Raw genomic sequence first — 52,522 nt, 5'->3', positions numbered from 1 at the left:
CAGTGGCGTAGCCTGAAAAACTTTGCAGGATAGTCAACTTTAAATAACTATAAGATTAAAATATTATAAGAAAAATTCATACTAAAATAACAATCCTTAGTCTTAATAGGTATTCATAAAACATTCTACTAAAATTACAATTGCACTCACGAATTTTCAGACCACTAAAATCTTCTCATAATCACATCATTGTCAATATTATCAAAAATATCATTCTCAATATATATTACCCTATTGTCTTTCTTGATATATATATACAATAAAATCACGAAGAAAATTGTAAACTAAGAGTTAAGAATTACCTAATTGATTTGTTGATTCAGAAAAAATTCTGAAGATGAACTGGTGAAGGCTTGATGTCTCGAAGTTGGAGATGGTCGATTCTCTGAATTGGAGAAGTTAAAAGTTTTTTGTTGATGGAGGAGAAGTTTGAAGTTTAATGCTAATTGATTGGTTATCATTTCAGTTTGTGTAATTTTTCTAATTTTCTAAATTTTATAATATATTAAATAATGAAAGAAGACAAAAGGTAAGAAATAACTCTATCATATTAGACACTTGGGTCAACTGACAAATAGAGGTTAAATTATTTAGTGGGCCACATGGGTGAATATATAAGAATATAGCATATCATTAATGAATTATAATATAATATATACTATTTTAATGAGAATCATTAAAATGTCACAAGGGTCAAATGACCACTGTAATGACAATGTGGCTTCACCTCTGAGCCGAGCCCACGATCTTGTAATTTTTTGAAAAAACATGACCTATAGTCATGGTTTTAGTCCACGTTATTATCCGTGACTTCGAATTCCTCGAGAATTTCGTCGAATTATGTGGGATTCCCACTTGAATGCATATAGTTCTCAAACCCCCACCCTCCCCGACGTAGAGCAATTTTTGCTCTGACGACCAAAACTGGTTCACCGTTGAACCGAGGCTCTATGACCCACGCCGGGCCCAGAACATGGCCACCTAAAGCGGCGTCGCCGGTTTTTTGGGTGATCTCCCACCTAGTGTTGCTGGGGTGTTCTTGGACCACAAACCGAGCTCAATTTAGGCCTGGTCTTGCTCACCCTGCAACAACAGCCCTTTGGGCTTCTTCCTGGGTCTGACGAAGCAACCCAAGGTCGCAGATGGACCACCAACGAATTCCAACGCCTGATTTTTTTAGGCATTGTTAATTGTAGGCGTGGGTTCAGCTTCATTCGGTTCGATTTTTTATCAAAATTAAAAACCAAACCAAAATCACTGTTTGGTCCAATTTGGTTCGATCTTTTATCGGTTTATCTTCGGTTTGATTTGTATTCGGTTTGGTTTTTTCCGGTTTAACTTTTTTTTATTATTAATTTTTTTTTCTCTTCTTCTGCAGTAGACAAACGAGTTGAGATCCAGAGTCACTCTGCCTTGCTTAGCTGTATCAAATGAACTATACAGATTACTGCAACAAAAAATGGCAAACAACATCGTTAGTCTTCAAAATAGTAGATAAAGAGATGATCTTAAAAGAAATCAAATTTCATGCATATCATTGTTACGTGTATATATATCTATCAACAATCACAAATTTTACAAATAATTTCTCTCATAGAGATGCTTGAAGGACTGAATCACTAGAGGGAGGAAAAGAGAGAAAAACAGACACAAAGATCTCCTGCGCAGGTTATGATCCAAATTTTGTGAGGTTATTCAAGGAGTAATTCGTCTAATACCAACTTAAAATTCCAAATCAGAACCGTTTAGTCAACTGAATAATCACTTTAGTGTTTGTAAGAAAAGACTTTGTTCATTCTTATCCTCCTCGTACAGCAATATTCAAGGATCTTTCATTGCAAAAACATATCTGATCATGGAAAAAAGTGTTTAATCATTGGATTATCACCATACTCATTCATAGGAATGTTATTTTTGTCTGGTTAGATTATCTGAACAAAGTATTGCATGACTAATTGGAACGCTTGTCATTTTGCATTGCTAATTGATTTATGATTCAGAGTCGGGTTTATCTCTCTGGCATGAAGGTTGCTACATGACGGGCCAGTTCACAGTGACAATCTATCTATCTATCTCTCTCTCTCTCTCTCTCTCTCTCTCTCTCTCTCTCTACAATCTATAAAAACCAAAACCCAGTACGGCCAAAGGGTTTACGCTCCCAGAAAAATCTAAAATAACAATCTATTGAAAATTGAAATATCTCAAATTCTCATGACCACACTACACATATGGTATATTTGTCCAATCAAAACCAGTTTGAAGAGATAAATAGAATTTGAGAGACAGAGAGATAAACACAGAGAAGTGAGAGTGTGAGACTAACCTTTTGGTCGCCGCTGGGAATGAGAGACAGAGTTTGAGAGACTGAAGGCCGAGAGAGAGAGGAAGGTCGTGAGCCGCCTCTTGGAATGAGAGACAAAATTTGAGAGAGAGGAAGTTGATGCGCGACGCGAACTAGGAAAATGGGATAGAGTAGAGAGGAATACGCGGATAGGGTCAGGGTCAGGGACTTAGGGCTAGTTTGGTATTGTTGTGCTTTGCAAAAAAACTGTTTCTGCTGTACTGTGAAAATAAACTCATTTTTGCTGCTTCACGTTTTCAACTCTTTTTTTTTTATCCAAAATTGTGAAAATAAGTTGTTTTTAAGTGTTTACCAAACATTATTTTGAGCTCCGCTTTTTTTTATACTCACTTTTTATAAAAACACCTCAGTACCAAACTAGTACTTAGGGTTACACGGTAGAGGCCAAAACACTTGGATAATCACGGTTACCCGCCCATTTAAAGTTCATGGTTACGGTTATGGGTAACCGTTTAGACAAACAAACGGTTATGGGTATAACCGTTTAACCGTGAAATTTAAATGGGTGGTTATGGGTATTACCCGCGGTTATAATAGGTATCCATTTACCCATTTAATTTAATATATGTAAAATTAAAAATAAAATTAAAATTAAAAACCCCAAATTTTCAATCTCTCCGCCAAACTTAGAGTCTCAAACATCCCATACCCGCTCATCTCTCCCTCCATTTAATTTCAGGGGAAACTTGATATAAGTCCAATTTTTTGAGTCGATAGTAGGAATAGTCCAGTTTATTAAAATAAGTCCAATTTGTTATATTTAATTATTTAATTATCAATAGTTATTTGTTCAATGATAAAATTTATTATAAAAATCAAAATTTTTTCCAATTATCTCTTTACTTATTTCTTTTTATTTATCTTTTTATTATTTCTCGTTCTTTCTCTTGCTTTAAACCCCATTTATAGATTTTATTTTTAATTTTTATAATCAACCTATATCACAGGTTAATTATATTTATCTACCTATATGACAGATTATTTTTTTATAATCAACCTATCACAGATTAATGTGTCTTGCTTGTAGGTATGTTATGTTTTTTCTACCTTTTAATTAGGTTTCATATCTCACGTATAGGTATTATATACATTCATATATTTGTTACTTGAGTTAGTGTAAAATGTTTTGCAGATAAATTTATGTTAGTATATTAGTTTTTTTGTTATAATGTGACAACCCGTTCCAAATTTTACGTATTTATTTTATTTAAAAAGCGTGAATTTACGAAATTGCCCTAGAGGTAAGGACTTTGACTTTTGTTAACCATCGTCTAGAGAGACGTATGACTTATTCTTTTAGCATATTCTCGTAATACTCGTGGATGTGAACGCATAGGCGAAAATCGTTTGCGAGTCCGGATTATAACGGTATAGTTACGGACGTTCGAAATTGGTTATTCAAGGTTTAGTGTTGATTAAATTAAATCCCCAATCAGAAATTGGTTATTTAAGGTAAAGCCCAATCAGAAAAAGGAAATAAAAGAAAAAAATAAATAAATAAATAAAAAAATAAAAAATCCCAACTTTCCCGTGGGTTTTTCACACTCGCAACCACCCACTTTCCAAGGCCGATTCCAGCCAACTCCGGTGGATTGTTTCGATGCCACCACCACCATCTTGAAGCTCTCATTCCCCTCTACAAAACTCACCCAAGAACCACCTTGATTAACCATGGTATGAGGCGGTTTGAGGCCACGAAAGTTGACGAAAATCAATGGTGCTCCGGCCACCCTTCTCGATTTTCCGGCAAATCGGCAAAGCAATGGCCGATGCCACCACTTGGACTTTGTAGCCCATCATCCCAGGAGCAAAACCCAACCAACCTTGACCCCGTTGGACCACCGTAGACGACGAATCGATGTCGGGAGGTTTTAGGCACCCGTCGACTTCGTGGGAAAAATTGACCATCTTCCGTCCACTTTTGGACTTCGTGGCAGGTATGAAAGTTGTTCCACTCACTGAGATCTTCATTGCTGTGAAGTTTGAGAATTTTTGAAAATAGTTGAATTTTCCGGCGAGTCGGGGCGGCCGACCGCCACTCGCGGCGGCGCGTGGCCAGTGGGCCGCCAATGCTATTTTTAGGCTATGTCAAATGTCTTGAATTCAGTTTTGTCATTTGAATGACGTAGGTTGATAGTTGGAACCTAAATTCGTTACGATACGTTACTTGATAAAATGTGAATCGATGATCCGACCGTTGGATCGTCACCAAAATTGGATACATTATAATACAAAATATTTAAAGATTATAGGAATTTACGGATCGGGAATCCGACTTACGGATCTTCCTGAATTGGATTTGTAAGTTAGTAAAATAAATGTTCACGGCCACTTGTTTTAGGCAATTGGCGGAGATTTGACCGTTGGATCATAATGAAATTTTAATATGTTATTCTAGAAACATATTGTGGATCGTTGGGAGTTGCGGATTGGAAATCTGATATGCGGATCTTCCGGGTCAAGTTATACAGGGTTGTAAACCCTACCGTCGATCTTTAATCGACGGTTGACTTGTGGTCAATGGGTATCAAACTATTTTAGAATGTCGTTGAGGTTGTGTTTTATGTGAATTACATATTCTACGGATAAGAGTTCTGAGATGTGATTTGATAATTGGTCACAGGGACCAATCATTCAGGACGCCTCGATGCGTGCGCTAGAGAATCATAGCGTGGACTCCAGGTGAGTGCATCTTTTCCTTTTTATCGTACATATTATTGAGAGTTCTATCGACACTTTTAAATTGATTAGGCATATTACTTTCATACATATTTAATGTGAATGCTTGAAGTACTATATGAACTACGAATGGCTTGATCTCTGTCTAGGGTACGTAGGCAGTCTAACGAGATGTTAGATGCAGCCATAAAATATTTGAGACAAAAGCCTTGCTTGGGAAATCGAGTAATGTGAAGGAAATTTGTAAAGGCAAGTTTTAGTTTTGTGAATTAGTTAGTTAAATTAGAGTTAATTGGGTTGTCATGGATAATTATTCCTAAAAATAAGTAGTTTGGGAGTAGGGCGTTACTGATTGTACACTTCACACCATATTGTTTATAATTGAAAATGCTATGACATGGTTAAGTAGTAGATTGCATCATGATATATCCATATGTATATTACTTGCATATAATTATTGAAAATGCTTTCAAGTGCAAGGGTGAACTCAGGACACCCAGGTAAGTTCAGGTGAGTTTATCATAATAGTTGAATCGATTGCGTTATAGCATGACTACAGTTATGAGTTAGGCAACTTCGATACTGTCGTACTGGTTGCTATGAGTTGCACATGTTATATTGAGATGCATTGAGAGCTCATAAACCTGCACCCCGGTGTTAGTGCTCCCGCCCGTGGCCAGGGCACAGTCCTTCACGTGATGTTCACCTCTCGCACCTTACGCTCACCTTGGATTCAAGGTAGGTGCACAGTCCTGTCGTACAGACCACTTTAGGTGGTTCCGACTCGTAGGTGACCCGCGATTATTCGCCCAGTCTTCACGTGATCGTAGCACTTGAGCGTATTTATTTACACCCAGTCCTGTCGTACAGATCACTATAGGTGGTTCTGACTCGTGTGCAGGTATACTTATTGAGCTATTGGCTAGCCAGGATTGATGAGATATGGATAAGTCGTACAGGTCACTATAGGTGACTCCGACTTATATGCTGGCCATGATTGATGAGATATGGATAAGTCGTACAGGTCACTATAGGTGACTCCGACTTATATGCTAGCCATGATTGATGAGATATGGATAAGTCGTACAGGTCACTATAGGTGACTCCGACTTATATGCTAACCATGATTGATGAGATATGGATAAGATGTACAAGTCATTTTAGATGACTCTGACTGATATATCACTTTGTATTGATTTAGTTCATTTGGCCTACTTATTAATGTATGGTGGAGTTGATGGCAAACCGTGGTTTTGGTCATTTCTGAGTATGGTTTGGATATATGTATATGTTGTACTGTCTTATGGAAAACGATACGGGTTTTACATTTAGGGGCATTACTTTTTGAGAGGTAGTAACTTTGGGAAGCTTGGTTTTATTGCTTACTCACACCTTCTGTTTGGTGCCCTCCAGGTTTTAACTGCTGAGTTTGTATCGACAAGAATCTGTGGCGAATCTTAGTATTGATGGATATTTTTTAGGGTATGATTCTTACCCACACTACTGTACCTTACTTATGCTCTGACATCGCGTGTGAAATGGGTTCGCTCCCACTCGTAGCGCACTCTGGTATTTAGACACTTTTAGATTCAAATTCATTCACTTTTTATACACTATCACATTTTATGGCTTCGTCACCTTCCAGGTGTCGGCCAGCACAGCTCGATTCAGGGTCCAAGTGGACTTTCTGGGTCGGGGTGTGTCATATAAGATATTAAATATATTTTTTTGGAGTTGGGAAATGCATAATATTAGAAGATTTTAATTGATTTTTAATATTTTTAGAAAATATAAAATGAGTATAAAAGAAATAAAAACATATAATTAGATAACTGGACTCACTTATAAAAACACTCTACGTTTTTGAACTTGGATCTAAAAGCTCCTTAATTTAATAAAGGATTAATACTTTTGCGTGTGAACACTTATGCGATTCAATATTTTTAAATTACAACATAAAGTTTGACCGATAACAAAATCACAGCAAGAAGATTATGTACCCATGACGCGACCACATCGTGCAAGCAGATCCCGTTTTGATATTAGTATACATAATTCCCATGCAGTTGCTCCATAAAGTCACATAAATTAAGGGACACATTACACCTAAGCACAAAGCGACATAATTAATTAACCTCTTCTGAAAGCATTAGTGTTCGAAAGTATTTAGTTTCAGAATATTTTGGAGCTTTGAATCATCTAGTATTCAAGATAATGACTACTTTTTGTTTTTAAAAACTTTACTTTGTAATCATATGGATTATAATTAAAGACTTGCCTAGGTATAGTAGAAAAATATTATTCGTAAACTATTATTTCAATTATTGGAATTGTATGAGGACTTAAATAATTAAAATAAGAAAATGCATGCTAAAATGTACTTGTAACGGTGTTTAATTGCTAGAAAACGAAAATTATAACAAATTGTTCTTTTGTAATTTTCAAGTTGTTAAAAAAAAAAAAAAAAAACCATGTAGACGAGTGAAAAAAGGGGTAAATGGGTAAAAAAAGGATAAACGGGTTCAAAAAACGGGTAAACGGGTAAATGGTTATGATTAAATGGGTAAACAGTTATAGTTAAATGGGTACACGATTATGGGTATGGTTAACGTTTATAAACAGTTATGGGTATGGGTATAACCGTTTATGCAATTACCGAACAAGTAAACGGTTATACAGGTATGGACATAAACGGTTATGGGTAAATAACCGCGGTTACCCGCCCACCATAACCGTTGCCCATCCCAATCGAAGTAGAAGTGTAGAACGATGCCCGTTTAGAATAGGTTTATTAATTAATTAAAAAATTACAATACGACGTCATTTTGAAGAGGTGACGTGAGGTGAGGTTTTCGAACCCCAGAAACCAAAATCGACCTAACTAGATTCGGTTCGGTTTTTTTTTTCAATTACGTTTTTTCAACCTCGTTTCGATTTTTGGTCCAATTTTTTTCAGTTTTTGGTTTTTTCAACCCACCCCTAGTTAATTGGGCTTATTTTTTTGCATGTTTCTTACTTGTTGGCCTGCGTCCCAGCAACGACAAATTATCGATTTAAATTATTACGGTAGGCCCTAAAGACCTATGCATTTATATGTTGAATATTTTAATGTATATATTGTGTTTGCTTGTAGAAACTTATGAACCTGAAGTTCATAAAATTCGAATCCAAAGTTAAGGGTTTGGTATGGATGGATAATTTAAACCAAAACATGTCTATTTGAACCCAAATGTTCTACTCCTTATGTACGGATGGATAATTTTGTCTCCATTGCACTAACCACAATATAGTTCTCTTTTGTGACAACAACATGTCGAATTTGAATAAGCTCGATTTTACCACTTTGGAAGTCTCCAAGAGAAACTATCTTGAGTGGGTCCAAGATGTGAAACTCCACCTTACCGCTAAGAGCCTTAGAGCTACCATAGAAGTTGAGATTGATGTTCTAGTTGGCGAAGCTGAGAAAGCCACCGCCATGATTTTCATATGAAGGCATATGCATGATGCATTGCAAATCGAGTACCTCATTGAAGAGGATCCATGGGCTTTATGGATCACTTTGGAGGATCGCTTTGATCAACAAGGAGATATATTATTGCCTAAAGCAAGACACGACTTGTAGCATTTATGCTTCCAACTGAAGATTGCGTTAAAAATCTGTGAATGAATACAATTATGAAGACTGCATTACAATTGCTTTATTATATTGAGATAATGTGTAAATAAAGTATTGTTGTCGTTTCGTTAAAAAAAAAGTGTTATATTGTAGTAGAAAGATAAATGTGAATTTGAGACACTAGTATATTGTGAATTTTATTTTACTTTTGTTAAGTCTGTGTACAGTGCACTACTTGACTTGAGGTCGATCGTCGTCGGCAATTTTTTGATTTCCTTCCTATAATTTGGATTAACCTTCACAAATTTGTATGCTTGATTGTTTAACCTTCCCATGATCACTCTCCTTTCATCAATCTCACAAATTTACTAGGTTTGGCTTGATTTACTTTTTCAACCGTCTTTTGAGGTTCAGTCCAGAGTTATTTCCAAATAGTATAGCTTGCCCATTCTAGTACCAGAACCAATTATCTTCCATATGAGGATCTCTTGACAGAAACAATACGAAGGCCAGAAGGTTACAACACTGTAGAGAGCACTAGAAATTTTTCGAACAGATAAATATGTTGTAATTTAACACAGGAACTACAAGAACTGAATCCAAAGTTATAGTATTGGTAACAGTTATAGAGCCCTCCCCAATTGCTTTGGCAGGATTACCATCTGCTACTGAAACGGCGGATTGAGTGAATTTATGGAGGTCTTTAACCAAGCTTGGGTCACGATTCATGTGATTAGTAGCTCCAAAATCACTAATCCACAATTTTAGATCTAGTATGTAAAGCAAAATTTGGAGTAATTGAAGCAGCCACATGAGCTGCTGCGGTAGCATGCTCATTGGAACTTTCAGAAGTCAGCTTAGAAGATAACATGTAAAAATTTACCACCAGTATTTCACCAAGGCATTGAGTGATCCCACCATTCAAGATATCCAAATCACACCTCATAGCATCCATGAAAGGTGTGGTTGTTTCAACCACACTCACTTATAAGTGCACGAGTACTAGAGTTGGTTGAATCCGGTGGCTTGGTTGGATTGTTCTAAGGGCATGGATTCCACTTGAGAATTTCGCAATCATGACAGAGGCTTTAAAGGAAGGACCGCGCTCAGACTAACATTGTTTGGCATCACAGTTTATATATAGGCATAGGCTTCATCAAGATTCAGTTTTGGCTCATTATGTAGGATTCACCGCGAGCTTGTCATGCCGGTCAAGCTCCTGAAAATACTAGTCAAAATACTGTAGTTTGTATTTACCGGTTTGCCATCTTGTCAAATTGTGAAGGTCTTTAGATACAACTCATAGATCCTTGCCTCATCACCATCATTTGAGAATGTCTTTTTCAGCGCCTCCCAGATTTCTGCAGACGCATCTAGTTGAAACTTAACCACCCCTTGACTCGTAGATCATTCGTACACCATTTCGTATCGGAAGTCTCTGTCTCAGCATGGTTGGGAATCATGCCATTCAGATACCCTAATTTTGACCAACCGCTATACACATCGCCAGGATTTGGGACCAGAGTGAATAGTTGTTTTCATGGAGTATGACTCTTCCAGGAGGAAGCGCAAAATTATCTTGCTGAGTGATAATCTACGGAGAATTTGATGAATCAATGGTGATTTGAGGTTTCTTCATCTAAATTCATCAATGCAACGGAATAAGATGTGAAACGCTAATTTAGGTTTTTGTTCTAGGGATTGCATTTGAGTTTGTGTTTGAAATTTGTTATCTGACTTGGATTTGAGAGCTAGGATTTATAATTGAGAAAAAGGAATCCTGGAATTGTCCTACTATAATACCATGATAAAATATTTAGGAAAATGCTAGAAAGATCACATTTTTGAAACCCAATAATGTATGACACAATAAAAAGTTACGGGGGGTGATGTGATGGCCGACACTAAATTGACTATATAACCCCATTCAAAGATGATGTCACAAGCCAACTCAATGACAAAGCCATAGTACGATAATTATGATGTGTAAAAATTTGAACCGAAGATGTTCATTAAATAATAAAAGCCAAAGCTGCTACATAAGTACTTATCATCCTCCCCACTTGGGGACACAAAATATCTCGTGTTCAACCCCGTTATTAATCATATCACATTAGAGCAGCTAAAAGTTTCACACAATAGTAAATACAACAGAGTGCACAATAGTAAATACAACATAGTGCAGTGCTATGCATAATCAAAAGTACGATCATGCAAATATTATTACAACTACAATAAAACTCTAGTAAAGGAGCCATCACCCAAGATTCAGCGGATGAAAGCCTCACTGCCAAGCCCACTCGTCCCCACCGGTGTTCTCCTTAATCTTGTTATGTCCTCAAGGGGTCGATAAAACAAAATGTGAGTGGACCAGTTTTTATCACAGTTATAAAATCATTGTTAAACATAATAACCCCTGTTTTGAAAACATATATAGCGAAAAACTATATAATATAGTACTACCATAATAGTAAAATCTTATTCATCAACATCAATGAAAAACCATCAAGTTCAAGTTTAGAAACTGTACCTTCCATCAATCAAACATGCTAGCATCCATTAACACAAGTATAGCAAGCAAGAAATATACTAGCATCAACTAGTTAATCACAATACCGGTAATACTATTATCAATATCAAAACAAGTCTCATCCAAGACTAACACAACAATATGCATCCATATATTAAGCATTTAAGCATATACGTAAACATCTAACGTAAAAACATTTGGTTTTTCGAAGGGGTCCACTCACAGGTAAGCAAAGCATCCATCACACTTAAACTCCTTGCTTGTATCCTTCTGATCCTCAATTAACCCTGTGAATATCAATATAAGCTAAGATAAGCTTAAATCATCATTTTAATGGAACATAGTCCAATTCAACCCTTTAGGCTTCGAATTTGCACAAATAGAGGGCACCAAGGGATTTAGAACTTCGAAAAACCTAGGGTTAGGTCTTGGGTTTGTCACACCTCGCCGTGCTCCAACCATACACCACCACGGTGATGTCACACGCCGCCTTGGGCTTTCGTCACCGATGATCATGCTGCCTTGGGCTGCCGTAAGTGAGTTAACAAAATATACCTTCTTCGTTATGAGATTCCGTCAAAGTTAACAGAATCTCAGCCACTGCCGTTAAATCCAACAGTGACCGTGGCAAGTCTTCAGAACTCGTGGTGATTCATTGGAAACTACAAAGTAGCCCAGAACACGATCAGGGCTCTTTCGAACTCGATTTCAATGTTTTCAAAGCTAAATTTCAAGTATCTTGGTCCTAAAAATCACTAGAAACATACCTGGGATCCTTTTAGGACAAGGATCCATTGAATCCCTCTCGGATTTGACTGTTGGAGCTCGGTGTAACTCGCCGAAATTTGGAAAAAGGTTGGCAGAGTGCGTACATGTCAAAACTTGGCGATCTCAACCCAAAATTTGCATGCAGTTGGGTAATTTGTTACCTGTAATGAGGTTCGAAGGCGTTCGAGTGCCAGAAGCCTCGAACTCATCGGAACAACTCAAGGTTCACCATCGAAAGCTGTGACAGAGAATATGGGTGCATGGAGAGGATTAGACCACAAGTTAAAGCTAGAATTAGCACAAAAACACACTTAAAATTCACCAACGAGCTAAACCTAAAGAGAATAGTCATCACCTAGCTTCGAACTCAACAACATTTACCGGAATTCGTTGTCAGGGATGACATGCATGCACAGATTCATTACAGGTCTTAAACCTTTGGATTATCGACATAAACACACATCTCAGAGCAAATTATAACCCACAAAAGTCAAGAAAGGGATTAAACCATACCTGAGATAGAGTTCGAGAGAGCTCAAGCTCTCACTGTTAATGGCAGAGCACACGAGGTTGCTTCGATGTCGGAACAAATCTTATTCTAACATTAACCCTAGACCACAATCAGACATAAGGGTCGAAGACAAACCTGTCGAAGCAGTCATAGTAGTACCATATTAGTAGTTTTAGGAGAACGCATTTGTGCAACATAACTGTCGAAGCCATCATGGTTGTCAAAGAACTTTTCCACTCACTTAGAGACCTTTATATTCTAATGGTGGTAGACCCCTTGAACGTAGAACACTCTCTGTGAGTACGGAATTCATTTTATATAGATCCAATGGTAGCCAACTTTCATCTATCGTGGAGGGTTGGTTATTCACCCGTTGCACCTAATCCCAACCGTGTATGGAGCAGTTGTGATTAGTGCTTATTTTCAAATGCACGTTGGAAGTGTATTCCTCAATTATAGGATGTAGCTTTACATGTATTCAAACTCTATTTGATTTGTATTACCAACCTATTACTTCTCCTTTATCCTAACTAGTTGAGTCCACATAGGATTCTTACATTCTCCCACATGGACATTAACTAGTTATGGTATGAAGCAAAATGTCCATGACAAATCATTCCTTAATGATCACCTTGAGTTTCTTACCCAACCAACATCTTATACACATTTACCAGTAAACGTTTGAGACTTGAACTCCAGAAAACAATGCATGTAATGATACTGCATGCACCCTGGAATCACAATGATGCAATTGATATACATTTCATACACATTCCAAGCAAGTAATTTACAACTTATATCACATTTATTTCCTCCCACACATTTACCCAATGTACCTTCATAGATTGAACTTCCAAGTTCTCATCTTCAACCATTGGACATTAAACTTTCAAGCTCCCTGCATAACAGACTTAACCAATGTGCTCTTTGGAACAATGATTAGTCATTTAATTGCACATCACAAATTCTGAATTAACATAAACATTGTCAATTATAAGCTTGAAAGAGAATAAACTAAAATCTTGTAGTGACACAAGACATAGTGAAAACAAGCATTGGTTTCCTCTACTCCCACATTTCAACAAACCAACAGGTTCCACTTTAGGAATAAATTTCTCTGAGAAACAATGAAAACAAGCATTTGTTTGGCCAAGGAGTTTTTCTTCTTTTGGTCAAGGTATCATCTAATCCATCCTTAGGAATAGATTCCCCTCCAATACGCATTACTGTTGTGCCCTAAAATTTCCATTTTGTGAACAAGCAGAAGACAAAAACAGCATCCAGCACCATGGATTCTATTTCTACATAATGGTTCACGGTCAAAACTTTACCACCTAATAAGAAATATAACTAGCTCGCCCCAGTTGTAAATAGACAAAGCTTTGAAGAGGACCTTGACACATGTATACTTTCCATAAAGGTTCCCTTGTCCCAAAATGGTTTAACAATTTATGATTCGCAAGAACCTACTAGTCAAAATCTAATTACAGACACAATGCAAAGAAAACAGCATGAATCAAGAGAACTTTTCTAGTCATGTAATCAACATAAATAATACTAATTACTCAAAACCAAAATCATCATGCACACCCATGTTTGCAACATGTTCCTTGAAAATTCCCAAAATCAGTCGTTTTGTCAAAGGATCAACTAACATCAGTTTCTTATCAACATGCTCAATCAACACCGACCCCTTTCTCATTTCTTCTTTCACAGACAAGTCTTTCATGTCCATCGTTCATGCATGTTTATGTTACACCTTTGGCCAAGAAACATAAACAACCATAATTTGATAATGGATTGTATAATCTTATTGTATAACAGTCATGTCAGAGATTACGAAAACAATCAAGACTTCAAGTCTTTGGACAAGAAAACAGTCAACTTAATTCTCTTAAAAAATAAAATAATATTCTTGAAACATCTCAAACCATTCATATATTTCTCATTTTAAACTCAATTCAAGTTCAATTACCTAAATATAAGCAGAACATTATTTTCGAGGAAATTCCACTTAACCTCACCCTTTTTTTTTTTAATACACACACACACACACATACATATATCATTTTCTCGTCATAAATCATGAATTTTCATCCTCACGTTTTCATTTACCTTTGGATTAGATGCCAATTAACTCACACGTAAAATGCACCTCATCTAAGACTTTGACAAATTCTTGCATCTATATCCAAAAACCTCCTCAGCATTCACTCAAATATATCAAAAGTTTTAAACTAGAATTTGCAAATAACCCATAATATTTATACCGCAACTTAAAAAATCACAAATCAATGAAATTGAAGAGAACTCAGTTAACTACATGATTCGTTCATACATACATATATATATATATATGTGTGTGTGTGTGTGTGTGTGTGTATATATATATGTATATGCTTGTTCATACGCTTATAGACGCATAAACATGTTGATTGAAGGAGAAAATTGAAGATACCATTTTTGATGGCCTAGAGCACCAATTAGCTTCCTCCCTTCCTGAATGGTTTTGGTATAAGCATGCAATGTAACCCCTTCTACCATCCTATATGCTACCAAACAGATAACAGCACCTAGACCAAAATTTCCATAAAATCTCACTTTGGTGAAGATTTAATCAACATTTGTCCATGATTAAAGTAACATGAATATTTGTTCCAGATGTGACAGCCTTAGTTATTTTCTATTGGCATCATTCCTGAATAAGACTTATCAAGAAAAGCATTAATGTGAACAATTATAATCGCAAACAATTACAATTAGATGAAAGAAACAAAGACCATCGACATCTTACAATGGTTCCCTCTGTTGTGACACCACCACTCATCAATGTATTCAGAGTCTACAAGCCTAGAAAAAGTTATAATTTTGCTAGGGACCCCTAACCTTGGTGTTAAGGTAGACTCTTATACAGCTGTAAGAGAAAATATCGCTCACAGTAGCTTTACTTTTGAGAAAGATGATTGCCAAGACTTATATCACTTGGACTCAAACTAAATGATAAACACCATTTTGTAACAACAAAAGTAGGAAATCAAATATGAGGTAAATCAGAGTCACCAAAGTTCAAGTTCAAAATTACTCAAATCCAATCACTAGAAAATCTCAAACAATACTACTGCACATACAATGTTTCTTCACCACCCGATTTGATTTAAGGATCAGTGGCATTTCAAAAGGCAAAGCTCCTCCATGTGTTTTGCAAGGTATTCAACTTGTCTTTTGTTTATTAAACCACATAGGTGGTTCTTTTAAGTTGGATTGTGTACCTTATAACATAATTAACAATCTTGGATTGATTGGGATAGCAATATTCCACAACTTTAACAAAATAAAGGTCATATCAACGACCCCATTACAATCCTTGATTAAGTACTAGGCATTGGGCAACCGATAATTGAAGACACACGACACACATGAAAAGTGAAAACCCATCGCTTATAAACGTAATGCTTTATTTCATAGTAAGATCAACAAAACAGGTAAAAAGAAATTAAGCATAATTTCTGATTCTTTCCAAGAATGACATTCAAAACCGAAGGCAACCTGACTACTTTGTAAGGGTTTTGTCGGGCACCGATCATATATAGAAATAGCATGGATGGTTCTTACTCCCATAGATGAATCAACTACATGCACTGCAATCTGATATCAAGTATTTCTATTTTCCTTTAAATTACTCGCACACACAATTTTTGAGCAATTGATAACTTGATAACAAGAAAACTAAGGGGTTTTGTATCAGATTAAACCAAAACAGTGATAGGTTAATTCCATCAAAATTTAGATGCCAATCAAATTAAATGACTCACAAATATATCAAAATCTATGGCTCACTAATTAATGCTATCAGTGACGATAATAACAAATCAAATAAAGTATCACCCACATATTTGGTATTAGTTTGTAAACTCAAATACCAACAGTCTGGAGATCGAGAACAGGAGATGGAGCGAATGCTGAAGCAGGTGTGGCATCATCTGGTGCGCTTAGATGTACGCGACCTCTACACACATCAAGAAGAGCCTTTGTCTTTCCTTTTCTTGTTGTGAATACAATTTTTGGCTGTCAAAGACATGAAAAGCTTAAAAAAACCATTAGTGATTGGTAAATGCATGTTTATATCACACCTTTGGGCAAGAAATATAAACTACCATTGACCTTCATTGTATAGCCATCACTCAAGGATCTTATCATGCAATTATTACTAGTCCTTGGACAAGAATATTGCCTCATCTGTATGATGCCATACACTGATTAAAAATACCAACAATTTATACATCCCCTTCTTTGGAAAAGAATGTGAACATTTCATGAGTTTTAACCACAAATATTCTTCCGTTATTGTAATCGAACAATGCTCATTAATTGTTCTTAACATTTACTGCAAACCAAATTGTTAGTATAGGAGCAGAAAAGATAAAACTCAAAGTGATATAGTTATCAACAAATGAGAACCCAGCAATAACTAAAGCAATTTAGTACCATGTCAAATAAAACCATAAGAGCAACCCCTATCCTACCCTACCCAATTGCCAAGGGAATCTACGGACCCAGATTGGGCTGCGTTGCCTAGAAAGCATTAATTTAGTTGTGGAGAGATTGGAGTCGCTAAAATAATTTATCCTGGTTTGCGAGTCATAGCGTTTGACTGCAAAGGATATACACACCCTTTGTGCTATCACTACAACCCCAATGATATGGATTTATTAGTGATACAGTTCGGTACCCATTGACAATGATTAAAAATCCTTATGAAGGCCCACAAATTCGTTGATGTCTTCCCAAATTTATTTGGGTTTTGACAACCTTGTCATCGACGGGACCAAATGTTGTTCAATTTGAAGGCAGATTCTATATATCTTGTTGATCGTTATGGTAAATCCTATTCTTTTGATGTTACTACTGATCAATCCATCTCAAATATGAAAATGGTTGTACATGAATATGGAGGCGGAATGTCTATCTGTCAGAATCATGCAATATAATTATACAATGGATCTAGGGCATGTTAAGTTGGCTCTGATACCAAATGTTGGAACAAATCTTATTCTAACATTAACCCTAGACCACAATCAGACACAAGGGTTGAAGACAAACCTATTGAAGCAACGATAGTAGTACCATATCAGTAGGTTCAGGAGAACGCATTTGTGCAGCATAACTGTCAAAGCCATCGTGATTGTTAAAGAACTCTTCTACTCACTTAGAGACCTTTATATTCTAATGGTGATAGACCCCTTGAACGTAGAACACTTTCTCTGTGAGCAGGGAATTCATTTTATATAGATGCAATGGTAGCCAACTTCCATCTATTATGGAGGGTTGGTTATTCACCCGTTGCACCCAATCCCAACCGTATATGGAGCAGTTGTGATTAGTGCTTATTTTCAAACGCATGTTGGAAGTGTATTCCTTAATTATAGGATGTAGCTTTACACGTATTCAAACTCTATTTGATTTGTATTACCAACTTATTACTTCTCCTTTATCCTAACTAGTTGAGTCCACATAGGATTCTTACACTCAATGCAACTTGCAATGCCACAGATGAGTTCCCCATGTCCCAAAGGTTCACAGTTCGATTTTTGGGAGTTGGTTTGGTCGAAATCGAGGGGAATGGGGTGGTTTCCTTCTCGGAGCTTAGAGAGATAGAGAGAGTCAAGAGCTTAGAGAGAGGGGTTACAGAAAATGAGGGAGAAGAGAGAGAAGAGGGAGAAGGAGAAGGAGACCGAGTATAAATTTTTAGAACACGGATGGTACGCCATGTGTTTTTATGCAAGTGGTGGAAATTTTTAATTTTTAAGTTATTAACCTTTTAACACACATAACCCACCATTTATATAAAGACATGTGGTGTACCATCTCGTGTGACGGTCACATTGAAAAATCTCTCGAGACCGAGAGTGGGTATAACCCTACTTAAAATTGTTTTGAGTGAAATTACGGTTTTGTCCTCCAATTAAATTTAATTACAAATAGACCCTCGGGTATCGTTTCATAATTCGATTTTGAGGCAAAACTTACATACAAAAATAAAGTTTATGAAACTTAAGAAAGTGCGAGGATATAATTCTTGAGTTGAGGCTAGATAATTTAATTTAGTCACCCACTCGAGGGCAAAATAGTCATTTCCCATGTCACGAGAATAAATTATACTATTTTAAGGTATGGGTTGTAATGGTGTACCACATTACTAAATTTATTTCATTAAATATTGGTTATATGCATCATTTAATACGCAAATGTGGTCCGAAATGTACTCTCCTAGCATTACTCTTCTTTTAAAACCAGCAAATAAATTTTACAGCCCACTTCAATTTCATTACTTCTGCCCAAATGTTTGACCAGAACTATGACAGTTTCTTGTCTTCTTTCAGTTGGTTTGTTCTTATAGTTGGTTTGCCTTGAGACAACGTCTACTTTGCTTTGTAGTGCCGGCCTTCCGTTAATATCTAATTAGCTATTTCATCTGTATCTTACAGCCAAATCCCTTGTTCTCCTTTATATATTGCTCTTGTTCTCATCTTCACTTCATCTTCATATTCTTATTCTCAAAGAAAGAATTCCGAAATTAGTAACTCACCAAAAAACCATCTTTTGTAGCTCAAAGAAAACCGCGGAGCGAATGATGAAGGAAGAGAACCCTAACCTTCCATGGGAGATGATACGCGAGATTTTTTCATGGCTGCCAACAAAATCATTAGGCCGATTCAGGTGTGTATCTAAGCCATGTCGTTCCTTCATCTCCGATCCCAACTTTGCTAAAATCCAGCTTAACAGAACAATTGACAATAAGCACATTTTGTTCCAAAGACGGAGACTTGTATTTACTAATGAAAAACGTCATTCCATTTACTCTTGTAACCTTGATGAACTTCTCAATCAAGACAGTCGATTTCTGGATGATGGAGAAAGTATTACTGAGAATATCGGTAAAAGTGTTGTGGTTAGTAATCTGGACTATGTTCATCCTGAACAGTCCAGTCTTGATGGGTTGCCGTTGCCGAATTTCTGGGTCTTGATTTCTTACTGCAATGGGTTAGTGTTGTTCAAGTTAAATGGACAAGAGTTATATCTGGTCAACCCAGCAATAAGGGAATATAAGAAACTGCCCAAGCCACCATCTTTTGACACACTAAGTCTTTTCGGGTTCGGTTTTGATCATGCCAGTGATGATTACAAAGTGGTAAATGGGTGGTCCGTGAAGGATGAGATCGAGTTTGCTGTCTATTCATTGAAAACCGGTTTTTGGCGAGTGATTGAAAGGCGGTTTCCCTACAAAGCTATGTTCTGTTTTATTGGCTTCATGCTGAATGGAGGCGTGCATTGGTTGGTGAAGATAGCCCAAGATGACTCGTGGGTGATTATATCTTTCCTTTTAGCAGAGGAGGAGGTTCGAGAAATTCCAGTACCATTTACTTCTTATAAGCCACTACACTATAAACTGGGTGTCTTCGGGGAATTTCTGTGCATAGCAGATTGGGTTTCTTCTCATGTAGATGAACAATATACTGACTTTTGGGTTATGAAGGAATATGGAGTCAGGGAGTCTTGGACTGAAAAAAGGTTCTCTTGTTTCATCCCATTCTCGTTAGTACATGCAGGTTGCTGGAAGAAAGATTATGTTCTGTTGATTTGCCAGCACAAGAAGCTGCTGGTTATGTACAACTTTAGTGATGGAAGCTCGCATTGCATAAACATTTATGATTTCCCTAAAGTAAGTGATGCGGGTTTCTACGTGGAGAGTCTTGTTTCGCTAAACTATCCTCGCAATATTGACTGAAAACTGAAGCATGAGAGAGTGTAGATAGGCGCCAGAGAGGTAAGAAGAAAAAATTTATCTGTGTTTCTTGTTTCTTTCGCATCTGTTTCTCAATTTCCGTATATCTTTCTCTTGCCAAATAATTCGTGATTTTATTTTCCTCTTGCCATTACTACTGTTATATTCTTGCAGGTTACTTAGTATTGCTTCTTGTTTGACAGACCTCTTGGAGCCATATATAGGTCTAAGTTGTTTTTTGTACAGTTCATGAAATTATCAATTTGAAGTATTCATGCATTAATTAACGAATCAAGAAGATGATTCCTAGCAACATGCTATAGTTTGTGTAAAACGAAGAAGTTGGATGTTTTAGCTGCTTTGAAACTTAAATGTATATTGTTCTTGCTCCAAGACTGCAACCTTGATGAAATGTTAAATGTGTTTGGCCATCATGTGATATACATACGGAAATATGATAGGGGCATAATTTTAAACCTGCGAGTGTACGTGGTTACTCTCATCTATTAGATTTTTACTGCTTTGTTTGAAGGCTTCATTTAACGTTTAATCTACATTTATGCTGTTTAAAGTGAATGTTGAGGTTAAGTGAATATTCTGATGAATAATATGATCATAATGGGTTTAAGTGTAGTTTGGATTGAAAAATTTTGATGCATGATTCTAGTAACGGGTATATCGGTTTTGAGCATGTTGCCATGAAATTGAGATGAAGGTTGATAGAAATGATACATTTTGTTCTCCTGCAGTTCATTAAGGACTATTGGATGCTTGCCCTTGCTATTGAGATTCACCTTCAGCGATTCAAGACCGTTAACGTGCTTTACAATTGCTTTATATTGGGATAATGCGTAGTAAAAGTATTAATGTGGTTTCGACCCAAAAAACACTAAATTATCGTAGTAAAAAAGATAAATGTGAATTTGAGAAATTAGTATATTGTGGATTTTGTATCTGTAGGTACGAACATTTCACGCTTAATGAAATTTATCTTTTTTTTATGCAGTCATTCACCATTGCATGCATTGTGTATGTGTGTATATATATTGTCATTCCCATAATCGTAAATCATACGGAGCAGAACGATACACGGGTTCACCCTTCTTCTGTGGTGAAGCCGAATGTGCATGAAAGAAATTAATACAAGGCGTATAGAAAATGAAGTAATGTTATAAAAGAAACATAAATTGAAAGGTCAATTATTTCTCTGTCTGGACAGAATATTATTTTTCCTATTCATCTCATAGGTTAAAGATGAAGGGAGGGGGAATGCAAAGGATATAAACAACAACGAAAGAGAGCCTGTTAGCGTCTGGAAAGCAACCTCTTCGCGCCTACTCTTCACTACTGTTCTTTCAATTTACTGAAACAAACACATTTTCAGTCCTTGTCAAATATCAAAGCAATGAAACAAACACAATTTCAGTCCTTGTCAAATATCACATGCAGACAAGCAATGAGACAAACACAATTTCAGTCCTTGTCAAATATCACATGCAGACTAATCCCTACTATAAGATTAAAAATTAATTTCAGTCCTTCAAATAGGCCTACCATTCAACGCAGCAAAATATTCACCTTATGCATGCAAGAAGGAATGGGGGAAAGCAAATATCCACATATTGGTTGATTTTTTCTTCACATACGTCTAATGTTACACGATTTATTCTTCTCTATGCTTTCTTTTTGCTCAGTATTGGTGGTGTTGGGTCTCTCTGCTTTCTCGTTTCTTCCTCTTTGTTTTGAATGGCATATATATGACATATATTTTCGTGGAGGTCAACAATTTACAACCAAGAGGAATGTGATTAATACCATCAACCTTTTGTGCTTGATTATATTTTTTCATTTTTTCTTCTTGGATTTTGTTCGTGTTTGTAGCTTTGAAACATTTATTTCAAACAAAACAAACTTACAACAAAGGTCCAATACATGCACACAAAGCAAAATGGGACCTTCCAAACAAACCAAAAAAGAGCCCAACCAAAAGTTGGGACCCAAGAAAACAGAAAACTAAAAACAACCGAGGGTTCGCTACAACCACTGCCAGAACCAACGCTGCTACAGAAGTGCATGTCGATCTGCACAAATCCCATCCCCCAACCGAGCCTTGCCACAGCAATCCCATCAATCAATTCCAATCTTCAGTCCAAGCACAGCCATAGATTACAAAAGAACTTGCAGCAAAGTGAAAGAAGCGCGTGGAAATCCACGAGCAACACTACCATCCAAGGCAAACAACAAAGAGAAAGTGATGGTGTTTGGAACACCCTACCTAGTGGAAGCACTAGATCAAAACTCACCGACTTGACAAGCCGCAAATCACAACGAAACTTGACTAAAGATCGGAAATTAGAGGAAGGAGGAGGAGATACACCAATGGGATAAGAAGAGGGTAAATCGAACCAGGAAGCAAGGGGGAAAAAGCAGCGAAGGGGAGAAGAGAGGGAGACAAAGGCAAAAATAAAAGAACACCCACCAATCTCAGCCGCAATTAGAATCAGTGGCAACAAACTTGAACACGATTGAGAGCCACTCACACGAAAGGGTAAGAATCGCCTGCAAGGAGAGGGAAGGTCTCTTACACGGAGAGAAAATTCCAGAAGATCCTCTTTTCGTGTTTGTAGCTTTTGTTGTCAGATTTTGATTGTTTTGATGTATGCATGAACTGTTGAATTTGGCGTTGGGATTGCTCATATTCACATTAGATATATTCAATTAGGTACTATATGAAATATACTCGATTAGGTACTATTCAACTAGGTACTATGATTTAAATGTATTCAACTAGATAATACGACCTAGCGTGTATTTAACTATTATCTAACCTATACATTATACTGGTTGAGTTTCTTTACATTTAGCGTAATTTATGCATGATTCTTTAGGGAATATTTTGTTTTGTCTTTACATTTATTTTTGACATATTTGTTGGGTTTTTCTCTTTTTCAGGCCGGGACGAAGCCACATATTGCCGGGCCACGTGTCCCTTCCCAATTTTGTTGGCCCTGTTGTTTGAATGATATTGTTGTATTTCTACCAACTACTCCTAAATAATTGCGCTCTTTCGTATAAAAATTTCTTATTCACATCCTTCTACACATAAAAATAGCAATATGTTCATTATAAAATGAACGAATGACCCTATCTAACCAATAATTATACTCTTCTATCTCTATTGTAAAAAAGTAGAACATGCCAATAAATTCATATAACTACTAACGGGAGCATAAATAATTTATATGTATCTGTATCAAATAAATAAACGGCACATCAAATGCAATAATTAACAAATAGCGATAACTAGTAAGACAATAAATCGAGAAATTAAACAACCTAAACATACCCATTGACATCTTTAGTCTTTTGCTCTTTCATTCTTCTTAAGATGACCGAAATTGTTCCACAGTTGATTAATCTTCGGTCGCATTGTATTGCGAAACTCATTCACTACTGGCTCTGCATCCAGTACGAAGTCAATGAAGACCCTTATGCATGCACTTACCTTCGTTTCCATCTCATCCAGGATTGGTGGTCTTGTTAGCATCCATGTTAGCGATTCGGGCGAAAATGGAATGCTCAAAACAAACTCCATCCTTGAAATCACTGCAGAGAGTAATCGTTCCAGTCCTTCATCGAGCATTATTATGCAGAAGCATTCAAACAGCTCAGTTCCATAATTGTAGCCTTCCATAGTAGCCAATCTTCCCCCCATTGCCTGCATCCTCTTCATGTTAATCTTTTCCAATTCACGATCCGCTATTCCCAGAAGACTAGTGACTCTTTCATTTATAGCACAACCATCCCAATCAACTTTAGTCTGTAGCGCATAAATCTTACGACTGAACTCTTGGAACTTATCGATCATCTCATCCGATCCTTGTGACATCAACAACATAATATCGACAAGACAGAGAGAGAGCCGAGTTCCAATACTGACTATTAGATTCCTTATTTTTTTCAGACCTTCCTGTTTTTTGTTTGTTTGAGAACACTCTTTCAGGCATTGCACACAACTCTTTCCACTGGAACGAGAAGATCCTTCCATTTCTCTTCAAACAACTTCCTTCTCCTTCCCAAAAAAACTTACAAGAGAAAATGAAAAGGGCTAAAGAAACGTACAAGAGGAAATAGTGTCATAATTGAGATGATTTATTGGTTTAAGGAATTAAACATGTTTCCTTAAATTAATGAACCTGAGATAGAATGTTTCATTTATTCCTTTGCTATTCCTTCTTCCCAATCTAGTACGTTTTTCCTTTCTCACCTCCATTGCCTCCCTATTCAAAATTTGTCACCGTTGAGCATGGTTGTCTACGACGTCAAACCGTGGTTACAATCTTTCGTTGATTCTTGAGTTTTCATTGTCCTACGTTATGTGAACACAATGGCACATTAATGGTTCAAGTTTGCCAGATTTTTTTTAGGAATTGAACCTCCTGATAATGTTCCGGGTGCTATTTTAAAAGAATTGCTTCTTAATTATTCACGAAATATGTGAAAAAATATTTATCTTGTCTGACACAAAAAGTTAAAATAAAAAATAGGGAAATTTTATTTGGACCTAGTTGTCTTATCTTTACACCCAACTAAAACATTTTCTCTATTAAACATCCAAGTTTGCCCTTAAATAAATAACAATAAGAAAATAAACCTTGATGTTTTTATCTCTGCACCCAATAACTCAAAACCTAGCACATCACTGCACTCTTCCATTATTTTCGGCAAAACCCACCCAAGTGACAGCAAAAAATTCTATCAAGATCACGCACGACCATGGGCTCCAAAATTTTCAATTGGGATTATTTATTGGAAATTTTAGGGGTAAATTATCAAGACCATATGCAGTAATATAATCGAAATCCAAGTCGTGTAAAAGTAGTTTCATCCACGGCACAATTTGGAGAATCCAAAAAAGAAAATAAGCAGAAGCTGCAAATCAAAACCACTTTTGTGAAGGAGAAGCTGCGGGAAGCCATACCTGCCCCAGTGAAGGAGTCTGTGGGGGGAAAAGCAGCATATGCAGCACTAGAGCAGCTGCTTTGCTTGGAAAAAAAGAATTCATATGGTCATATGTTACTTGGACACCCTCAGCTTCTTATCAGACATCATATTTTCCATCTCCAGAAACTATAAATTGGTGATACCATTTGGTATGTTTGTTGGGTGCTTCTTGACTGATGTTTTGAAGGAGACATTGCAGGAAGTGCTTTCTAGGTCGGAGGAGAATGCCAACGGGATAGCAGTTTGTTTCGCCGAAAATAATAGAGGGGTGGAGTGGTGCGCTAGGTTTTGGGTCATTAGATGTAGAGATAGAAACATCGATATTTATTTTCTTATTTACTTATTTAAGGTTAAACTTGAAAGTTTAGTGGATAAAACATTTTAGTTGGGTGTAGAGATAAGATAACTGGTCCAAATAAAATTTTCCTAAAAAATATGAACAATTTTGATTTAACACAAACCATGAAATTTGGTTTCAAACCTTCTAAATCTAAAAGGGATTCTTTTCCTTTTCTAATTTATGTTCCATTAGAAGCAGGCTAATTACTTTTACATCCTTTGACGTTTGTAGGGTGTTCAAAATGGAGCACAATGTTTTAATTTTCTCACATTTACACCTTGATATTTTGAAAGAGTGTTGTTAAACCCACCCCATTGTCCTATTTTTCCACCCACCTTATTATCCCACCAATATAAAAATTTTAAAAATTTAAATCTTATTTTCCCACGCACTATTATTCCTAAAATAACCTTTATACCACCACACCATCAATGTTCTGTTTCCACCACCATTCCCTTCCCCTGAACTAACTTTACACCAAAATCAAGATTGCAAATCTCGAACAGTACAAACTGAACAAACCCAGAAATTTATCTAGTGAAAATTTACAACCTTGAAAGCCAGAGTCATTGGTTTTGTTGGAGAGTTGTAGAGAGCAAGAGATCTGCTTACTCAATTCAACTAATTTCGTTCGAATTGAAAGAATTAAATCCAAAAAGTGAAAGTAAAAAAATTCTAAAACTGAGATTTGATTCAAATGAGTTGGAAGCTATCAAATTAAAATGCAATTCAAAATTGCATTAAAACGTTGAAAAGATAAAAATTTATTGGAAAACACTACAAATTGATTAACATATTTGGAATTGGAGCCCTAGAAATCATAGAAATGAACAATGAGAAATGCTGGCTACCGGCAGATTCTTGAACTTCTTCCGCGGCCAAAAAAACTGGATCTTTCTCTCTGATGGAGAGAGATGAAATGGAAGAGAGAAGAACGGGGAAGAGAGACAGTGGTGGAGAGAAATGGGTAGTCTTTTTCTACAAGGATAAACATGTTATTAACATTTTCATTAAAGTGTGGATGGAAAAATAAGACAATGGGGTGGGCTTAGTAGCACTCTTTTGAAATCATGTCAATATATGTCTAACTAGTTGTTTGACATAATTATCCTTCATTAGAATTGATCACGTACCAACCATGAGACTCTCTTTTGAACTTTGTAACCAATTTTCAACATCAACTTAAAAGAATATAAAATCTAGTTATTAGTCCTACATAATTCTATATGTTGGGGTGTTTGGAACTAGCATACTTTGATTTTTTTATTTATTATTTTCATATTTTTACAAGGATATTGTACTCTGAGTGGTGGGAGCATACCCTTAAAATAGTATAAAGATAATCTACTCTAATTAAGTGGTAGAAATTTTGGTCTAAGCTACAATAGATCAACCATAATAATTACGTATCAAATCTGAATTCCTATGTACAATTGAGAGAAGCAAATTAAACACTCTTGATTAATACAAGCTAGAAATAAAATTAATGACATAGCAATCGAAATTAGTACACGATGGTCAATCAAACGATGGTGACTAGAAAAAGCTGAAATGCTCTGTGAGTGTTCCCATCCTTTGAAGGGTTGACCAAGTTCAACCTTGAAGGTGTCTCTTATAACTTCACTCACTTGGCGTCATTGTCCTTTTGGGGACTCATTTCATAGACGAGGTATTTGAAGAATGATAGGAACTTGGGTTCAGGTCCCTGGGGGGGGGGGGAGAGAGAGAGAGAGAGAGAGAGAGAGAGAGAGAGAGAGAGAATATTTCATTCATGCTAAACTCATGACTTGTTGAAGGGTAATAATACAAGTCATACTTAGAAATACAGAATACAAACTACTACGAGATATACGATATGTATACTCCTCTGTGGTGTAACTGGGCTAATTGTAAGAGTCCATACATATAGTTCTCAACAATCCATCCCCCCTCATATGAGGCTTGATCTCAAGCCTGTAATTCTGGAAACCGAGTCTAGATGTCATTGGCATCCTCCCATGTAGCACCTTCTTATGGAAACCCCGACCATTGAATTAACCAATGAACTACCAACACATTTTTCCGTTTTACCAAGCCACGCTCCAAAACCTTTTTCGGCAGCCACTGAACATCTTCAGGAAGAATGTGAGGCAAGGTGGGAGAGGTAATCACATGAGTTCCCAATTTCTTCTTTAACAACGACACATGGAAAATGGGATGACGCGCACTGAAGGAGGTAAGTCAAGCTTGTAGGCCACTTCTCTAATTCGTTGTATGACTAGAAAAGAACCATAATATCCAGAGGGTAATTTATGACAGTAGCGATTAGCAACAATGGTTTGACGATAAGACTGAAGACGCAAATAAACCCAATGACCAATAGTGAATTCCTGCTCACCATAAACTATATCCAGTCTTGTGCTTGTAAGGTACCTCAGGCTTTTCAACAAGGCTCTTGTACACGGTTGAGTTTAGAAACTCACTTTCTCCTTCGTTGGACAACTTCAATCCAGTTACAACTGGAGTGTTGACAGCATTACACTTGGCCATTTTGAACTTCTCAAAAATGTCTCTCATGTACCTCTATTGAGATTTAGGGATACCATCATTTTCTTGCTTCACCTCTATGACAAGAAAGTATGACATGAATTCATTATCAGTCATCTCGAATTCACTGAACATAGATTGCTTGAACTCACAGAACATAGCTTCATTGTTTCCTATAAACAACAAGACATCTACATACAGACAAAGAATTAAGAACTCCCCTTTTTCACCAGTCTTCATGTAAACTGAATAAGCATATGGATATTTTTCAAAATCCATTTTGGTGAAGGTAGTTGTCAATCCGTGAGTTCCAAGCTCACGATGTTTGCTTGAGGCCATATAAAGCCTTCTTCAAACGGTACACCTTATCTTCTCTCATTGTACTTGGAAGCCTTCATGTTGTTCCACGTACACTTCTTCCTCAAGAACTCCATTAAGGAAGGCTAACTTGACATCTAGTTGATAAATTTTTCATTTATGTTGAGCAGCATGAGAGACTAACAATCTTACCGTTTCAAGTCTTGCAACTAGAGCATAGACTTCGTCATAGTCCACATCATACTTTTGTTTGTAGCCCTTGGCTACAAGCCTCGATTTGTATTGATCCACACTTTCATCTGCAGTGCATTTGATCTTGTACACCAATAGCCTTCTGATTTGGTGGGAGCTTTGTCAACTCACAAGTTCATTCTTCTCGATGGCATGGATTTCTTCCTACATGGTTGTTTTCCAACAATCTTTTTCCACAACTTCATTGAATGAGAGAGACTCATGGTCTACATATAAGCAGAAAAAGTTGGCTTATTCTTCTTCTTCTTCTTCTTGTCCATATATCTCAGTGAAACTTCTTAGCCTCATTAGAGTTGAGAAGCTACTTTATTCACTAAATGTAGGACCACTCCTTGCAGTTCTATGCATTGGAGTTGTTGTGATTGATTGAGCACGTTGTTGCTCAACAGGTAGTACAACTTCTGACTGTTCAAAATTAGTGGAAACAATCTTCTCCTTACTAACCTCTTGGTTGTTCCACTTCCATATCTCTTCCTTACTGAAGATGACATCTCTACTAACCACTAGTTTGCTAGTTAGTAGGTTATAAAGCTTGTATGCCTTGGACTCTTCACTATAGCCCATAAACACACACTTCTCACCTTGATCATCAAGCTTCCTCATCTTGGCTTCACGAAACTGAGCATATGCAACACACCCAAAACTCTTAGGTGTCCAATTCGACTTTTATCCACTCTAAGCTTCTTGTGGTGTCATCCTTTTTACACTCTTTGTTGGATATTGATTCAACAAATAAATCGAACAAGCTACAGTTTTTGCCCACAATTCATTTAGAAAACTCTTCTCCTTAAGCATGGATCTTGTCATGTCAAAGATGGTTCGATTTTTTCTCTCGACTATCTCATTTTGTTATGGGGTGTAGGCAGCAGTTAGTTGATTCCTAATTCCTTACTCCTTGTAATATGCTTGGAAAATATTGGAGGTGTACTCTCCACCTCTGCCTGATCTCCCAACCACAAGCTTATGGTTGCCCTCAGTCTATGTGGATGCCTTGAACTCATTGAAAATTCTTAGGGTAGCCGACTTCTCCTTTGTTAAACTAAACACAAGTCTTCCTACTAAAATCATCAATGAAAGTAATAAAATACCTATTACCTCGATAGGACATTAGATCTAATGGACCACATATATCTATGTGTACCAATTGCAGTGGTGCCTTTGTTCTACATGCATCACCAACAGGGAATGAGAGCACGCAACCTTCACATACATGGTTTATGGGTTTTATCTAAGCTAGACCACGAACCATTCCTCAAACGGACAGTAGCTTTCAACCATTGAAATGAAGTTGGCCAAAGCGAAGATGCCATTTCCATGACTCATCTTCAATCACCCCTATGTGACAGCTTCCAATCCTTTTGTTCAAATTCAATGGGAACATTCGTTTCTTTGAAATTTGAACACGTGCAATAAGCTTTTCTCCTTGCATTTCTGGGAGTGAGAAGCATATTTTCATATGTATAATGTACCCTTTATGGAGCAATTGACCAATGCTCAAAATGTTGCTTTTCATATCTGGTATGCAGTAGATATCAGAGATGTATTCTTCCAAACCATCTTTCTGGATGATCTTAATCTTCCCTTTGCCTTCAACTGCCAGCTTTGAGGAGTCACCAAGACTCCTTAATCCATAGGCCCCATCTTTGAGTTCTGCAAAGAACTCATTTTTCCCACACATATGGTTCCTTGCACCAGAATCCATATACCAAATATCTTGTTGGATGCTGGAATCATGGTGTGCTAGTAAGACAGTAAGTTCCTCATTGGCATTTTCACTCGATTCTGCCATGTTGACATGCTCACCATTTTTTTATGAACATTCATTGGCATAATGTCCATATTGCTGACAGTTGTGACATTGGATATGTGCATTTCCTCGAGCAAGCCTTCACTCTTGAGACTAACCACGATTTTGTGGATAGACTCAACCTATTCCGCAGCCTCGTCCTTAGCTATGGCTAGATGAACTCCCACGTCGTGAGTTATGTTGTCTATGACCTCTACTTGACTTGTCAATATGCAGCTTTGACTCCAAAACTTGCTCTAACGTTGTGGGGCTTGCATTCTTTTGAATGCGTTGCTCGTGAACTAGGAGGGATCCTAGCAATTACTCTGCACACATAGTTTCCATGTCCTTGGATTCCTCAATAGTAGTCATAACATGCTCAAAGTTGGATGTAAAGGATCGAAGGATTTTCTCTATGACACGAACATCGTCAAGCTTCTGACCATTCCTTTTCATTTGATTCACAATTACAAGTAGTCGAGAGTAGTAGTCTGAAATGTTTTCTCCTTCTTTCATATAAGCAGCCTCAAAATCTGCTCTTAAGGATTGGAGTCTGATTCTTTTTACCCGATCTACTCCTTTGTTAATTGTGCTCAGAGTGTACCAAACTTGGTTGTTGGTTGTTGCTTCTGCAACCTTCTCGAATATTGCATCTTCCAGACCTTGGTACAGAAGATACAACGCCGCCTTGTCCTTCTTTCGTAAGTCCTTGAGAGTGTCCTTTTGCTCGGCAGTATAGGCAACTTCTTGCTTAGCCGTGGGTTCAACATACCCAATACTGACAACTTACCATAGCTCATGTGATCCAAACAATGCTTTGAATTGGATGTACCATCTTTCATAATTTTCTTGCTTCAATGTGGGAACCTGGAGCTGCACCAAGTTGGACGCCATAGCTGCTCTACTTGCCAGAATAGAATTTTGGCCCTGATACCAAATGTTGTTATCAAAGTTTGCTAACTTAATGCCAATTACGTGTGTAATAAGTTCACAAACTTTATCACACCTCTCACTTCTACTATGTTCGAAACTGGACCGATTGAAAGAAAAAGAAGCAGCAAGCTTTGATAAAAATAATACTCTGACATATGAAAAGAGTTTACAAACTGATTCCTAGCTTCTAGATGGAATTGGATATTTCAAACGTACATACACATCTCTCTTGTAGAGATTTTACGAGACTTTCCAAACATGAATGTTATCCATGCAAAAGTCATGTATGGCTGCTGATGTTGAAAAACAAACAAGGCAGCTTGTAGAAAGATTAAAAGCATGCTATCTGTCAAAGATAGTTGTGCAGCCAACAATTTCAACTATTGCCATTTTTTCCTATTACATTCATTTTGCTTTTGACTTCCAACAAGAAACACCCATTGGTTTTCAGACTTGGGAAACGCCTGTTCCGGTACGGGGAAGAAGAAGCTGCGTGAGATAATGGCGGAGGAGCTACTTCCCGAGAAAATGGAGGAGCATCAGCTGATGGACGCAGGAAATCCTGTACTCCCATGGGACATGATCGTGGAGATTCTTTCATGGCTGCCTCCCAAATCACTGTGCCGCTTCAGGTTTGTATCCAAGCCCTGGAAATCCCTAATTATAACCCTAATTTTGTGAATTTCACTTTAAGAAATCATCTGAGAACAAAGATACGTTTTACCGAAGACGAAGAATCATGTTTACTATGCCAGATGGTAATTCCATTTACTCTCTGAACCTTGATAACTTACCTCTGAGTTACAATGAAAATTATAGTGACATTGGTGATTTGGTAGCTCCTGAGGTAGATTTGGTTCGTACTGAGTTTCCATGTGGTAGGATTGAGGATTTGTTGTACTGCGAGGGATTGTTGTTGTGCAAGTTGGGTAAGCCGGAGTAGTTGTATCTGGTTGACCCGGCTACTGGGGAAGCCAAGAAACTGCCCGAGGGACCGAAATATTTCGATCACAAGGGGTTTGGATTTGATCACTCGGCTGAGGATTATAAGGTGGTTTGTGCAGTGTATTCTAAGCGGTTGGACACTTTTGATTTTAGTGTCTATTCACTGTTAAAAGTCCTATTCAGTACAATGACGCCGATACGACTCATGGGGTTCTGCTGAATGGAAGTGTTCATTGGGTGATGACAAAAGTTGGCAAGGAGTCATCACCCGTGATTGTGTCTTTCCATTTAGCTGAGGAGGAGTTTCGAGAGATTCCACTGCCACTTAAAGGTTCCGGTTTTATCCCAAATGAATACTATGTGTTGGGTGTCTTGAGGGATTGCTTATGTTTAACACGTTGTGACGATTTTAAAATTCATGATGAGTTTTGGGTCATGAAGAACTATGGAATTAGGCAGTCTTGGACTAACATAAAGACCTCCTTCTGATACTCTGAACTATATCATACGAGTTTTTGGAAGGACAGTCATGATCTGTTGCTGCTCGACTATCTGTTTGGTATGTATGATTTTAACGAGAAAAGCTTTCGCAATCTGTCAGTTCGGGAATTTCCTGCATTTGAAAACGCTGGGATCTACATGGAGAGCCTTGTTTCACCCAATTACTATGGCAGTCTTGATCCAGAACATGAAACATGAAATAATTTGTTAGGAGGTAAAGGAGAATCCTCTCAATCTCTTTCCAAGCTTTGTTGTTTGTTTTAAATTTTTTTCTGGTTTTATTAAGCACTACTGAAAAATGGCTATAACAGCTCTCTTGGTCGATGGTTCTCGTTTGTGATATGCTGAGATTAGGCTTCGGCTAAAAGGTGTGGTAACGAGTGGAATGATTTGGAACTGTACGTGTTTGTTTACTCGGCTGTTAACAGGACAGGCTGCACTTCGAATGTAATTTTTCTATCATCATCTCTAGTGTTTCATGTCATGAATGTAACAATGTCCCGTGTCTACTATTTCTTTGCTTGATGTTTTCATAATTTTGCTTTCCTTTTGCCTTTGGACAGTAGTTCTTTACTAGGTATTTAGTGGCACTTTGTTAAAAGCACACAATAAACTCATTCCACACTTTGTTAGGTTCTTGTTTAGGAAGCATCGAAGGTTTTTTTTCTGAACCAAAAAGCTTCTTTTTTCCTGTCTTTGCCATTTATTGATGAAGGCGTCTTTGGTTATGTGTTGGCAATTTTGACACAATCAAAAGCACTTTCAAGTACGCCCTTCTTGTTGGACACAGTAGGTTGGCTCATAGATACACAAGTCATTGAAGTTATGTATTGATTAACTTGTTCTGTACTACCATTCTCACTGGTTCTGGATGCTTCTGTTTGTTCGATGCAATTTGTTCAAGAAACGGTAACTTCTTGTCCATTTTCATCCCTTGTTTCTGTTTCCTGTAGTCCTTTCTCGTAATTTTCCGATTTCTTTGTTTGGCTTTGGTTTACAAATTAACTGCATTTACAATATCAGTTAGGAACTTTTTATGGAAATGGTTACTGGAAACTCTTGAAACTTTTTGTACAAATGTTTGCTGGAATTCTTTAACTAATTGTCCTCCTTGTATCGCAGAAGAATAGAGCTTGAAGAAATGAGCTTCATCTTTTTGTTCGTAGAAGAATAGAGCTTGAAGACGCAAAGCTTTTGTTAGGTTTCTGGCTGTCGACTTCCATTACATCTTCATGTTTTGAACAGCCAGCTAATATCTATGTGAAATCCTGGTTGTTAGATCAGTTTCATTTTTGGAAATCAACGCATGTAAATTTGTTCCGGAGTTTTCCTCGGTTCTGTTTATCGTTACTTGATCGGCACCAGCATCCTTAAAAGTGAATTACAATACAAATCAAAATGCAAGTTTTCAGGGTTTCTAATTGATGCAGATCTGGTTTTTTTTTCCTGCTTGTTTAGTCCGATTATTCAGTTTAGTAGATTGTATTGTATGACCAGATGCGATTTAACGTTATATAGCCAGCATAAGTGGTTGAAACTTGAGAGCAACGTCCTCCCCGAAGGCCGGGTTCATTCACTAGGTTAAGTTCAGTCGTGGGTTTATTACAGTTTGCGGCTGTTCAAGGGAATTACGTACATATTAGACAGAAACAGCTCCATGAACATGTCCTGAATCCAAAGAATAAAAGCTTCGACGAGTTTCGCTTCTTCATAGAAGACGACAAAGCAATCAGGGTTTAATTCTTTTTGGCCATTTCTTTCCGAAGGTGAAGGGCCCTGTCTAAATTGCCCTTCTCCAAGTGGCTGGAAATCAGGAGCTCATATGTACATAAACTCGGGGCTATCGAACGACCTTTCATGAATCCAATATACTTTTCTGCTTCCTCCGGTTTCCCTGTTTGGCAGAAGCTCTTTATCAAGGATGTAAAAACCGAAATTCCAGGAAACAGCGACCTCGACTCCATCTCATAGTAGAGCTTGACAACTTCCTGATTGTCACCTTTTCTCTCAAACCCGTTGATCAGATGAGAGTACGTAATCTCGTCGGGTACAAACCCCTTATCTAACAGGGTAGTTAACATTTCATTGGCATGCTCTGCATCTCCAGTTTCACACAACTTTCCAACCATCTCGTTGAAGGAAGAACAACTAGGGATGAACCCGCACTCCATCATCTTCTTCAAGTAACTCGTGCTTGCTTCCACTCTTCCGGCTTTGCAACATCCTTCAATAAGAAAATTGTAAGTCTCGTCATACGGCTTCAAATCCATAGTTTGCATCTCGTGCATGATGCATTGTGCTTCGTCAATTCGTCCTCCTTCACAATGAGCTCCTATAAACAAGGTACAGATGAAAGAGTTTGGTCGAAAACCTCTCTTAAGCATTTCTTCATACACCTCCCGTGCGGAGTTTACATCTCCTAGTTTAACCTTAGCATATACAGTCAATGAGTAAGCAATTGTATCAAGAACCATATTTCTTTGCAACATTTTCTTCAATACCACCATTCCCTGCTCAACCCTACCCTCCTCCAAAATCCCGAAAACTAAACTAGTATTCGCAACCACGGAAGGCGAGCATCTCTTCCCATGAATCCTGTCCAGCATGTCAACACATTTCCTCAACTTCCCTTCCTTGCACAAAGCATCAACCAAGATTTTAATCGTCTCTTCGTTCGGATACCTTCTGTTTTCGATCATATGCTCATAAATCTTCCAAACCAGAGCAGTCCGGTCAGATTTTTCGACGACACGAAGCAATGTGTTGTAACTTGTGAGACTCAAAGGCAACCCACGTTCCCCCAAATAACAACAAATATCAAAACCAGTCTCAAACATTCTCAGCTTAGCGTAAGCCTGCACCAGCAAATCAAACACAAACGGACTTGAAGCCGCGACCTCGTAACTACTAAGCAACGAATCCACAACCGAAAACTTTGAAGCATTTCCAACATTTTTCTTCAAAACCGACTCGAGCAATGCTCTTGCATCCATGAGCAGCCTGGCTCTGGCTAAAATATGAATGGTTATGGAGTAGGACCAAACCCCATGTTCGAAATCTTTGCTGTGAGCTGCCCAGTGGAAGAAACCCAGAGCACGTTTCGCATCGATGGGTTCCTTCAGTTCTAGCAGCACACTCTCGACGAGCTCTCCGTCCAATTTAACGGACTCGAACTTTGTGGACAGAGTGTCCCAATTGCAGCTGCTTCTGAACGAGTCGCGGATGGATTTGACGACGTCATTTGGCGGCCCTGAGCTTGTGTGGATCAGTTGGGTTTTCTGATTGATGGGTTTGGGAATTAAAGATTGTGCAATTCGACGCAGCAGAGAAGCCATGAAATCAAAAGATTAAGTTGTTCAGTTCTGTAAATTTCATGTACCTTCAAAAACCACAGAGGTGTCCCAATACCCAACCCAATAGGCACTGCCCGGCACTTGGCTAAAAAAGGTCCTGCTACTACCATCGACTCATAACGTGGCTTAACTCAATTTTCACTGTTGGTGTAAATACATTGATGTATTAAAAAAAAAAACCACTTTTAACTATTTGATAATCATTACGACATTTGTCCATCAATTTATTTGATTTGAATTGGAAACTCAAGACATTACTGATTTAGAAATGATTTTACAAGGTTGATTTTATATAGATACTTTTTTTTTTCCTTATAAAACAATATATTTGGGCTAAGTTACAGGATGTTAAGTAATAATAAATTGATATTGAACTTGTTATTCACAAAAATTAACTTAAGACTTACCATTTATAAGTGAGAAATATTGAGAAATTGTGGTACTTTTTCTTATTACTAGCCTCTCTGCACGCACTAACGTGCGTGCGAGAGGCATTTTTGCATCACGGGCGCTACGCGCCCCTAAAGGTGTATTGTGTTAGTTTTTCCCATTGTAATTGTCAAGATATACTTTAAATGTATTGTGCAAAGAGGAACTTTTTTTTTTATCATGCACGTCCTAAAAAGTTATCATGTTTTTCATTTTTACTTTGTGTAAAGTAATGATTTAAATGTTATTCATGCACTTATCAAACAACATACGATTTTAGATGCAAGTTCCTACCTAAAGCCTATGAACGATAGCAAGTATATGTAAATAAATAAAAAATAGTAGATGAAAACAGTAAGTACTCGTACCAAAATACAAAACAATTTAAATGTCAAAATATAAATCCTACATAACAATATGTACATTATTCACAATACTCATAGAGTGTATATGTCACTGTTTCTTTTGAAAAGAAAGTTTACATATTGACATCAATGCTGCAATTTCCACCCATTTGTTCATGATTGATGCTTCAAATTTTCATTGCCAATCTACAAACGATAGTGAGAAAATTAAAAATCAAATAAAAAGAGTTAATTGATAAATGAGAAATGCATACTGAAAGGTTATCGTTAATAAAGCTGTTACCTATTAGGAATCACCATAATTAGCTGGAATGAAGCAAGACTTCTTTGTATACTACATTCCGTGTAAATACACCTTGTTGGCCTACTATGGAGCCACTTTTTACTAACACGGTTGTGGTTGACTTTGAGACCCCCCTCGATAAAGCCACATATAATTGTCCATGGCTGAAGACATGATCTGGAAGGTAAACACCTACATGTGGTATTGTCTGACCTTGAGATTTGTTTATAGTGATAGAGAAACTTAGTTTCACTGGAAATTGCTTTCTTGTAAGTTCAAATGGAAGCCCAGCAGTATCAGTACTTTTGAGAGGGATTCTTGGTAAGAAAACTCTGGATCCGGCAAATTGTCCAGTTAGAATTTCAGCATCAATAAGATTTCGGTAAGAACCACGACACAATAATCTTGTACCATTACACAATCCCAATTTCGGATCAATATTTCTTAAAAGCATGATTGGAGCACCTCTTTTCAGAGTTAACTTGTGCGGAGGCAAACCACCAAGTGAGATTGAATTCAAGAACTCTGGCTGATACAAATTCCTTGCGTCATCCTCAACTGAATCAAATGAATACATTGTCTCTTCTAAACCCGGAAACATATTGATTATCTTTTCATTCAACATATCAACGTCTTCATTTGTAGGAGTTACCACTGCCCTTTCCACCATGTAGGTTGCATCATTTATATGATCCTCTAAGTCAGGGAAGATTTTGGCAATTAATTGATTAATGGAATGGTCACTCTCCCATGGTATCACCATGCATTCAGGTAGTTTTACCATATCATCCATAATAACATCTTCATTCCCATCACCAACACGAAGTAAAAATTCTGAAAATTCACAATCATTTATGGATCTCATGTTTTGTTTGAGTTTTAAAATCTTTACTTGTGACCAAAATGATGCCTTAACAACACTTGCTTGGATTAGTTCGGACTTGGTTCCTTTCCGGATAACAGGAAGAACTTGTCGAAAATCTCCCCCAAATATCATTATCTTCCCCCCCAAATGGTAAGTCAATATCTGTTAAGTCTCTGAACGTTCGATCGAGTGCTTCAAATGCATGACGATGCGTCATTGTTGCTTTATCCCAAATAATTGCCTTTGCCTTTTGTATTAGCTTTGCTAAATCAGATTGTTTACCGATCGAACACATCGATGATGCATCGAGAATAAGTGGTATCTTGAATTTAGAATGTGTTGTCCTCCCACCAGGCAATATCGTAGCTGCTATTCCAGATGATGCTGTTGCTAATACTATGTGCCCCAACCTTCTCAAGCTTGCTAACAATGCGCGATATAAGTAAGTTTTTCCAGTTCCACCGGGACCATCCACAAAAAAAGTTGCATTATCCGATCGTTGAACTGCACCCATTATTATGTTAAACGCACTTTTTTGGTCATCATTTAAGCGTTCAATTGCATCAAGATCTTGTTGTGGAATACATATGGATATTTCATCTTTAATACATCCGGTCATTCCTGAACTTGATTCATTTCCTCTTGTCATTTGGGGCAAATCAAACTCGTTTATACTCTTGTTAAATTGAACCAAAAGTATGTTCAACTCACGCAAGAGTATGTTGGTAGCAAGTGTGGGAGTTATGTTAGTCATGGAAACATAATCTTCCATCATGAATGGACATAACTCATCCCATAACCCTCGAACACCAATTGGTGCACAATATACCAATATAGTGACGAATAATCTTCTTAAAGCCGACGGCATCTGAATTGTGGAGGTCTCTAACAAACATTGTCGAATACTGTCATCTCTTTCTAACAAACCTCGTTGTTCTGCTGCCTGCTTAAATGTTGGATGCAAAACCCCATTAACTGTTCTCAAGTTTGTGAAGGATGTTGGTCCTCTAACATGATTAAGAAGAATCCGAAGGTAAAATTTTTCGCCTTCAGCAGGTGAAACTGCATATATTCGCCCAATAACCTTGTTACGATTCTTTGTTTTAGACCACTTTCTTTGAGCTTGAATCCATCTGTAATGTGATGGTATCTCCATGTATAAATAATGTCGCGCTTCTGCATCCACATGATTAAGTGTAAAAAATTCAGTCAACATTGTCTTTCTTGTACTCTCATCATGTAGAATATTTGTTATGCTTTCATCGGCACGAAACTGAACTTGGTGCATATTAGGAAGATGTATTTGCATTCGCTCAACAGATGGATAAATTCGATTAATAATGAACTTGAATATTTTCCATAATGCCTCTGGTGCGCAAACCCATCTTGCATCCTGAAACTGCTTTATTTCATCGTATTGAGGGTCTGATTGCACTTCAATTGTCACTCTGTCTGGGCCTTTGTAAACATACTTATATAAGTACTTGACACTTTTTATGCTTGCGCAAATTTCGACATTGATGTGACAATCATACCTTAACAGCAACCATGGATTATATGGAATGACCCAACTATTATCAACCATTATGTTTCCTTGTCGATTAAGTGAGACGGGCAATCGATTTCCTCGCCTTTGATAAATTGGATACGAATCATTCCCTTGAACGGTGACTGGTGCAAATGGTTTGCGAAACTTTCTCTTACAACTCCCATTTTTCATACATGGAGATAGAGGATTATGAATCCCACACGGGCCATGAATCATATGCTTTAACACCACATTATAAAGTTGAGGCTCTACATCTTCATTTGGTATTTCAGCTCTAACAATTCGGTCATACTCATCTGGGTTATTGATCTTATCATTTTCATCTAACACAACCAGCATATGCACATGTGGAAGACCACGTTTCTGAAACTCAATAACGTATGCGTAAGCAACAACACTGCCCAATACCCCCTTTTCAATGATGTCTTCTTTTAGTTGCTCAAGTTTTGCACGAAATACTCTAGTGAGTAAGTCAGGGCGATCTTATGGAGTTTGTCCAGCGAGCAATTCGCTTTTGATTTCTTCCCAACTTGGGTTACATGTCATGGTAATAAAAAGATCTGGCTTTCCAAATCTTTGAACCAAAGTCATTGCGTCTTGATTTCGTTGGTACATGTCACGTGGGCTTCCAACAAATGATGATGGTAAAATAATTCTACGCCCGATGCTACCTAATAATATTTTATTTTCAATTAGCTATATATATTGTACACACTTTAAACAAAGTTATATTTTTAAATAACGATGACTGAAACGATATATATACCTGCATTGTGTTGACCTGCATTTAGAGAGTCTTCAAGTCCTTTGTAGAGATCCGCTCTAACTGTGGCTTGATTAGAATGCAACCATCTAAGTTTTTGTGATTCAATTTTAATGTAGTTATCTACAGCATATTGTTGCAAGAGACGTCCACCTCGAAGCAAAAGTGATGATCCATTATGGCGTATCTACAAAAGCAAATTTCATATATTGCTTTTAATATAGGAATCATCATTCATCTATATATACCGGGAAGTAAATTATGTTATCAGTACAAACCTGTAACATATAAGTATAATAGTCGCAACATGTTATTGCTCTTCCACCATCATCACGACTGTTAACATCCCATCCATATGTACCGTAAGGTAGCAATAGTGGATATTGTAAGGGATCATAAAATCCAACATAGTCTCGGACGTGAGAAAGTCTTCCACTAATTGTCTCCACCACGATATCCCTTCCATTTGCAATTGTGGCGTTATCTCCATCTATTATAATTGCCGCAACTTGTGATGCTGATGGTAGACTATACTGACGCCGATCTATTGGTTGCTCTTTTAGGATCAACTTGCAATTCGGCAAATCTTGGCGTTGTCCGAGGCTTCGCAATGTATGAACAAAAGGATTATGGTTGTTCAACATATATTGTATCTTTTCAACCACACCTCTATCTAAAACTTCACTTTCACACATTCGGTTTTCAACTTAATGCTCAGTGTCATATATATAAGCTTGTAAAAATCGCGGTCTGTTCCCTTCATTTGGTAAAAGTCCACCAATCTTATGATATAATGCACCTTGAGCACGAAATGTGTAAATCCCACGACCACCAATATTAATTCTTTCATCCACGTGTACTCCCATTGAAGTGAATGCAAATGCATGATTGTAAGCTCGAATATTTTGCCTGAAGTGTCTACCCTCATTTGTTTGGTCAGAGAAAAGAGCAACCATTTCTGGTGGGGATTGTATTGGGGGTAAAACAATTCTTCCTTTCAAGCAACACATATTCAAAGTTTCTCGAGCAAACAATCGTGCATAGCAGTACGGACATGTGGTTGGAGCAGATATTTGGCAACCTAGGATACCCCGATTCTCATTATAATTTCTAGCACAATTGTGGTTTCTTCTTCCTCTGGTTTGGCGCACATGACAATTGGTTCTATTTGCATGTTCTTCTTCTGATATTTTTACATGAATATCCAACATTCAGTATAAGAATTTTCTTTGTACCTAATATCTATATAAAGATAAAATTATATACTAAGCTCACCATTGTGGGGAGGAATTGAGAGCATCCCATAAGATATTTGTGACCTATTTGAATGTGCCAACTGTCCCATATGAGTACGCATTCTAGTAGAAGTTTGGTCATCATGATTTGTGATATCTGACAAAACCCTTGAATTCGCACTTTCATGCTCAATTTGTTCTAATAAATAGACCACATTATAATACGATTAGTTAAAAATTTTGTCTTTAATATTTAATATATTTAGTTGTGAGTCTAATATTTCGTAAGACTACCACTAAAAATAACTACAACATTGAGATCAATATGAAAGTATCGAAGAAAAGAATACAATGAGATTTCAATTCACTAAATTTTGTTCTTAAAAAATAACCTAATTTTTTAAGTGTGAAACAAATACAAATAAAGAAATTGAAATAAATACCAGGAATTTGTTGTTCTATATTACTGGGGTCGACCTCAACATCATAGTTAGCCAACTGAACCCGTTCTTGTATATTATTGGGACCTACTTGTTGCATAGTTAAAAGAAAAATTAGAAATTAGATTTTTTTTTTTTTTTTTTTTTTTGCATTAGTATGAGTTAAAGAAAAAGGAATATGAAATAAATACCAGGAATTTCTTGTTGTATGTTACTGGGGGATGTCATAGTATGATCATCATATAGAGTTGGAATTTGTTGTCTTTTTTCTTGTGCTATTAGACGTCGTCGAGCTAGATATCTTTGATGTTCTTCAGGACTCAATGATTGACGCCATTGTCTTGCACGACTTTGGCCACGCTCCATGGAAAAATTTATCTAAAAAATTTAAAAATAAATGAACCTAAATTGAATACAAATTCTGTGACATTCCATAAATACGAAAAAGTCTACGTAGATGCCCATGAACAGACATTTATCTACACATCACTATAATACAAAAGAACAAAATAAAATGATCACAAAATACTTTTGAAGTGTAATAAGTATTAGTGCAAGGAAATGACGGGCTTATATACACTTCTCGGTTGGTGTTAGGACTTGGATATGATTTAGCTTTCATGTTTTTTTCTTTTATAAATTAGCATTGTTTATAGAGTTTTAATTTTTATGTCAACTGGATGAGTAGAATTTTAAACTTTTTTAATACCCCTAAACCCTATCATAAATGACGGATGTGAGCTGGACATAATATAAAAAGTTTTTAGAAATGTGTAACCCGTAATAAGAGGCTAAAAAACTACCACATGACAAAGAAGAATTTGTATTCAATGTAGGTTCATTATATTTATTAGTTTGCTCTAATAACTCAACAATGCACATATAAGCTCTAAAATGTTATGATATCCTTAAAATTTTAGTAATTTTGGTTTCTTAGGTATTATGTTTATTAGTAATTTTGGTTCATTAGTTTAAGGATATGTCTTCAATAATTTGTGATCAACACAGCTTAAGAAATTTTGGGGTGCTTTGTTGGTCGTTGGGGTGCAAATGGGGATGGGATGATTTGGTTCAAATGGATTAAAAAAAAAAAAAAATGCATGTACGCAAGGTTCCTTAACAAAATCATAATTATGAATAACTGTTATGATATTCAAAATCCTTCTCGAACCCCGCTGGTGTTTAGGGATGATTTTGGACTACATGGATATTTGAGATTACGAAGAAGATTATGAATAACTAAACATCGGTCAAAATTTTTTTTGTTAGAGGACAACAATTGTTCATAATTGGTTTGATCTTGGACATAATAACAATTACGAATATTTGTTTTCTTCACATTATCTTCTCGAATTGGGGTTCAACATTAGAAGTTCTTTTCTCAAGTCTCAACATTAAGCAAAATGAAGAAAACAAAAGGCCAAAAGCAAAAAGCCACCTCTTCCGCTGTTATCACCTTCCCTTTTCTTCAATGCTCACTCCCAACAGAAAATCTATGGCAAGAATACACTTTCCCCCCTTCCTTTTTCTTCGAGCCTCAACAAATGGGTCTGCAACCAATGCCAACTGAAATAATTGAGGTTAAGCAAGAGGAGTTGATAAAGTTAGCAATTCACAAACCAAATTGAAAATCTAATTCCAAAATTCCAAACACCCACCAAATGGTTTCGGATAAAGTTTTAAAGTTGAATACACGTTACCGATACATAAGGGTACATAAGAATGAGAAGTATGAAAATTTTAAAACAAAGGGCCAATCGTGCTCTTTGGCAAATTGCAATTTAAGTTTGGCTGCTTTTCAGTTTCACTCTACCCTTAGATTTGTTCTTCTTTATGAGTAGACCTTCCAACCCAACATCCATCCACAGATATAATTGTCCCTAGCTACACCAACACGAATCCAAAATCATATATATTGTCCACTGTAAACTAATTCTTAGCTAATTAACATGTTCAAATCCTTATTTTCTCATAATAAAATAACAGAAAATTAAACAACCCAAAAATCAAAACAACCCCACTTGTAGTTTTAGCTCATTAATCCATTGGATAAATTGATGCCAAATTCAATCAGAAAACATACAATTAACAACAACCCAGAAGAGCCATCCAAAAAACCAACAAATTAACCAAAAAATACCACTTGTACTTTTAGCTTAGTCTTCCAATTGAATCAGATATACCATCAAATTTCAATCAGAAAATAGAAAATTAAGAACCCAGAATTTTCACTCACCTGCTGTGAAACTCGTCCCTGTTGAGCAGCAGTAGGAACAGGTAAACTGGGTGATATATACAACCGATTAAAACACTCAACTTTAGCTGCTTCAGCTACATAACAGAAAAAGAAAAAAAAATCGATATTGCACGGTATCTTATTCTCAATCAAATACGGTCCACCTACACGTTTCAAAATTCCTACAGTGTCAGTAATGATTTACCCTTTGTTTTGGCAAAAGGCTTTTTGCATACGCTAACATTTTAGTCAACCAATTTACATGATAGGAACCGTAAATTGGCAGCACAACAAAAGAGGATCAACAAAAATCTCGACAATTATCTGAAACTACCATTCCACTTCTTTTCAATTGTGAAGCACTATACATGTTTCACTACCAAATGCTCATATACATGATCAAACCTTAAAAATAAAAATAAAAAATAAAAAATAAAATAAAATCGTTGGAGAATCATAAGATGAATGACTCACATGCTTTCTATCTTGGCAGCTTAGTTTCAGGAAGCGAACATGTGCACAATGGGACCGTCTATGCCTTCAGTTGAATGTGAGTTGAAAAGACTATTCGCAATAGCTTAAACCAACTCGGTCCCTCTCTTTATACATTCCTTCACTAATTCCTCCCTAAATACCATGAAAAAAACAAATCAGAATTTCACCCACTGAACAAAAACCCATCAGCATAGTGTGATAAATTCATTATTTCACTTATGACTGCCACTTTACTGATGGGATTAATCCAAATAAAATCCCAATTTCCAAAAGTAAATTTTCAATTAATTTCTCAAGAGCAATAATTTCAAAAAGCCCAGAAGTATACAAAATATTACCAAAAAATAGAGATATTGAATAAGTAAAGAAAAATAACTTAGAGAAGGGGATGGAGGGGAATCTGTGATGAGGGTCGAAGGCTATGAGATTACCCAGATCGACTTGAAAATGCTGATGCCGGGTCTCCATTGCCGCTTTCCTGCAGTTGCTTTTCATCCTCTCCATTCGACAGTCCAGGTCTGCAACCCAAAAACATACAGAAAAGATTAGCTTTGCGGTCGGATTATCAAATCATGCGGTTACAGGACCAACATGCACGCAAATAAAAAATTCATTAATTTGTTTTTTCTGAATCCATAATTCAGATTGGAGTTCGAATTCAACGGAAAAAAAAAATACATAAATCCACCAAAAATTTTGCCCAGATGAAAAAAGAAATAAAGGATGAATTAGAAGCTTTTAGCAAAAGAGTTTAAATCAATAGGCCTCTCTCTCCCTCTCCCCTGTAAATTCACCGAACCTAGAAAAAGCCATCCGTAAATTCAAAACAACCCGCAAAATCACAAATACAAAATTCAAACAAAAAATCCATGTGAACATCGAAAACCACAAAAACAAAATTAATACATAATTCAGAAAGTGGTGTACCCGATTTTGAAAAGCCTGTTGCATGCAGAGCACAAAACCCAGAATGGCAACAACAAAGAAGGAGATTTGTGACTGATTTTTTCAATCCTTTTTCTATTTCGAACGAATGGAAACCACACACTAATCTCATGAAAACGAAAATGGATTTCCTTTCGGTTATTCATCTCTAAATATTAGTGGGGTGTGGGTAGTTACTCTTGAACCTCCCACTAAACTCAGTTCAGATCATGGGAATCCTCTAGATGAAACCGTCAACTGGTTGGCGCTTATTCCTCCTACATCATTTTTAGCATGTATTTACTTTTGATTTTTTTTTTTTTTTGTCCTTCAACATAGTAGTTTTGTTTTTACCAGTTTGTCCCCATTTTCCGATTTTTGTGGATTTGGATTGTGAAGAAAACAAAGGGGCTTTCTTGGTATTTCTGAATGCTTCACCAAACTGGCCTTCTCCCTTTATATATATAGATAAATGATATTATTAATTGAAGCTACGTTCGAGGGAGGGGATAGGTTTTGAAGCTTATCCACTGATTAGAGCAATCTATCATTTGCTCGAAACCATCCACTACTTCCGGTGGGGGTAAATGGTGTGATTATTATGCATATGTTTACCAATTTTTTCTAGGAAACTTTAACGAAAAACTACATTGTTACACTAAAAAATCAATACATATATTTGTATATACATTTCTTTTATACGAGACGATGGTAGTATTATCATTAGAATAAGCAAGCAAGGTTTCAACCGTCAATGAAAGCTCTCTAGATTAAATTTGGAGCAGCCTTAAATAGGGCCGACCCTGATGGTAGTCCAAGTAGGCACCCGCCGAGGGCCCCCACTTCGGAGGAGCCCCCAAAATTTTTTTATAGGGAATTTTAACGAAAAGTTCATGGTACTGTTAACTTTAACGAAAAACCACATTTTTACACTAAAAAGTCAATCCTGATACTATTCACTTTACTCTTTTATTTTGTCCTTATCGTTAAAACTCAAAGTTTTTAAGTCATTTTCATTAGTTTTCCTTTTATGTCCTATAATTAACATATAAATACAGAAAAAAAAAAATATCATAATTTATTGGTTGGTCCAGTGGAAATGTTTGACTTCCTTTTTCTTTGGGGTGTTGAGTTCGAAACATGGAGTTCCTTTTTTAGTGACTACTTTTTTTTTTTGTCTCTCAAATTTACTCCGAATCTATCTGCCTAGATGCATATAAAGTTTTAAACCTTAAGTCACTTTGCAGTTTTTTTTTCTCCTTTTAACTTCCCAATCACTCTATTCTATCAAGTTTTTAAATCAATTATCACATGGTCTTGAAGATTGTACTTTAAGGTAATCAAAACTTTGAATTTATATTTTGCTTTTCAATAATTTTTCATTCAATGGATTATTGTAATATTCGTTTTGTTAGTGTTATGTTGATTTTAGGAAAAAAAAAAAACACAAGTGAAACAATTGGCGTTGTTGGATTTATTTATTATACTTGTTAATCAAGTTTTATTATTCTTTACTCTCAATTTTAGACCCTTAACTGCAAAACATTTAGTACATTTGCGTCTAAAAACGTGAGACATGTAATGAAAATGATTTCAAAATTTTAAATTTTAACCAAAAATTATCTACTGACTTTATTTAATGAAAATAACAAGAGAAAAAAAAAATTACCAAGCGCGTGCATACCTCTTTTTCACTATTTAATTATTAATTATTAATTATTTAATTAAGGAACCATATATGTCCGCAGCGAATCATATATGATAAACAAATCAAGGAAACCAAACATTAATTACAGCAGTGACTTTGTTTGAGAGAGAGAGAGAGAGAGAGTCAAAGGAGGAGCTGACAGGAAACGAAAGGACCGCAGTTGAGTTGGGATGTGAAGCTTGAGAGAAGAAAAATCCCAGTTGATGTTCGGATATCAATAGTCTTTTATTGATTAATTAATTTTGTATTTTCTTTAACCATTCAGTTCATAAACAATGTAGTACCATTAAGTTTCATAAACAATATAGTACTATTCAGTTTCATAATCAGTGTTTGTAATGGATGCATGTCATTTTTTTTCAATTTTTTTTATTATATTAATATTGTGTCCTTTTCATTCAAATTTAAGTTCTTTTGTTCTCTTTATTAAAATTTAAGGGGTTTTCATTAAAATTTAAGTTTTTTTAATTAAATAAAGTTCTAGCATGATTTTTTGTTAAAATAAACTTAGCCCAAACTATATTTCTTGAAAGCTCCTTATATTAATTTAAGTAATGTTTGTATATTTACCTTTTTTGATATTAATTTTTAATGGTATTTGATGTGGAAATATAATTTTTTATTTATTCAGTGAACTTTTTTGTTACATATCAATACACAAAGAACTGGAAATCAAAGAACATTAAAAGCCCACTTCGAAAGCTTCCAAATTCTCAGGGCTTCGGCCTTAAACTACGTGACGCAACTGTAATGTCCTCTGCCACCCACCAACCTCAAGGCAGAATAATCAAACACTTAGAAAACAAGAATTTATGAATTTTCGCTGAATTGGGTTTTATTTCCAATCCTTTAGGTAATGTGTTGATGAACCAACAAAAACATAGGTCAGATGGAATTGCGAATGATGCTTTCTATCACTTTCCTGCCTGTTCTTTAGTTTCTAGAATTATATGATTTGATTGTTATATGGTTTGCTTTTCTAATAGAAGATCTTCCCGTACATGCATGAATAGAAAAGGGAAAACTTCGAAGAGTAAAATAATGGGATCGATCGATTATTAATTAATTAATTAATTGTAGTATAAAGAAAGAACAGTGTTACATTAGATTTAGACATTTATCCAAAATGAAACATATATATTATTGTACATAAAAAAAGGGCCGTGTAAACAATATTAGACTTACCAAATCATACTTTATCAGTAAATCTACAAAAAGCAACCTAATTAAAGAACTGCAGCAGGTTGAACCATATCATTCCAAAGGTCGTCCAAGTCTATCATGATGTCATGACCACCTTCAGCTTCATAAAATAATTGTGAGTATTCAAAATTGGGAAGTGGAAGTTGATCCTTATCATTCATGACAGGATAATTCTGATCTATGTTGGCCGGACTAGCAAGTGAAGAGGCCATGGTGGAATCGGCAACACAGTAGTTTGGCTGGTCTTGAGTAACAAAGTGGTGTGGGTGATTAGCGAACCCAGTCGTACCAGTCTGCGGCGGATCATACTGAGAGAGAACAGTACCACTACTTGGTTGTGCACTGGAGTAGTGGTACCGTGGCAAGTCGATCACATTATTCACAAAGCCATTGTGCTGAAGATAGTCTTCTTGGCCAGCCATACTCAGTGAAGAAGCCATGGTGGGATCAGCAACAAAGTAGTTTGGCTGGTATTGTGTAACAAAGTGGTATGGCTGATTGGCAAACCCAGTGGTAGAAGTCTGCGGCAGATCATAGTGCGAGAAAACAGTACCACTACTTGGGTCTTGTGTACTGGAGTAGTCGTACTGTGGCAAATCGGTCACATTATTCACAAAACCATGGTGAAGATAGTCTTCTTGGTTAGCCATGCCTATTGAAGAGGCCAAAGTTGGACATGCTGCTTCTGGCCTCGCCATCAGTTCTTGTGAATTATAGTAGTATTGTGGAAAGTCGGTAACATTACAATGCTCTTGCTGCTGCTGATTATAGTAATGATCAACATTATTCACAAAACTATTGTGCTGAGGATTAGTCTGTTGCTCTTGCTGCGGCTTTTGCTGCTGTGGGTAATGATCGGTATTAACGTCCTCAGCAACCTCAGAAGACACAGGAGTAACATAAGATTCATCAATATTCTCAAATTGCCTCTGAATCTTGTTTCTTTGGGATTCTACTACTCGGGTCTCCTCACGATCATCCGCCTTTCTCTTTCTATCATAATTCTTTCTAATCCGGCAGACTACATATTCATCACCATTACTAGTTCTTGAATTATTTGATTTAATGTACATGGCCAGTTTAGGGTCCAAGCTAAACTCGTGCATAATCCAACACCCGTTTTCTTGAGGATATTTAGTATTCGCATATGTAAACCTTTTCCACCAACCTATCGTCTCTTTAGTCTTCGGATCCTTGACTTCAGTCCCTGAATTCTGGCCATGCCATGTCCCAGACCCTATCGTGCGAGCCATGCGCGAACCTGTACCCTTGCTGCTCGTTGGCTTCAGTTTGGTAAAGAAGTAAAGGTCTTCACCTTTTCCCAAATTTTGTCCGCCATTGTTATTCCATATATCTCTCGCCTCCATGCTACCATAAAGATCGAGATCTGGAATAACATTCTCATCCTTAAAGGGTGAGCCGCGAACCTTGTTGCGCAGATAATATCCCACTAACTCCTCGTCTCTTGGGTGAAACTTGTAACCTGCTGGAAAGTCATTAGCAGATGCCATATGTATATTTCTTGCTTCCGCTTTCTTGAGAAGATGAGATTTAAGAATGTGGAGAGAAAAGGATTAGGGCCGGAGGGCTGCGGGGAGAGAGGTTTTTTCTTGGTTAGGGTTTTAGATACTCCGAGTCGATTTGTTTCTCTGAAGTGGTTTTGATGATTGCATTTAGTCCTTCCACTCCAAAATCCTATATATAGATTTAGATCAACCGCCCTAACCTTTCATTTAGGAATCATTGCCCTAAAATCACGCTCAAAACACGCTACAAATCTTCACTCGCGGTGGAAACGTAGGAGTTTTATTTGGTCAAGAATTCCTACTTAATATATATATAAAGTGAGCATTATATATAAAGTGAGAAGGATAAAAATGTGAAACATTCAAAATACCAAAAATTGTCCTTTTAAGAATTCTAAAAATTACAATTGAACCATAAGAATTTAAAGTAATTCACCACATTTTAATTTTGAATGAATTTTAAATTTAAAACTTTAATTTAAAAAAAAAATAATAAAAACTCCCATGTTAATTTTTTTCTGAATAATTTTTTAATAAAAATATAAAATAGTTACTTTAAAAAAATTGAAAGACATAATCTAATATAAAAAGGTCAATTGCCACTTGCATATGAGGCTAGTTTGTTAGTAAAAGATGCAACAATTCGTATTTGATTGATTAATAAATTCCTATTTTTTGACAAAAAAAGATTAACAGTTCGGTAATTCACTAGATAAATCCCATGCTATTTTCTTTGGAGTGATTTCATTTATACGTTTTTTAATTAGTTACTAATTTCCTTTGACAGTCTTAGTCTTTATTCAACATTCTCATAAACGACGTCATAAAATTGTGCACTATAAGAATGTACTGCCTAATCCCAAATCGTAAGTTTGAAGTCTAAGATCATCTCCAAAGGAGATGTCAAATTTGGAACCTTAAATTTAAATTTGATAGCTTATGTGGCATTTTGATACATTTTCATGTTTTGCTCTCCACCTGATATATCAAATTAAACTATTATTTTATTACATTATTTTTTTTTTTCTTATATCTCCACTCGATGGTCAGGATTGAGAGATTGTGAATGATTTCATCTGCATTGCGTACCTATGTGCTTTGCCGATCCAGGCAGTTTAGTGAAGCCATTGAACTGAAATCTGAAATGGAACAAAAGGGACGATCAGGACTGGGATTCAAATGAGGAAGAGATGAGCGAAGAGCCATTGATTAATTAAGAGTGTACCTGATTTGGAGGGGACGTGGGAGAAGCGGAAGAGGATGAGGAAGCAGAGGAGGATGAGGACCGGGATGACGTGGATGAATTTGTGCGGTGCAATGGACGGCGGTCATGACAAACGGTGAGGCTTCGATGCTTTGTGGTCCTCGTCGTCTTCGTAGGCTGCAGAGATTGAAGAGGATGAGGAGGAAGTGGTGGTGGAAAAGGCTAAAAGATCCTTAATGTGGTTGGGGGAGTCATCGACGGTAAGAGTCTGGTCCTTGGGTCCGTCGTGGGGTTGGTGGAGCTTCGACGGCGAGCCGCCCAGTAACTGTCTTTGCATGGTCATAGACTCACAGACAGGGAGAAAGATAGAGAGAGAAGAGAAGGCGAAAGATAAGAAAACCGTTCAACAATCAAATAATAAATGACAATAAAATATTAATAAAATACATTTCATAATTAGTAAAAAAAAAATTTGAAGTTGCTGTCAAAAATTGACAGCAAGCTCCTTTGCTGCCATTCCATGTCATGCCACATCGGATTTGACATTTCGGTTGGAAACAATTAGTGGTTATCTTTTTTTACTGTTATAACTTATGTGGACAATTTGACATCTCCTTTGGAGATGCTCTAAACACATGATTTGGTTTTAAGAAGTCTTAGACCCTACGTAGTGTGTTTCAGAGCCTCCGAAAGAATATATTTGGTTTTAATCTTAAGAGCGATTCTGGCAATACAAAGCTGACAGCAATTATAGACTATTTCGACCACATTGGCGATTGTTTAACAATGAGACTTGAACATTGTGGTGAAATATAGAGTACAAGAACACTAAGAATACAGTAACGCTGATTTCTAGTTAATTATCAAGCCAAAAAGGACATGTAAAAATATAAACTACTAGATTTTTCCTAAACTCAACTCGGACATGCATTAAAATTTTTCAAAACTACAACTTGTTAGCACTCCCCCAAAGACAAAGGTACAGGTGCATTATGAAAAACGTAAATACTTGATTCATACAGAGAGAAAATAAAATAGGTGATAATCTGACCTGTTTCTTCAATTTATTGAGTAAAATTACTAAACTTTC

General features: G+C 36.6%; 3 protein-coding genes and 2 long non-coding RNA genes across 7 annotated transcripts; 2 read left to right on the top strand and 3 right to left on the bottom strand.

The window, feature by feature from the left end:
• The first annotated feature begins 19,094 nt into the window (after nt 1-19,094).
• Nucleotides 19,095-20,252, top strand: LOC137742924 (F-box/kelch-repeat protein At3g06240-like). Its single transcript, XM_068482861.1, has one exon. It carries the CDS (start codon nt 19,095-19,097, stop codon nt 20,250-20,252), a length of 1,158 nt encoding a protein of 385 aa, XP_068338962.1.
• Nucleotides 20,253-31,786: 11,534 nt separating this feature from the next.
• LOC137743387 (uncharacterized) lies at nt 31,787-34,261 on the top strand. The gene is made up of 3 exons (XR_011069459.1): nt 31,787-33,068; nt 33,166-33,301; nt 33,977-34,261. It is a non-coding gene; the product is annotated as an uncharacterized lncRNA (long non-coding RNA).
• Nucleotides 34,262-34,390: 129 nt separating this feature from the next.
• Nucleotides 34,391-36,228, bottom strand: LOC137743386 (pentatricopeptide repeat-containing protein At1g66345, mitochondrial). Its single transcript, XM_068483269.1, has one exon. The coding sequence runs from the start codon at nt 36,187-36,189 to the stop codon at nt 34,591-34,593; it is 1,599 nt and encodes a 532-aa protein (XP_068339370.1). The 5' UTR covers nt 36,190-36,228; the 3' UTR covers nt 34,391-34,590.
• Nucleotides 36,229-37,027: 799 nt separating this feature from the next.
• Nucleotides 37,028-41,156, bottom strand: LOC137742923 (uncharacterized). Its single transcript, XM_068482860.1, has 5 exons — nt 40,740-41,156; nt 40,465-40,648; nt 38,255-40,021; nt 37,498-38,118; nt 37,028-37,041 (listed from the first exon to the last, which is right to left on the bottom strand). The coding sequence occupies exons 1-5, from the start codon at nt 41,154-41,156 to the stop codon at nt 37,028-37,030; spliced, it is 3,003 nt and encodes a 1,000-aa protein (XP_068338961.1).
• Nucleotides 41,157-43,452: 2,296 nt separating this feature from the next.
• On the bottom strand, nt 43,453-45,626 carry LOC137743909 (uncharacterized). 3 transcript variants are annotated; one of them, XR_011069547.1, is made up of 4 exons: nt 45,299-45,617; nt 44,847-44,999; nt 44,373-44,467; nt 43,453-43,702 (listed from the first exon to the last, which is right to left on the bottom strand). It is a non-coding gene; the product is annotated as an uncharacterized lncRNA (long non-coding RNA). The 3 variants fall into 3 exon arrangements; XR_011069546.1 differs by having other exon boundaries at nt 44,847-45,626; XR_011069548.1 differs by having other exon boundaries at nt 43,453-43,686; nt 44,847-45,623.
• Nucleotides 45,627-52,522: the final 6,896 nt, after the last annotated feature.

The sequence above is a fragment of the Pyrus communis genome, chromosome 8 (genome assembly GCF_963583255.1).
Source record: "Pyrus communis chromosome 8, drPyrComm1.1, whole genome shotgun sequence".
NCBI classification, from domain to species: Eukaryota; Viridiplantae; Streptophyta; class Magnoliopsida; order Rosales; family Rosaceae; genus Pyrus; species Pyrus communis.
Note: the sequence above shows the minus strand (reverse complement) of the source record. Positions and strands in the feature narration are given on the sequence as shown.

Bases quoted from the DNA above. Each gene is read 5' to 3' on its own strand.
- LOC137742923 (XM_068482860.1), bottom strand. From the start codon at position 41,156: ATGTGTGAAAGTGAAGTTTTAGATAGAGGTGTGGTTGAAAAGATACAA. The intron at 40,649-40,739 runs GTTTGTACTGAT...TTGCTTTTGTAG, and splicing joins ATTATACTTATATGTTACAG to ATACGCCATAATGGATCATC. The intron at 38,119-38,254 runs GTTCTTCCTGTT...GTGAATTTTCAG, and splicing joins TTGGGGGAGATTTTCGACAA to AATTTTTACTTCGTGTTGGT.
- LOC137743386 (XM_068483269.1), bottom strand. From the start codon at position 36,189: ATGGCTTCTCTGCTGCGTCGAATTGCACAATCTTTAATTCCCAAACCC.
- LOC137742924 (XM_068482861.1), top strand. From the start codon at position 19,095: ATGATGAAGGAAGAGAACCCTAACCTTCCATGGGAGATGATACGCGAG.